Source organism: Stigmatopora argus, chromosome 19, assembly GCF_051989625.1.
Source record: "Stigmatopora argus isolate UIUO_Sarg chromosome 19, RoL_Sarg_1.0, whole genome shotgun sequence".
Taxonomy (NCBI): Eukaryota; Metazoa; Chordata; class Actinopteri; order Syngnathiformes; family Syngnathidae; genus Stigmatopora; species Stigmatopora argus.
The window spans coordinates 5,629,034-5,701,122 of NC_135405.1; positions in this window are offsets into that span (position 1 = coordinate 5,629,034).

The following is a 72,089-nucleotide window of genomic DNA, read 5'->3' on the forward strand; positions in this document are numbered from 1 at the left end:
TTGCTCATGGCCAAGGTGACTCCACCTGGCTAAGGTGAAACATTCTTTCAGCTCTCTGAATCAGGTCAGTTAGAAAGCTGCTTGTCACACTCGATCAGTTTCCAATTCAATATGATTGACCCAAGCAGGAAATCTTTAAGTTGCTCGTGCATGGGTGAGGGGCGAGAGATGGAGGAACATCAAAGAGTCAGGGATGCAGATTGCTCATGCATGCTAACATGGGAGACAAGGTCATGGCAGGTTGCTAAGTGACTGCTCCTCAACCTGACTGCAGTGGATGTAAGTTGACAGTGATATAACGCAACTTTGAATTTTGGTTTGAAAGTGTCGTTAAAAGACACCACTACCGATGTATATTTGTTGTGTTGATCCATCATCATTTTTGAGACATCTGCGTTGGCTTCCGTGAACATTTCCCACAGACACACCATCGAATGTGAAAAACTACATTTTTACTAATTTGGTTTCGCATTGGCTGAATCAATTAAACTCTTATCCCTTAACCCTTAAATTGCTACAGATTTTTAAAAAAAAGAACGACCATTTTAACTCCGATGTTGTTGCTCTTGTCGTTTCAGTGAGTAGTATAATGAAAAAGAAAGTATTTTACAGTGCTTTTTGACCACTAAGTAATACAATCAACTATATATTATGCACAAAAACATCGAAATAGCATATTAATGACAATGCAAGATAATGGCTACATTCGATTTGGGCTGCTTTTGCCAACCGTAAACACATCTTTCTTTGACCTAAGCAAATATATATATATATATATATATATATATATATATATATATATATATATATATATATATATATATATGTATATATATGTATGTATATGTATATATATATATATATATATATATATATATATATATATATATATATATGTATGTATGTATGTATGAATGTATGTATGTATGTATGTATGTATGTATATATATATACATACATACATATATATAGTATATATATATATACATACATACATATATATAGTATATATATATACATACATACATACATACATATATGTATATATATATATATATATATATATATATATATATATATATATATATATAAAAATACATAGTCATTTTATTTGGGGTTCACTTTAAGAGGTTGTTGCCCTTAAATTGCTACAGATTTTTTTTTAAAAGAACGACCATTTTAACTCCGATGCTGTTGCTCTTGTCGTTTCAGTGAGTAGTATAATGAAAAAGAAAGTATTTTACAGTGCTTTTTGACCACTAAGTAATACAATCAACTACATATTATGCACAAAAACATCGAAATAGCATATTAATGACAATGCAAGATAATGGCTACATTCGATTTGGGCTGCTTTTGCCAACCGTAAACACATCTTTCTTTGACCTAAGCAAATAAATATATATATATATATAATGTTATATTATATATATATATTATATTATATTATATTATATATTATATATATTATATATATAATGTATATATATATATATTTATATATATACATATACATACATACATACGTACATATATATATACATACATATATATATATAGTATATAGATATACACATACATACATACATACATACATACATACATACATACATACATACATACATATATGTATATATATATATATAAATACATAGTCATTTTATTTGGGGTTCACTTTAAGAGGTTGTTGAGAAGCGCCTGCCCGCACCGAATCAGGTGAATAAACCACTAAACCATCAGGTGGCTTCCAATAAATCACTTCCTTTACATTTTCAATGGCTCATCCCATGAAAATGCATAAGTATTTAAGCAAGGTACCTCAAAATTGATTCATTCATTTTGAATAAGCTTACATTTTATTTCATAACATGTCTATTTACTCCTCTAGAAATAGTAACAAGTTGTTGATGAGGGGAAAAGAGTCATTATATTATAATGGTGCATTACTAAGTGTGGTCAGGGAGAAAAAGCTGCCATAAGTTTATTTTTTATTTTTTTTAAATGAGGCCATAATGATTGTCATATTGTATTTATCACATTATGAACCACATCATGTCGGTCTAGTTGCAAATAATTGCTGTAATGTGAGGTAAATAATTAATAGATTGATAAGCATTTTGACTATTGGCTTCTGTGGTTGAATTACCCTAAATTGATTTTTCACCACTGAATCTCTATCTAATCAAGGCTATGTATAAGGCCCTGTTAAATCGACAATGTGTATGTGTATATGTGTGTGTGTGCGTGTGTGAGAGATGGAGGGGGCTGGTAGGTCACTAGATAATTTGCATTTTGAATAGTTTTTATCCCAGTAGCTTTTATTATTAACTATAAATTAAGACGTTGAAAATAAAACTCAGGGTTTGAAAATGTCAATGTTGATAGTAATGACACCTGAAATGATCAAGCTTTACTTTGAAATTGATTCGGTCAGAACGTTTTTATTGGATAGAAGAATTAGAAATGTTGTAACGGGAAAAGTAAAATTTCAGTCAGCTGTTTTGGTTTTTACACACAAACGGTTTTGAAGTGAACACTATTATTTTACCCTGCAGTTAAAAAAAACCTAATTAACACATTCCATAAGACAACTAGGGCAGAAATATACTTTTGAATTCATTCACCTGCAATTGGCCACAACCCTTGTGAGAATATGGAACGAAAAATTCATGAATAAATTCAGTCATCTTCCAAGCCGCTTGTCCTCACAAGAATCATGGGGTGCTGGAACCTATCCTGGATGACTATGGGCAAGGAGTGGGTTACACTTTAGATTAGTTGCCCACCAATTTCAGAGCAGAAATGTAATTGTTTTATCTTGATAGTGCTGAATGTGTCATTTTGTGTATTCATTAACTATTAAAAAAATAAGAATTACAATAACAGTTTGATCTCCTCTCCTCTCACCTCATTTTCTGAACCACTTTAATCTCAATAGGGGGGTGCTGGAGCCTACCCCAGCTGACTTCGGGCTATAAGCCTGAATTGGTGGCCAGCCAATCAACAGTTTTATTCAGTAAAATTCAATATCTTGATTGTGATAAGTTCATTTTATTTAGTTCTGGGAAGTTAAGTTTACTTGAAAGTTCTTTATAATTCTCTTTGGATTGCAAATTATGAGGAATTTTAAGTAAATCTTACTAGTATGCAGTATGTGGAATGCATATCTGGGAAATTTTAATTATGGAATGGCTTTGCAAAAAGAATCTGTTGAAGAGGGCATGATGGAATTAAGCAATCTTGCTAGCAGTTAGAAAGTATTTTGTTTGTTGACCAAAGACATTGCATTACAATGCCGTTTTTCAGATATTGGCAATTACCTGCCATCCGATTGTTTTTTAAGCACATCTCCAGAACCTGTCATCCATGGATGCGGAGCTCCCAGCTAACTTGGATTCTAGTTTTGCCACCAATCTTTGTTGAAGGACCAGGAAGGGTTTATTTCATATCACGCTTCATAAACCGGCACTAAACCTGGGAGAATGTGCAATCAGGAGGTGAGCACATTGCAGACTGCAGGCCTTTTCCAATATGGCTGTACCTTCAACTCCCCCAGATGAACTCCAAGCATTAAATCAGTGGTAGGGGAGTTGGTTATATGGCCCCAGACTAAGAATAGGGAAATTATTCCATACTAATTGGAAAGAAACCTTACCACATCATAATAAGCTCCCAATCCATTATGCAGCACCGTGGCAAAGCTGTGGGAGAAATTGAGAAAGTGTTGAATACAAAATGATGGCAGTGTTGAAAATGAGCATATTGGACTTCTGATGGACAGATCCGCATAATGTGGGATGAAAGTATTTAGAACAAAAAACACAAAGAAATCCCTGAGAAGCGTGATCCAAAAGCATAGCGCTTGCAGATACGGTCACTGGGTTGGATAGGTTGGGACTGTAGCCATTAGAAGGATGAAAGGCTGACCTAGCACCTGCCACAAAAGGAGAAATGATTCTGACATTTCACTACCATGTGCTCAAAGGGTTTTCAAGCTAAAAATGTATTGTACTGAGTAGATATTCAGGGGCTGAGAGAATCTGCAAGGAAATTGAGAAGTACTAGACACTCAATGTCACACAGCTAAGAAGAGGCAGACGTTTGGATTTTAAAGTTAATTCAAACTCACGGTACAATGGATAAAAATGGGTTCTTCATCTCAAACTGAGCATAGGGTCAACCATGTCCAATACCTCAAATGAAGACGGGAGGGAGATGCTTTATTGAAGGTGAAAAGTTGCAGTTTTTTTCATCCACTGTGTGGATGGCTCAACAGCACCTTAGAGATTAGAGAATGTTATTAGAAAGCAATGGTCTGTACATTGCACTCATAATCCTCCCACATGGCAAAGTGTTGCACTGGGACTCTACCTTGGCAAATGATGTATCTGCATAATTATATTTTTTACTCCTCTTTACAAGGGAGGTTTTATTTCTTTTTTGACATTGATATGCCTTAGTTGTTGTCCCTTTCTAATTATCCAGAAAACGAATGAAGGACACCCTTCGGAATGGATCTAACTTACATTGCAAACACACAACTTAATTAGATACGTGTGCAGTCGATTGGTCGCCGGTCTTTTGGTCGCCCGGACCCAAACAACGGGCGACGAAAAGACCGGCGACAAAACAAGGTAAAACAACACGGTTCTACGCATCAATAAAAGCCAACAATGGCTCTGAGCAGTTTCACTGAGCGGACGTGTGAGTGTATATAAGAGTTTGTATGTACATGAGTTGTCCCCTTAGGAAGGGACGTCAGTCAGGGTCTTAACAAGTTCTCCAACAAATCACAATAAAAGTCCGGGAAATTTGGAGCTTTTCTTTAGCCTAATAATTAATAGGGCATTAAGTATGACTAAATAATAATTCGCAGTTTGTATTTAGGGAATTTGAGCAACAATTTAAATGGTAATTATCAATAACCTTCCGGGCGACCAAAACACCGGCGACCAAAAGAACGGCGACCAAACGACCTAGTACCATTAGATAGGTTGACAAAGGGGTAAGGAGATGCCATTTATATATATTTTGATTTGCTGTGGGTGGATATGCAGGAGCATATTTCATTGCAGCTCTCAAAATTTTGCTTTGTCCCTCAGTGAAATCCTTATTTTAGGATACTATTTGCCCTCATACAGCACAATACAAGCATGTACTGTGGTACTTTTTTTCCCGCACATATTTCATGCAAAATTGGTATACTTTCATCATTTTTAAAGGGTTCTGGGATGTTTCGTCTCTACTTATGAAAAATTTAAGTTATGAAACCGATCCCTGAACAAACAATTTCATTGGTTAAGGTACTACTGTATTTATCTGAAATATTGGGTTGCATCATTATCAAAGATCTGTGTCAATTTAAGACAATAATGTATCCTCCCAAAAGTTTAATTGCATGGGGTGAGTATCTTGGTATTTAGAAAACTGTGCCATTTAAGATTGACATTCAAAATTTCAAACAAATCTTTCAAAGCAATCTGAGACTACTTATTCTGTTCCATTTGCAATTTTTCCTAGGTGATTTTGTCTTTTATTGCTCACACACAGAGTTCTCTTCACCCAGGGGCTTTAAATACACATTTTCTTTGCTGATGTACCTCTCATATTCCTTTTGAAAATCCAAAGTCATTACTTTCCATTACTGTCTATTTTTATAAAGCAACCATGCATGGACAACACAGGAAAAGAAACAACTGCTACATAACAATCATTTGTATGAATCAAGACCTGAATTTACCATTTTTATCTGTCTTTGTGAGTTTATTTATCCACCGCAAGCTCAGTCTATTTTGTAATTAACCTAAGAGCAGCAAGAGTATGGTCACCCTCATGAATCCTTCTCAATGAATAGTGTTTACCCCCATGATAAAGTGTGTATACAAGTACCAATAAAACTGTCTGTGATGGGTTGGGAACAAGAGCTACTCATTCCAAGCATTCCATCAACAAGAGAGGTTTATAGAAATAGTTAGTGTTCTCACTAGCATGGGGAAATGAGCACTAGGTATCTCATACATATTTGAATACATACTGGTGAGTTCCCGAACTTACAGTTTGAAATACATTTTACCTAAAATATTTCATTTACAAACAAAAAACCTTTACCCCCCATTCATACCTAAGTTGATCCCCCATTGGGTTTGTGTTATAATTCCCTCTTGTTACCGTAATTTTGCATTGAATTTATGCTTTTGTGTTTTATATCTTTCTATATTTGGTCGTGAAAGGGGTTTTGAAATCAAATGTATTTTTTATCCTTATTAATTGTTAAAGCTGTTGCTGTTTTTGTTGTTGTTGTTGTTGTTGTTGTTGTTGTTGTTGTTGTTGTTGTTGTTGTTGTTACATTTTGAGCTGCCTGATGGTGTAAACTCTGCAAGGGTTTCAGACTCGGGTTGGTTTGGGGGCCACTTTAACGTCAACTTGATTTCACGTGGGCCGGACCATTTTAGATATAATATTTAGATTTATTTTTATAAATTGATTAAAAGAACTGGATTAAAATCCCTGAATATTCTGTTTTTATAGATCTAAAGGAAGTTTATTTTAGCTTTTTTTATATATATTTTTAGATTTTACAAAATGCTTTTTGAACTAAAAACACAGAAAAATGATTAAAAAATTACAATTATTGATTTAAAAGGGGGAAAATCAGGAAATTTAATATACATCTATACTCTTCATTTTAATTTGATCCTAAAACAGAAAGTCGGCACTCATGATTTACTTTCCCGGGCCACACAAAATGATGTGGCGGGCCAGATTTGGCCCCCGGGCCGCCACTTTGACACATGTGGTGTAGAGCATTTGCGGGCCAACCAGTCCTCGACGCCCGCTGTGGGTGCAGGTTTTTGTTCCAACCGATCCAGCACAGACACTTTAACCAATGAGATTTCTGCAGACAACAAGAAACACCTGACTGCAATCCACTGCTTGCACATGTAGGACACCAGATTGGTGAAAAGGTGTCATCTTTATGGTTTGGAATGAAAACCTGCACCCACTGCGGTCCTTTGTGGAATAGTTTGCCCACCCCTGGTATAGAGGTTCCCTCGGAAGACTTCAGTGTGGGCGGTACGGATGATGTATGAATTAATGATCTTACACTTGATAATCACAATCTATGCATGCAGTGTTTTTCATACATTAAATCCCAAATAAACAATTGAAGATTGCCATAAAAGACGGATTTTTAAAAGAAAAAAGGAAAGGTATCTTAGATACAATTACCATTTTCCCCTCATAAAATTCTCACTTAAACTCTTTCCAGACCAAAGTTTATATTCTGTTTAACAATCTCATACATGTTACATGGATATCTAAAAGCTTTAGTGGAGCATGTAAAGATGCTGACAGCTGCAACAAATTCCTCCATTCTTCACTGAATGCTTCCTATAAAGACCAGACCAAGATCAGACACCTCCCCAACATGACATTACTCTTGACGGCATTAAAAAATTCAATACAAGCCCCACAGCTGATCATCACTATTCATCTATAATAAAACACAAATTAGTCGACATGGTGATAATATTACGAATTTTAACCGAGGAATTTCATAGGGGAATGACTGGCCGTAATTGCAGTCGCCATAAATACATGTTTTATTGCCTTTATAAAGTATTCATGCTGCATGGTTGATGTGCTCCGACCGATTCACGACAGCACTGCTGCCACACTGTGACTACAGTAATAAACGCCTAAATCAAGACGGATGGAAGACATTACTGAAAATCAAATCTGTAAGAATCAGGAATACTTTCTGAAGCATATTTATTCGATGAAATGTTTCAAAGACCGCATACCTCCTTGAGCCTTAGGTCTTGGTGCACCATAAAGTGTGTATGCACTTAATTGTGTTATGTTATTTTAGGAAAATCGAAATGAAGTGACCTACCTTCCCACCTGGTCCCTTTAACACTGCATCTCATTCATATAATTTTTCATTATTGGCTACCTAGTAAAATTGTTTCCTTCATCTAGCTAAAAAAAACAGATTTGCATTTAAATTGAGCCACATGTGTTGAAACATAAAATGAGGAAAAAAATTTAATCAAAGCGTCTCACGTTTTGAGCTATTCATGAACGTATTCGGTGGAGAAGCCCCTTATTGTTCAGATGTTGCTTAACCCTCTGGGCATCTTAGGATTTAATGCTCACTTCTACTGGAGACAATTTTATATAGTTATATATATAGTTATATATATATATATATATATATATATATATATATATATATATATATATATATATATATATATATATATATATATATATATATATATATATATATATATATATATATATATATGGGTAGGACACCACTATTTTCCCCATTTTCTTATGTCCCTGTTCCATACTCTTACTAATCATCATCTTCCTCACCTTCATCCTCCTCCGAGGTTCTATATTTCCCAGTCTACTCCCCAAGTTTATTCTGGCTCCCAGCAAAGTAATCAAATGAAACAGTATTTTCATCTTAATGCCAGATTGCATCATGAGCTTCTTTTAAACTCCACTTCTCTTTTTTCTGCCATTTTGAAAATAAGGAACAGCACTTTTCTATTGTCTAGTTTTGGCACGTGTGAAATGAGAGCAAAAAAAGGCTACAGCGGCTTTCATTGGCAGTTGTGGTACGTATACTCTTCATGAAATGATGACAAACTGGCCAATGAGCCTTTAATGATTTTCCCTCCATATTTTCACCCAGCAATGCATGCGAGGACACACACAGATAAATATTTCCCCCCACTTAAATGGCTTTTAGGGTATTTTACTTGGTCATCGTCTAAAAACCACAAATCTAAATTGAAACTTGATGTGATATGTTTCTGGCTGTAATAGAAAAAGATTAATTCAGTTTGAATGAGAGTTTATTGCAAAAAAGGCATGTTATAATTAGTGTCAATGGGGACAAAATGGTCCCAAGGATGGAAGCGTGCACTCAATGAAATCAGCTATTTTAATAGAGTTACAGCAGAGGACATGATGGCTTTTAAAAATTTACTCTGCTCGAAGGTATTCACACAAAAAAATCATCCCTCTACGGTTTGAACTGCGATATCTGTTATCTTTTGAAAAAAAAGGTTAAAAATTTATTGGATAAAATCTAGTTCACAGTACATTGTCTTGTTCAGACAAAGCTGCATGGACTTGCGGAATTCCAAAAGGAGACAGACAACCATTCACTCTCACACCTAGGGGAAATTTAGCGTGTGCGGTCGATTGGTCGCCGGTCTTTTGGTCGCCGGTCTTTTGGTCACCGTGACAACGGGCAACCAAAAGACCGGCGACCAAAAGACCGACGACCATAAGACAGGTGACAAAACAAAGGTAAAACAACACGGTCTACACATCAATAAAAGCTAACAATGGCCATGAGCAGTTTCACTGAGCCGACGTGTGAGTGTATAAGAGTTTTTATGTATGAGTTGTCCCTTTAAGAAGCTACGTCAGTCAGGGTCTTAACAAGTTCTCCAACAAAAAACAATCAAAGTCCGGGAAATTTGGAGCTTTTCTTTAGCCTAATATTTAATAGGGCATTAAGTATGAGTAAATAATAATTCACAGTTTGTATTTAGGGAATTTGAGCAACAATTTAAATGGTAATTATCAATAACCTTCCAGGCGACCAAAAGACCGGCGACCAAAAGATCGGCGACCAAAAGATCGGCGACCAAAAGACCGGTGACCAATCGACCGTGTACCAAATTTAGAGTGTCCAACCAACCTATTATGCATTGGAATGTGGGAGAAACCGCAGTACCGGGAGAAAACCCACACAGGAGAAAAAAACTCCACTTGAATGTCCTGGATTCGTACCCAGGACCCCAGAACTGTGAGGCCCACACGCTAACCACCTCATATGTCGGGGTGCCTGAATATATTTGTAAACACAATAATTTGTGATGATGGTTTATTGGATTAGCACGTTCCTTTCAGGGGAAACAAAGTCACATTAAAACACAAAAAAATATTGTCAATTGGCATTCCAGTGAAAATAGTAATAATAGAAAATAGTTTGGATTGTTATGAATAAAATAATGCATATGAGGTTTCGAGGACTTAAAACAAAGCCAATTTCTCAGGGTAATTAAGGAAGTAAATGAAATATGTGCATAAAACTTTAAAAGCATCATCATCTTTTTGACATGTTTCATACATTTTAATGTGATAAGGTAAACACATTTTGAGGGGGTCTATTTAGTGTTATTTACAACAGCTGTATGATGTTCAAAATTAAATTTGTGAATAGCTTTAGCTTCCTGGCAAACTGCTGTTTGAGAATTATTCTGTTCTTACAGTCTTTCTTTAGAACCAATTGCACCTTAAGTGCATACACCATGTAGCAAAAAAAAAAAGAAAAAAACATTAAATAGGACTTTATTCTCTTGATAAGCCATGAATGTGGAATTTTATCAGTAACTATCTTCCTACAGTTTCGTTAAAACCACTGGAGCCCTCAAAATAAGTATCTGATGCATCAGCAGTCGTGGTTTGGCACACATCGCAGTACTGAAAGTTAAATCGACTATCTCTGTCTTCAATCCAAGCCCAGCATACTGTGCTTTACACAACAAGCTTTACCTTAACCTTAATAACGACTGAAAATCCTTAAAACAAATTGCTTTGAGTGAGCAGCCTGGAGAAGGCAGTGGCCCTGAAAATAAAATAAATAAGCACAGTTAAAGGAAGGGAAATGTGTGGAATCTCAGTTGGTAGCAGAGCTAAGTTAATGATTGGTCAAATAGTATATCTATTAAACATTGACGTGATTTTATATTCAAGCCTAATTAGGTGCTAGACTCTTACAAATAGCTGCTCTGGGTCATGTTTGCTCCCAGTTTGGAAGTAAACCCCTGTGCTTTGGGTTTAAATCTCTTTTAAGCACGAGTGATGTCCTAAAAATCAGCGGGGGGGAGAAATAATGAGATTCGCCACTCCAGAATAGGACACAGGGGGTATACAATGTATCGGGAGCTTCTTATGAATCCATTGAAAAAAAAATTGGAGCTTGTTAGTACCCATGTGACATGTTTAACGGCCCTTGTTGAACAATCATTTTTGCATGTCGGAATGTAATGTATTATTTTTTTCATCCTGTTATGATTTCACGCAAATACAAGTGTTTATTTCACGCACACTCTCATGGCTGTCGCAGCTCGCAGGAAATCAGAGACGCCCAGAGGGTGCCATTCATCCTTGGCGGGGTGCCGGCTCTCAGCAATCAATGCTCATTTTAGTCACTCCTCCACACCTCTTGCATTGATCCCCATCACCCTGGACATTACACATGCAGGCAGGCTACTCAAGACCAAATCTTCATCCTATCTGGAGCACAGATGGCCTTCACCCCAAGAGGATGTCATGTTGTACTACGACTTTAATACTGAGAGCGTACGGAAGAAAGGGGGCGAGAAAAAGGCCACTGGCTACACTTAGTCCAAAAGGCCACATAGTGACTCATTATAATTTTTCATGGTTGGATGGATTGGAAAGGAAGATAGAGCTGAGTGAATAGTACATTTCTAAATATCGTTACCATTGCATGTGCATTGTTAAAATAAAATAAAAATATTAACTAATAAAACACTCTAAAAGTAAACACATTAATCCAAGATATAATTTTAGAACCATTGGCATGCCGTAATTTTGGTATAGTAACATTACTCATACATCATTCATTTTCTTTCTACCGCTTATCCTCACAAGGGTTGCAGGGGGTGCAGGAACCCATCCCAGCTAACTATGGACACCCTAAATTGGTGCCCAGCCAATCGCACAAGGAGACGGGCAACCATTCATGCTCACACTCATACCTAGGGGCAATTTTGAGTGTTAAACCAGCTTAACCTGCAGGTTTTTGGGATGTGGGAGGAAACCGGAGTACCTCGAGAGCACCCACACAAACCCAGGAAGAACATGCAAACTCCACATCTCACAGTTATGAGGTTTGGGGTTTCTATAAAGCTGTTTTGTCATTTTCAGTGAAGAGGTTGCTTGTTCTGTCCATGTTTGGGTAGTTTTTCTACAGTTTGCAGGCATATTAAAAACGAAAACAGCCATGTGACCCTCTTAAAGATAAGCGGTACGGAATTGAAAAAAGTTATATATTTGGTATGTTTTTTTTAATTCATTGTTGCTTAAGTGCAGATTAAATTAGATTTTTGAGAAAGAGAAGCAGTACTTAGTATGTATATTGCTTATGTAGAAAGTAATTTATTTGCCCTCATTTCGTTAAAAGAAAACACAGACAATCACACACGCACACGCACACAATCAGATTATTTTTACTTTACCTAAAGAAAATAAGTTTTGATTGATAGAAGATGTGCTTTTTTCCTAGAAGTCTTTTTCTCCTAGAAGTTCCATTTCACTGAATGATCGGCAGGTTTGACAGCATGGAACAGAGACACGAAAGGCTGTCATCCTTCAGTCAACGTGTTCATGTCAACTGTGTGGGAGCTTGTCTGGCGTTTGTTAGTTCTGCATCCTGCCTCAACCCTGACGATTAGTCTATTTTGTTTTACTGTAAAAACACCATGCGAAAAGAATTATGAATTAGTGGTGAGGAAAATTGCATCTTTTCTGATAAACCAATATTTATTCATTCTGAAACACACACAAACACACACATGCACACACAAACACACACACACACACTTGAAACATATTTTTGGAGAATATATAATATGGAGTAACAGTAATAATTTTCTTTTTTTGGCGGAAGTTGAATCACTGATGGTTATGTTTTCTACTGTTGCTTGTCACCCTGGTAGATATACATATAAAAAAAGGGCAGTTGTTATCATATCCCATAAATGCACTCACTTGGAAAATAGGACATAAAGAAAATAGAGGGTTACATTTCTTTACGGACAATAATTTAAATGAAAGCAAGTCACCCTTTGGTAATAATATTGCCCATGTAAACTTGTAGATCTGATTCTGTCACACAACCACTCCGATACCATGGTCTTATTTAATGTCCTTCATACATCATAGTTGACTTTAGTCCATTTTCCATATATTTAGCGCTGTCTTTTTGTTGGAGAGATACATACTGCGACTGCAACTTGGATTCTCATAACATTAGCCCATGTGAGTGTTCTGCTGAATAATATATTTTTAAAGTACCTACGTGTATCGTGTGACATGAATTTACATGCACTGTAGACTGATTAATGACTTAAATGCCTGTAAATGTTTAACTGAGATTCAGGAGTGTATCTCAATGATTAATGACAATTAATGGCTGAGGGCATTTACTGCACTTTCCTCATGACCCTACAAAGACTGAGATGAAGTCTTAGCTCATTATTGGTGGCTGATTCTTGGATGAACCAATAAATCAACATTAAATGGACATTTTATGTAAGTATATATACGTCAAACGAGATATTCTTTCTACTCTCCATCAGAAAAATGGATATGCCACAGAAGTGGCTAAATAGACCATTGAACATTTAACCATCCATTGCAAACAAAACTCATCGGCCCTGAGAAGACAAATCTGAACATCTGTGTCAAATGTGTACAAGGAAACTACTAGTATGACCAAATTAAGTTAGCCCTGGCTACCTGTTTAGAGTTGTTAAAGATTTCTCATTGGATAGTTGAGTTCCTCTTTGTAAATACCAGATTTCTTCTACTTATTTGCATATGATTTTTGAATTTACTTAATATTTAAATCAACATTAACATCCAAAGGCGTTGGAACATTTTAAAGTACTATGTGCAAACAAAATTGCAACCATTGTTAAGTTTTTTTCAATTCTTTACCTTTGGAAAATAATGTAAACAAGTTCCACTGTGTTCTCTCCCGACCGTACATAAGTAAACAAGCTCGATTTCTATTTGTTTGTATGCGATCTGCATTTTTCTTTCATTCAAATTCTTCCTCTGTGTGTTTCTGTTGTTAAGGCAAGCAAGACGCCTGCAGTCTTGAAAAAGATAGGAGAACAAAAGAAGGCAACAGAGGAAAAGCTCAGTCCCAACATCAACTCAGAGTTGCCTTTTCAAATGAGGTCACCTTCTTCCTGCCTGACTCTAATGACGTTTATTGATGTCTTTAATAACTTTCTTCTATTTGTCGGGTTTTAATGAACAGTGGTGATATTGGGTAAAGCTCACAGTGCCCTTAGAGCCCAAATAGCGAACAAGATAGTGTAGGGAGACAGATGGGTAGAGGGAGACAAAGATTGAGCGAGAGAAAGTGGAAGAGATCCCAGGAGTTCAGTCATACTAATCCCTTTGGCCGAGAGCTGTGAGTCAATTATTCTTCATTTGTCTTTTATCTTGCCACTGCTGCCTGGGAATGGGTTCTCTAAGGCATGGCAGACACTTGATGCAGTTTGGCCTGAAGTGCTCATAAAATTCTGGACCGCCGGCATCAGAGATGAGACAGGGTCCGAAAGGGGTAATTGTGTCAGGAATTGGGGTTTGGTTGCTGAACCGATACCTGGTGTCGAGGTGCAGGAGGAACACAAAAAGGAGCAATTTCTGAAACGTAAAATGGAGTAATGGGTCTGATAATAACACACTTTCGATCAAGGTTTGAAGTTTCATAGCCATCTGTACGGTGAAATGAAATCTCTTGCAAGCTGAAAAGGAACTCTGTAAACTATTGCAAGCAGTAAAGCATACACCACCACCACAAGGGGACATAGATAGCACCCAACAAGGATGAGAGGGACAACAGCGGTGGCAAAAAGGCTGTTGCCAAACGGCTTTGAGTCTCAAAAGGCGAGGGCTGAACCCTTTATCTGTGTGCCACATTGTAGCATATGATTGCATGCACAGTTAGGGTCCAAGATCAATGCACAAGCAGTGTCACCAGTTGTTAATGTCAGTCGAGCAAGCTGGCTCCACACTTAAAATGTTTGAGTTATCAAAAGAGACAGTTATGGCTCACAACCCATATGTTTTTGACCAATTCGCTACATAAAAGAATGAATGAAACAACTGAACAGTAAATTGCTATGTCCTCAACATTGTGTGTTTTGTTTTTGTCTTGACAACTGAAATGTCAAGATGTGATTCTTGCTGTGCTAAAATGTTCGCTCCATTCACCCACACTTCACAAGCATCCTCATGGCATTGTTTGACTTATTTTCAACAGAGCAACTCCACTTTCAGCAGATCTAATTATTTTGCTCCGTCTTTCGCCTGAGGTACAATGCAGGCCGGGCAGTGTGGGTTTGATTCCTGCTTATTGGCGGTGTGATTCTAAGACCAAATGTTTGTTCAGCTCTATGTTTGCCCTACGACTGTCTAGATCCAGAATATTATCCGCCTTTCTTCTGGAGACAGCTGGGATAAAAATGAATATAAAAATTGTTAATATTTTCCACCATTTATCAATACGCCTGTCATATAGTCTTTTATTTATTTCTTTATTCAGAGAATGCAGCCCCAAATGGATGGACTCGTGGGTGGGTGTATTGATACGAGTGGTTTGATGATTTGCTAGATGGATGGAAGTTGCCACTTTATAAAAGTTTTACGAGATTCTAAACACAAATAGAGTCAACTGAATAACTGTCATGTTTCAACTTTACAACTTTACTTTACATGTTCTTAAAAACACACACATGCACAGACACTTGAGCTATAAAACAGAGTAGCTGTCCAACATGGTGTCCAATGCATTTATATGCCACAGATAAATTGGTGTTGCAGAAAAGTACCTCATTTTACCCGAACTGCTTTGATGGGTGTGCTGTAAGTGATAGGACTACACATGGCTCTTATATGCAATGCGAGACTCATGAGAAAAATAAAATTTGGATCGTGTTTTGGCAATTCCTTGCAAAAATTCCCAGGACTTTATCAGTCTGTAATACTACTATCTCGTGGGTCCCACATCTCCTGTGCGGTATTCGTAAATAATGAATAAAGCTCAGCGAAAGGTTGCTCAAGGTATCAATGTTAAGCTTTAATAATGCAAATGAGGCAAAGCGACATGGCAGTGTGACATCAGCTTCTGATGAGAAAAAGATGACAGTGTAAGAAGCGGGCAACACATTCCCATGTTCAATGCTGAAAGGTTAATTGTATGCAGCTCACATAAGCAAATGCAATCATGTTTTTCAAGGGCAGCTTGATACAAAATATTCGTGCCTCTAACAGTAAATTATACACACTCTACTGACAGATAATTAAAGAACACAACCAACTTTAGAAACACATCATGATCTCAGGAGTTATACATTTGGTTGTCATTTAGAATATGTCAGGGGATAAACCCTGGCAATTACTTTTTAATTGCACCTGTGAGGATCAATGAAAGTATTTACGGAAGGATGGCTCACTACTTTTTATTGACAAACTTGCTTTTCTTCCTCAGCTCCTTTTTCCTCCATCATATTATTTTCTTTCCTCCTTCGTCCCTTTTTATATGTTGTGAAAGACTGCTATGGAGGTGTGCGGGGGCAGTCAATGTCTGACCAAAGATGCTTGGTTTTGTTTTTCTTTACACTGAGATAAACCCACACAGTTTGTGAAGCAGACTGTGTTTTTTATCACTCACTGCTCTTCCACATTCTTAGCCTTGGCTTGAGCCCGTCCCACACAATGTTAACAAATCTAGCCTCAAAGTGTCACCACCTACATCTTGTGCTCAAATCACTGTTGGCCTTAAAAAGGTTCCCCCATTTGTGGTTACCCAGTTGATGAGATTCAGTGCGCACATATTGTACACAAAATGCATCTGGTCAAGTAAGTGCAATAATACACACTCCAGATTAAAGAAAGAAACGTGTGCTGGTACTCAACAGGATTGAGCCACATTATTTTACCCTGTCATGAAGAAATGGCATTGAATTGACACTCTGTGCAGCTCAGCTTGCTGTGACATAAGCAGAGATGCTTGCCATTGATATACAGTAGTATGGCGATTTATGAATGGTTTCAGTACATTTATGGATATGGGGGTGTTTTTTTCTCATTAGAATTTTCCAAAGAAGAAAATGTAAGCATTAGTTCATTCATATTCCATCCCACTTATCCTCAACTATGGGCACCAGGCGGGGGACAGCCTGAATTGGTGGCCAGCAAATTGGGGGCCACTAGGAGACAGACAAACATTCACTCTCACATCCATACTGATAATGCATGTTTTTGGGATGTTGGTGGAAACTGGAGTAGCGAGAGAAAATCCCACACAAGGCTGGGGAGAACATGCAAACTCCACACAGGAATGTCGGAACGCACTTGGTATTGAACCCCCAATCTCAGATGCACTAACCACTCAACCACAAGGCTACAGAAATTTAACCAATTGAGTGTTTTTCCAAAAAATGTTAATTCTATTTTCATGATTACTTCATCCAGAAGGTGTTCAACTTTCAAGCTCCTGCTGTCCCCCTTTTGCATTAAAAAAAAAACTTGGCCAGGTTTGAACAACAACTTGAAGAAACAACAAAAGTGCCCAGAATTTAATTTTCAACCTATTTTAAGGCTCCTCTGCAGACATGCGGTCTCTGATTGATATGCAGCTGACTGCATGTAATTTGAAAATTAACTCTGATTGGCTGCAGGTGGTAGGGTTGTGCTTGTGGGATGCTTGTGGATAACTTTGACACATTGCAGAGACACGGACTTCAATCCTCCTTTAATGACACCAGGCTTCACTCTTTCATATTTATAGTGGACCCATATGATAAAATCACCTCACCTGCATTGTCAAGAGTAGATTTTCACAATACAAGTGAAATCCAGAAGTGCCACTATCTATCTTGATCCTGTCTGACTGACTTGGCATACAATTTCTCACTTTTTGCCTCCCCAAGTAACTTAGTGTCCCACTAGGTAGCATCTCGCATCTACAGAATCCCTTTTCTACAGCTCATCCTCACTGTCTCAAGAGTATCAAAGTACAGCGCAAGACTTCTGCTTGGTAAGTGCTTCTATATAATAAATATTGTTTATAATTTAATTGCTTTTTGAGATGATTTAGTCTTTAAAAATATGCCTTGAATTATTATTTTGGGATAATGTTGAGTCTTTGGACGTGTTGCATGTACTTTGCCTAGAATTGTTTTTTTCTTCTTCTGGAAGAACACAATTTCTGATCTGCACTTTCAATTTAAGAGCTTGGTTGTAGAACAGATTCTGCTGGTTTCTCTACTGTTATAGTGATTGAGGTGACTAACTTTAGCAGGGTTATGTGTGTACTTGTGCATAGAAAGATGACATAGCTCAGTGGTAGAGTAGCAGTCATTCCCTTAACCAAGGGTTCACTGCCTTGTCCTGTTTCCTTGAGCAAGATACTAAACCCAACATTGTTCCTGATGGTGTGCCATCAGGAAGTGAATCACGATATAGTTTCAAAGCATTTTGGATGCCATGAAGGTGCAAAGGTGTACATAACTAACTCCATGTGCCATTGCACCATATTTCAGTCAGAAGGAAAGATTTCACAACAACTTTCTGGTTCCAAAATTCTTCGATAGTATTTATTATTTATACATAAAGAGAAACATTCACAAACGCACTCACGCATTGCGGCAAGGCTGGAAGTCATCATCATATTGCAAGTGTCTGGAGGGATACATAGGAGAAAAAAAAGGTCGACTTTTGCAAGCACACATTCCAAGAAAAGTGCCTGGCTAGATGGCAAACAGTGGCAGATATGGTGGAGGTCATGAGAAAAAAGAGGCAAAGACAGAAAATCATCATGGAAAAAGAATTGTATTAAACTACAGTTTATTACACAGGTGTCAAAGTGGCGGCCCGGGGGCCAAATCCGGCCCGCCGCATCATTTTGTGTGGCCCGAGAAAGTAAATCATGGGTGCCGACTTTGTTTTAGGATCAAATTCAAATGGTTATAGATGTACATTACATATCCTGATTTTCCCCGTTTTTTAAAATCAATCATTGCAATATTTTCAATCAAATTTTATTTCTTTTGTGTTTTTAGTTCAAAGCGCATTTTTTAAGATCTAAAAATAAATATAGATATTTTCCGTTTTCCACTTTAATATTGAACATAATTAAAAAATATATTTTGTTTCCATTTGAAATGAAAAACATGATTAAAAGAAATTTTCGATTACTAAGAAAAAAAAGCTCAAATAAACATTGCTTTAGATCAGGGGTCTCAAACTTGCGGCCCGCGGGCCAACTGCGGCCCTCGGGACGATAATTTGCGGCCCCCGTCTTAATATGAAAGATCGATTTTTTTTTTTTTTTTTTTTTTTTTTTTTTTTTTTTTTTTTTTTTTTTTTTACCCCTTTCCCCATGATGGCGCCGTTTAAGTGGCAGCCAGTGGCAGTAGCTCTGTCCACTCATGTTTTTCTTGTTTTACAGCATGTTTTACATGAAAAATTAGAGGGAACATTGACATGCACCTGCTTGTGGCAGGTGTGATACTGGTGTGCCGATAGCGAGCAATGATGATGTCGTGACCGGATGATTCGCCTAAAGACGTTTCGCCGACGGACGTTTGACAGACGGACAGGTCGTACTAGTATTTGTTAGTTTAATGATTAAATACAAATACTGGTATTTGTATTTAATCATTAAACGCTGTTTTCAGCTGGATTTGACCGAATTTGAGAGCATTTTGAGCCGTTTGGCGAATGGACGTCTATAGACGTTTTTTTGCCTCCATCGCGATATCATCCAGTATTTGTATTTAATCATTAAATGCTGTTTTAGGATGGATTTGACCCGATTGCTGTCATTTTACGGCTCGGTTCTGCTACATCTGCCTGCCCAAGAGTGCTTATTCCCGGACTGCCATTGATGGTAGACGAACATTGATTTTTACTATAATTTGGACAACACCGGCGGCGGGCCGGATTAAAAATCCTAACGGGCCGTATATGGCCCGCGGGCCGAGGTTGAAAAACTTGTACACACACGATCCGGCGGGGCGAGCGTTCGAATCCCGTTTCGGCGAAACCTCCGTTCGGCCGAATGAACGTTCGGTGGAACGTCCATTCGGCGACCTGCCCGTCTGTCAAACGTCCGTCGGCGAAACGTCTTTAGGCGAATCATCCGAATACCGATGATGTCGCTCACACTGGTACTCAGTGCGCTCAGGAAGGTTGTCTTTCTGCTCAGACCAACAAAAAATTAGAGGGAACTTTGGTTCGGAGCTGAATGAACCAATCACGGTGAGGTATACGGCTCTGGAGGGCGGGACATCGGCCGGGCTGTCCAGTGCCTCGCTCACTCACTCATTCATTCCTCCAATCAGCTGGGCGGAGGAGAAGCCGTGAGGCCGATCACTCCGCTCGGCGCGCACACTCCTCCGCTGCTCTCAGCATAGAACTGAATGAGGCGCTATGATCCGTGATCCAGCCTGTGTCAGTGTCTGTAGCCATCTCCGCGATTGAAACGGAGAGCGAAAGTGCACATGCGCCACAAACCCGCGCGACTGAATGTGAAAGATCAACCCGAGACTCATTCCAAGTGGAAAAACATATTACAGAGCCCCAGAGATGTCTCTTTCAAAGCCTACCGTGAAGAGAAAGGTCGGTGATGAGCACAGACAGTTTCAAGAAAAGTGGGGAGTGCAATATTTCTTTGTTGAACACAGGGGCACCCCGACGTGTCTCATTTACACTGAAAAAGTTGCGGTGCACAAGGAATACAATTTGAAACGTAATTGTACTACGAGATATGCTGAGGAGTACGAAAAATACCAGGGGGATGAGAGAGCCAACCAGGTTGCCAGTCTTAAAACACGTCTTCTGAGGCAACAGGATCTCTTCAAGAAGGCTACCAAAGACAGTAATGCAGCAGTCAAAGCTAGCTACGCCGTTTGTGAGTTGATTGATCCTGTGCTAAGTGATCCCAAATGGCTCATGGACTTGGCTTTTCTTGTTGATATCACACATGAGCTTAATGTACTGAACAAGAAGCTACAAGGCCAGGGGCAACTTGTCAGTGCTGCCTATGACAACGTGAGAGCATTCTGCACTAAACTTGTGTTATGGAAAGCCCAGCTCTCTCAGACAAACCTTTGCCATTTCCCAGCATGCAAGGCTCTCGTGGATGCAGGCACACCATTCAGTGGTGAGAAGTATGTTGAGGCCATTTCGAAGCTACAGGAGGAATTTGATCACAGATTTGCAGACTTCAAGACACACAAAGCCACATTTCAAATTTTTGCGGACCCCTTCTCCTTTGATGTGCAAGATGCCCCTCCTGAGCTTCAAATGGAGCTCATTGACCTGCAGTGCAACTCTGCACTCAAAGCCAAGTTCAGGGAGGTGAGTGGAGAAGCAGACAAGCTTGGGCAATTTTTGAGAGAGTTGACCCCCAGCTTCCCTGAACTTTCCCGAAGGTTCAAGCGGACCATGTGCCTTTTTGGGAGCACATACTTGTGTGAGAAGCTCTTCTCCACCTTGAACTTCAATAAGTCCAAGTACAGGTCCAGACTTACTGATGAGCATCTTCAAGCTCTACTGAGGGTCTCCACTGCTTCCTCCCTCAAGCCAAATGTGACTATGTGAGAAGAAGCGCTGCCAGGTCTCTAGCAGCAAGGAGTAGGCAAAAGAAGCCGTGTTCAGAATATTTCATGTTCAATGTTCCATTCAAGTTCAGAAATTTAAAGGTTAAAGAGCTGTTAATACAGACATTTGAAACGGAATAAAAATAATTCATTTTCTCTACTTAGCCAGCCAGTGTATATCTACTGTATGCTCATTAGTATTATTTGGTTTTATATTACTGATTGATTTATTTTTTATTCATCTTTAAGTTAATTTATTTAATTCATTATTTTTTGTTAAAAAATAAAGATATTTGATAACGTTGGAAAGTTTTATCAGTGCTTTTCTTGTGGAAATCCTGATGCGGCCCAGTCTCACCCAGACTCGGCCTCTAGCGGCCCCCAGGTAAATTGAGTTCGAGACCCCTGCTTTAGATCTATAAAAACGGACTATTTAGGGCAGGGGTCTCAAACTTGCGGCCCGCGGGCCAACTGCGGCCCGCGGGACGATAATTTGCGGCCCCCGTCTTAATATGAAAGATCGATTTTTTTTTTTTTTGATTTTTTTTTTTTTTTAATTTTTTTTTTTTTTTTTTTTTTTTACCCCTTTCCCCATGATGGCGCCGTTTAAGTGGCAGCCAGTGGCAGTAGCTCTGTCCACTCATGTTTTTCTTGTTTTACAGCATGTTTTACATGAAAAATTAGAGGGAACATTGACATGCACCTGCTTGTGGCAGGTGTGATACTGGTGTGCCGATAGCGAGCAATGATGATGTCGTGACCGGATGATTCGCCTAAAGACGTTTCGCCGACGGACGTTTGACAGACGGACAGGTCGTACTAGTATTTGTTAGTTTAATGATTAAATACAAATACTAGTATTTGTATTTAATCATTAAACGCTGTTTTCAGCTGGATTTGACCGAATTTGAGAGCATTTTGAGCCGTTTGGCGAATGGACGTCTATAGACGTTTTTTTGCCTCCATCGCGATATCATCCAGTATTTGTATTTAATCATTAAATGCTGTTTTAGGATGGATTTGACCCGATTGCTGTCATTTTACGGCTCGGTTCTGCTACATCTGCCTGCCCAAGAGTGCTTATTCCCGGACTGCCATTGATGGTAGACGAACATTGATTTTTACTATAATTGGATTGGATTGGATTGGATTGGATTGGATAACTTTATTCATCCCGTATTCGGGAAAATTCGTTGTTCCAGTGGCAAGAGGGTGAGGATGCAGGAATAGGAAAGGCATTTTAGACATAAATAGATAGGTAATAAGTAGGTCAAGAAATAAATACATGAATAAATATATAATTAAGTAAGCGTGTTGCTTAGGACATATATACATACATACATACACATAAATGTACATGCATGCATACGGTAGGTCTTAACACACAGCCATTTTTTTGTTAAAGAGCCTGACAGCTGATGGGAGGAAGGATCTGCGGAAGCGCTCCTTCCTGCAATGAGGGTGCCGCAGTCTATTGCTAAAGGAGCTTCGGAGGGACTCCACAGACTCATGCAGGGGGTGGGAGGTGCTGTCCATGATGGACATCATCCTGGTCAGCATCCTCCGCTCTCCCACTTCCTCCACAGAGTCCAAAGGACAGCCCAGAACAGAGCTGGCCCTCCTGACCAGCTTATTCAGCCTGTTCCTGTCCCTCTCCGTGCTCCCGCATCCCCAACAAAGCACTGCATAAAACACTGCAGAGGCCACCACAGTGTCGTAGAAAGTCCTCAGCAGTGTCCTGCACACTCCAAAGGACCGTAGACTCCTCTCCTTTGGACAACACCGGCGGCGGGCCGGATTAAAAATCCTAACGGGCCGAATATGGCCCGCGGGCCGAGGTTGAAAAACTTGTACACACACGATCCGGCGGGGCGAGCGTTCGAATCCCGTTTCGGCGAAACCTCCGTTCGGCCGAATGAACGTTCGGTGGAACGTCCATTCGGCAACCTGCCCGTCTGTCAAACGTCCGTCGGCGAAACGTCTTTAGGCGAATCATCCGAGTACCGATGATGTCGCTCACACTGGTACTCAGTGCGCTCAGGGAGGTTGTCTTTCTGCTCAGACCAACAAAAAATTAGAGGGAACTTTGGTTCGGAGCTGAATGAACCAATCACGGTGAGGTATACGGCTCTGGAGGGCGGGACATCGGCCGGGCTGTCCAGTGCCTCGCTCACTCACTCATTCATTCCTCCAATCAGCTGGGCGGAGGAGAAGCCGTGAGGCCGATCACTCCGCTCGGCGCGCACACTCCTCCGCTGCTCTCAGCATAGAACTGAATGAGGCGCTATGATCCGTGATCCAGCCTGTGTCAGTGTCTGTAGCCATCTCCGCGATTGAAACGGAGAGCGAAAGTGCACATGCGCCACAAACCCGCGCGACTGAATGTGAAAGATCAACCCGAGACTCATTCCAAGTGGAAAAACATATTACAGAGCCCCAGAGATGTCTCTTTAAAAGCCTGCCGTGAAGAGAAAGGTCGGTGATGAGCACAGACAGTTTCAAGAAAAGTGGGGAGTGCAATATTTCTTTGTTGAACACAGGGGCACCCCGACGTGTCTCATTTACACTGAAAAAGTTGCGGTGCACAAGGAATACAATTTGAAACGTAATTGTACTATGAGACATGCTGAGGAGTACGAAAAATACCAGGGAGATGAGAGAGCCAACCAGGTTGCCAGTCTTAAAACACGTCTTCTGAGGCAACAGGATCTCTTCAAGAAGGCTACCAAAGACAGTAATGCAGCAGTCAAAGCTAGCTACGCCGTTTGTGAGTTGATTGATCCTGTGCTAAGTGATCCCAAATGGCTCATGGACTTGGCTTTTCTTGTTGATATCACACATGAGCTTAATGTACTGAACAAGAAGCTACAAGGCCAGGGGCAACTTGTCAGTGCTGCCTATGACAACGTGAGAGCATTCTGCACTAAACTTGTGTTATGGAAAGCCCAGCTCTCTCAGACAAACCTTTGCCATTTCCCAGCATGCAAGGCTCTCGTGGATGCAGGCACACCATTCAGTGGTGAGAAGTATGTTGAGGCCATTTCGAAGCTACAGGAGGAATTTGATCACAGATTTGCAGACTTCAAGACACACAAAGCCACATTTCAAATTTTTGCGGACCCCTTCTCCTTTGATGTGCAAGATGCCCCTCCTGAGCTTCAAATGGAGCTCATTGACCTGCAGTGCAACTCTGCACTCAAAGCCAAGTTCAGGGAGGTGAGTGGAGAAGCAGACAAGCTTGGGCAATTTTTGAGAGAGTTGACCCCCAGCTTCCCTGAACTTTCCCGAAGGTTCAAGCGGACCATGTGCCTTTTTGGGAGCACATACTTGTGTGAGAAGCTCTTCTCCACCTTGAACTTCAATAAGTCCAAGTACAGGTCCAGACTTACTGATGAGCATCTTCAAGCTCTACTGAGGGTCTCCACTGCTTCCTCCCTCAAGCCAAATGTGACTATGTGAGAAGAAGCGCTGCCAGGTCTCTAGCAGCAAGGAGTAGGCAAAAGAAGCCGTGTTCAGAATATTTCATGTTCAATGTTCCATTCAAGTTCAGAAATTTAAAGGTTAAAGAGCTGTTAATACAGACATTTGAAACGGAATAAAAATAATTCATTTTCTCTACTTAGCCAGCCAGTGTATATCTACTGTATGCTCATTAGTATTATTTGGTTTTATATTACTGATTGATTTATTTTTTATTCATCTTTAAGTTAATTTATTTAATTCATTATTTTTTGTTAAAAAATAAAGATATTTGATAACGTTGGAAAGTTTTATCAGTGCTTTTCTTGTGGAAATCCTGATGCGGCCCAGTCTCACCCAGACTCGGCCTCTAGCGGCCCCCAGGTAAATTGAGTTCGAGACCCCTGATTTAGGGCTTTTGATCCAGTGCTTTTAATCCAATTAAATAAATATATCTAAATATTAGATCTAAAATGGTCCGGCACACATGAAATGGAGTTGACGTTAATTCGGCCCGTGAACCAACCCGAGTTTGACACCCCTTGTTTATTGCATCTACTGCTTGTACATTTGAACTTTTGAAGGCAATTGCTATTAAAAATAAATAAAAAATACACAGATAACATTTCAACCAGGGAACACCCACATTATAAAATGAGTGTCTTTTTTAGAGATCTTAATGGTGCTTTTATTTTTCTGGAGCCATTATAATAAAATGTTCTTTGATAGAGCAACCGCAATTTCCAGATCATATTTGACACTTAAATTAAGTATTAAGAGTGTGTGAGCCACCCCATCAACAAAATATACTGAAACAATCAACCATTTTTCTAATCAAATTATTATTTCATTTTCTATAATCTGTCTATTGCGGGAAGAGAAACTGAATTCAATTGTTCACTGGTGGTTCTGTTCCTTGATTTTGTTGACTGTACTTTGATTCTAAAGAGACAGCCATTTTTATGCTTTCAAAAATATATAGTTCCTTTAAATTTTCTATCAGGTCTAGGTGCAGTCAGGTGCGCTGGGTTCATTATGCATTGCTGTCTTGAATTATCCATCACCCTCAGTGCTTAAGTACCTTCTGTCTGACTTCCACTTCTCATGAAAACAACTAGTTTTGTGCCTATGGTAACAGCACTTCTCATTTCTTGGGAAACATTGATTCCCTAAGTTCTTTTTCACCTGTCTCAGAATCAATTTCAAACAGTTTCAAACATTTTGCATTGCTCTTTTGAGTTTGAACTCCTTGCGCATAATGATTTTTGGTATTCTTATTAATAATTTTAAGTTGATACTTTTGGTCAGTGTCTGTTTGTCCATCAGGTTTAACATGCAACTATAAAAAAGCAGACAGGCCTTTTTTGTGTATCTTTGGTAAGTAATGGAAAACCAATAAAGCAAGAAATATTAAGTTTGTGGACATCTTAACCCGAACTCACACTTTGTTCTTGCATCCATGTATCCATGTTCTTCACTACTGTCATATACTCAGAACGGTCCTGCTGAAAAAAACACAAGAATAAGACACCATGCATAAAATGCTTGTAATTTTGGCCAACGGTAATCCATCCCCCCCCCCCCCCTTTTACCTAAAAATTAGCTCGCCACAGCGAACGATCTTTCACCCAGCCCACGTTAATGTTCTAATGTTCCACTTAACAATATACTGTATAACTTGTTCATTGGCTGGCCCGGTGACGCGAGTGGTTAGTGCGTCGGCCTCACAGCTCTGGAGTCCTGGGTTCAAATCTAGGTCACGTCCAGATGTGTGGAGTTTGCATGTTATCCCTGGGCCTGCGTGGGTTTCCTCCAGGTACTCCGGTTTCCTCTCACATTCCAAAAACATGCATGGTAGGCTGATTGGACAATCTAAATTGCCCCTAGGTATGGGTCTCAGTATGCATGGTTGTCCGTCTCCTTGTGCCCTGCGATTGGCTGGCCACCGATTCAGGGTGTCCCCCCCTCTGGCCCGGAGTCAGCTGGGATAGGCTCCAGCACCCCCCGTGACCCAAATGAGGCTAAAGCGGTTCAGAAAATGAGATGGATATACTTTTCGAGGATTGCCAACCACGTATTGGTTCTATGATTTAATAAAAAATAAAAAAAGGTTATCGAATAAAAGAAAAAGTCTGCTACCCCTGGTGAAGACAGGCCGTCATCATTCAATTGGATAGCTAGTGGACATGTGAAAATCAATGGCTGATGTATTTTCAAGATAACCTTATTCATCTTTTAAATGTAGCTCTTTGAAACTACAGCACACGTAACATCACCCCAATGATCAATAACAGTGTTCATGGGATTGATTGATACATCCCATTAAAGAGACAAAAAAGAAAACTTAGGACATTTATCTTCACTACCTGACTTTTGAAATACATGCTATATTCCTACATGTCTACACAACATTTCTAGTGGAAGAAAATGGAAAAAAGACATCTCAATGTGGGATTCATAACATATTTTCTCCTATTGTAAACTCTTCAATTTTTGCAATCATCTAAAAAAGGTTCAAAAGTGTTATTTAATCTTGAATTTGAATAAAAGCCTTGTTTGTGTGAAGTTTTGAAATAGTATTGATGCCAAGCACGTGCTGATGATACAAACAAGGAATGCAGCAACAGCAAACTGTGGCCAGAGACCGTTGGTTGGAATAAGGATGAAGTAGGTGGATTAACATGTTTGTACAGAGAGGTTGCTTGTTTAAACAGTGTCACAGAGTGAGTGACTGACTGGGGAACAACACTGACTTTCATGCAGTGAGAAGAAGTGCTCACTTAATGAGGATCAGCAGTTTGCATACGCATGTGTGTTTACTTTCTATTCTGGTCGAAAATGTATGTGCAGAAAATAATTGGCCTGAACGGTAACGGCAGTAACAATGTGCACTCAGGTTTGCGTCACACACTTGAGGTTCCGGTAATAGCAGAGAAATTAAACAAAAGGCAATTATTTTAAGGTCATCCCATGACGCAAGCAATATAAAGTATGACATTACAAGACTACCAATAATTCAGAGGGTCGAGTTTGTTAATACAAAAAAGGGAATTGTCTCATCGAATATGTATGCAGTATGATGAGCTCAAATCCAAAAAGACTTAGACTTGGTACAGCGAAATGTAGAGGAGTATAATGAGGATAGATAGAGAAGAAGCATACTCAAGTTCAGGATTTGGGATATAAAGATATACAATTAAATATCAGTCATTTCAAATCCGTCTAAACTCTTATCTGTATTCGATACAACTTGTCCAGATGATGTGGATTTTATGCCTTGAAACGTCTTTTGTACAAGAACTGAACTTTATTTTGGGTTGAGCATTAGCACTTTAAATTACAGCCCTTGTGTCAGGACTTGCATTTAACAGAAGTTTGAATGTTAGAAGTTAATTCTGAGCACTTTAACCACCACTTTATCTCACCTGAATCTTTTTCCATTCCCTTTTACTTAATATTTCATCTTTAGAAATTCTGACTTGGATGGGATATTTTACTGTAATGCTTGAAATTCGTGTTGTGGCTGAGAAATATGACGTTACTTTTTTCAAGCTCGACGGATGTGGATCCAGATTTAAAGATGAAAATAGAATGAAGATAATCCTTGTTGATCAAAATCTTAGAAATAGGGCAGGATGGGGAAGAAAAAGAAACAGGGAAAGCATTGACTGGGAAGAATGTGAAGCTAAGTGCATTAGAAAAATGACGAAATTGGGTAAGAGATTTTTGGAGTCACTCCGGCAACACGGTGAAAGAATGATTAGCATCTCCACCTCACAGTTCTGAGATCAAGTGTTCAATGGCAGGCTTTGGCCTTCCTGTGTGGAATTTGGATGTTCCTCACGTGCCTGCGTGGGTTTTCTCTGGGGAATCCGGTTTCCTCCCACATCCCAAAAACATGCATGAGGGGCTGGTTGGACAATATGAATCATCCTGAGGTATATGCTTGAATGGTTGCCTGCCTCATTGTGCCCTGCAATTGGTTGCCAACCAAGGCAAGGTGTACTCTGCCTACTGCTCATTGTTAACTGGAATAGGGTTTAGCACCCCCTACGACCTTTGGGAGGATAATCGGAACGGAAAATGAATGAATGGATTTAGTCAGCTTCAAATACTATTTGTAGGGTTTGTTGATTGCAAGCAGATTGGATTGGATTGGATAACTTTATTCATCCCGTATTCGGGAAATTTCAATGTGACAGTAGCAAGAAGGTGATTAGACAGAACAACAAAGCAAAAGCATAAAGTACAAAGCAAATCAAAGTAAATGGGATCATTAAGAATCACCAAATCAAATCATTAAGACAGAAAAGCAGCAAAAACACAAAATGAGCAAGAGTGGACGGAGCTACCGCCGCCGGCTGCCACTTGAACGACGCCATCTTGGTTGCGGTAGCTAAAACGGATACAGACTCAAAAAGACGTAAAGTTGGACAAAAAAATGGGTTTAGTATGCAAATAGGAGTACAAATTCATGATTATTAATGCAATTTTCAGCTAATACTTTTAAAAAAAAAATCTTAGCGCTTCATAATCATTTTTCTTTCAGTTCTCAACACTCAAATATCTGCAGTTCCAATTTCGAATTAATGAGTTCTTTTGCTGGTTTGGTCGCAAATCCTTCTCATTTCTCAGTTTCATAGTATGTGCTCCTAGTGCACATTTGTATTTTCTCTAGTACAGTGTACATATGCATACTCTTCGTCAAACACTCAAGCTTGACTTCCAAATACCCCCGGAAATCACAACAAATTAGATTAATTGCAGCATGCGCTATGGGACTGGAGTTATTTGGCCAACATGCTTACGGTTTTGAAACGTAAATGTCCAAGCTGTATCCTGAGAGGTGCCAAGTCCACTCCTTTGACCTCATTTGAGACGCTTAACTCTGTTTGGCGTTGCTCAACAGGAGACAGCAGGAGGCCCACTCCTGGCACCCAAGACCATATGACCAGATGGACCGCTCGATAATTATAGTTCTGTTCAATGGGACAACTGACAACTTCAAGTCATTTGTGGACTCATTGTTCTAAATTTATCTAAAACAGCCATTTTTTAGTTTAGTTGAATGGTTACAGAAACAAAAATGGTTTAAAACATTGTATTGATTTAATGACACCTTTAAAGGATGTGTCATACTCTATATGTCTCGAACACATACTAATAACCATACTTGTTAGATATCCTACTCAAGGTTGTACTATTGTCATTGTCCCTTCTGACTTACAATTGTTTTCTTACGAGAAATATCAGTGAATAAGTTAACCTAATTTCATTCAATAATACCCACTTTTCCTAATTAATTCATAAATAATGAAATGTCAGTATTGACCGCTAAGCACAGTTTAAGGAGAGTAAATTCATTTTTAAAAGGCATCCTTGGTCAGAACTATTAAGAATAATTAATTTTGTTTTAATGATGACTAATGGTGCTTCTGCGTGTGCATTCTATCTCCCTAACACCCAAAAAAGTATAACTGCCACAGATGCACTGGTAACAATCAGTATGCAAAGCTCACTATTATCAGTTGTTTTGTTTTTTTATATAATATATTTATATATATTTACATAGTTGATTGATCGACCTTTGGGCTATAGCCTTGTCCTCTTAAATGCTTTTATGGATGAATAAATGTACAAGTCATTTTGGTAGGGCCATATTAATAGCATAAATTTAAGTAGGCTGTACCAGTATATATTTGGACCATTTTTTCCATCCATTTTCCAGATAAATAAATGCACATAATACATACAATAGTCACATTAGAAAAGAATTGAACAACTTAACAATCCAATTTATCAATGTTTTTATTTGCATAGGGGCAAATTACATTTTGTCAGTGTTCATTCAATTATTAAAAGGTAAGTGGGAACTTTTCAGAATGAAAGTACACTTGTCCTTATGCCTTCTGAATATATATATATATATATATATATATATATATATATATATATATATATATATATATATATATATATATATATATATATATATATATATCCTTGTATGCATCGAAAGGCATTGGTAGGCAATGTATTACATTGACATTTAGCTCAATATTCCCATTCACCAAAACTTACCATTAAACATACAACTTCTCACAGTCAAGCTACTACTGGCGGAGGTTTGCATCTGACGGCAGAGATGAAAGATACAGAGCGCACTCAAGTCTAATCACTTCCGCTTTTGCGACACTCAGCGTGAAATGTGCATCAATGACACGCTCTGAACACATGCCTTACAGATATCCTGTATGTAGTGTTTGAATGAACCTAAAAGCGTGCTTGTCAGGCAGAACAACAAGATTGGACCCCTGGGCCGAACATTTGACTCCCCTGATCTAAGAAGAGATTAAGCCATAATATTATGTCACTTGCATCTAAGGGCATTCATTGAAAACCTCATCAAATATTCGGTTAAATACTCTGGAGAAAGCTCATTCCACGTCTCATTTGCTTCCTTCCATCACAAATTGATTTGACCAATCACTCAAATGTTCCCATCTGAAAATTCTTTTTTCTCTGCTGCCATTAAGCTTTCACTTGGACAGTATGAAACTTCAGACCTGCCACCATGACAACTTAGATAACTAACAGCTAACATCTTAGTCATCACAAATCCCTCTGCAGCCCCCATTAGAAGGTTTTCTCTTGGGAACACAACACCATCTTTCATTATCCCTCGTGACAGTGTGCTTGAGGGAAGTCTTTCACATATTTGTACCATTTAAGCAATGTAACAGCTTCTTAATGGAATACATTCTAGTTCTCCTATTTGAGTTTGAAATTGATTGGAACATTGCCTCTTTTTTTCCTGTAATTAAACAAGCAAACAAAGTGGTTTCATCCACCTTATGCACCACTGCAACCATTACAGTCGGTAACCGCTTTTTAAATGTCTACTTTGAAAATTATTTTAAAATGAAATAGTAAGTGATATTTAATGGGCAATGCAGAGATAGCTACAGGAGATTGAAATATATGTAAAATTCAGTCTCCACATGTTTTATTGAATTCCTATGCAAGATAGTGAAGGAGATACAACATTCTTCCAGTCAACCAATTCAACCTGAACCTGATTATATTATATTCATATTGTTATTTTGTTAACATAGCAATGCAGGATACCATTGTCTGAGGTAGTCTGGCCAGTCTACTTTTTGTTTGTAGTCGAGAAAATAAGTGTTCCATTTCGACTGTATCTGGATGGTGTATTTCCGTGGGCGGTCGATTGGTCGCCGGTCGATTGGTCGCGGTCTTTTGGTCGCCCCGACCGCGACAACGGGCGACCAAAAGACCGGCGACCAAAAGACCGGCGACCAAAAGACCGACGACCAAAAGACTGGCGACAAAACTAGGTAAAACAACACGGTCTACGCATCAATAAAAGCCATCAATGGCCATGAGCAGTTTTACTGAGCCGACGTGTGAGTGTATAAGAGTTTGTATGTACATGCATTGTCTCTTTAAGAAGGTACGTCAGTCAGGGTCTTACAACTTCTCCAACAAAAAACAATAAAAGTCTAAGAAATTTGGAGCTTTTTTTTAGCCTAATAATTAATAGGGCATTAAGTATGACTAAATAGTAATTTGCAGTTTATATTTAGGGAATTTGAGCAACGATTTAAATGGTAATTATCACTTACCTTCCAGGCGACCAAAAGACCGGCGACCAATCGACCGTGTACCGTGTATTTCTACCCACCCTCCTTTTGTGCCAAGTAACACAGACTCATATGATTAATACGCATACTTTTATGTCTTTCAGTGTTGGTGAATTGATCATAAAGATTAAATTTGGCAGCCTTTTACTTGCAATCTACTAACAATGTATAGATTTTATTGTTTTTGGATGATATTTGATATAAAAAGAAAATCCCCCAGAAAAATAACCTCACTTCAGGCCTACAGTTATGCTCTTGTTTTTTGGGGATGGGAATCCCTGTTGGTTATTGTTTGGGCCTGTCTGACCAGTGAGATAGCTCTCTAAAAGCAAAAGTCCCTTAGTCAAGGTAATCTTGAACAACAGGAAATGCTGAGTCATTGCAGCCTGCAATGACCCAGAGACCGAAGCCCAGTGGAGGACAAAGCGTCTCTGTGCGCGTTCCCGTTAAAGCGTCTGAGGCTATTTTAGATTACTGTCCACACAGACTCTTGATTTAATATGCTGGTGCTCTTCATTTCACCCTTTCTCATTTAAATCTCTCTCATTTTCTCTGCGCATTATCCCCCTCCCATATTCTACCTTTCTTTGCCCTGCCCCGGACAGCTAACATCATCAACATCCAATAAAAGATAATTCTATCTAATAAAATCTTCACATAAGAGCCTGAGGTTTAGCAAGCTTTTAGAGACAGAATCTATTACAGCCACAGTAAGGAAAATAAAATCTTAATCTGTTTACTTTCGTTACCTTAAATGAAAGATAAATCTTGTGTTGGATGAGCTTCTTTGATTATCACCTAAATGTGGACTAGATGTAATTGAATGAAAGAAGAGAGTATAGATTTTTCTTTTGCCTTATCAGCGAGACTATGTCGACTGCAATTCATACCAGAATTAAATGTTGACTTCAGCAGTCCGAAGCCTAGAAACATTGTACACAGAAACAAATTTAAATTAAAAGCAATTTAGGCCAATCCAAAATTCAGTTCCAAATGCACACGTGATTAATTTAATACAGAAATATATTGTCTGTGTTTTAGGACTGAATCCGACAGAAAGTATACACTCTAAGTGTCAAAAAAGTTAAGTTAAAACCAAGAGCATTATAGTTTGTTTAAAAATTTGGGTGATAATATTTTTAATGACACTATAAAGTAAATATGTAATTCTGTTATGTATTTAAAACAATCCCACAAAAAACATAAGTACACAATTATTAATATAATTTGAAGATTTATATGAATCATAGTAATTGTAAAACAATTTATAAGATGCTGTATACAAAACATAAATCAAATTATTAATTTAGTAAACTGGAGAGATGAGCAATGAGCAAGACTTACTCCCATTTTTATTTTATTCAGGAATGAAATATTTATCAATTATAAAGACTAACTTGCAACCTAATAAATTACATAAATATATTTTGTCTTTTTAAAAAACAGTACATAGAGAAATCGAGTGTTAATTTGTTTTGAAAATGTTTGGCTGTAAATACTGAGGCCTTCAAACAGACCATTTTTCTTCCACACTGGGACCCATTATATTTCATATTCAGTGTGTGGGTGAGCTGAGGTGATGAGGTCCAGAAAATAAAACATTATTCATATTATTTTCTCTTTAAAGTAGTCGGAGGAAAAGTTAAAAACTTTAACGTTCACAATCACAGCAAGTGTTACACAAAAGAAAAAACATTCAAAACTCATTGTATTCCAATATGACACTATCCGTCCCAAAGCAGCATGTTGTATTTCTTTTAAAAAAAATTCTTTTAACTCCATAAATCAGAACATTGGAAGTAAAACGAGTTGAAGAGGCCAATTCGCGCAACATGACACCACACTCCTTTTGTACGTTTTCTTTAGTTGAGTGTCCCTGGCAAATGTTGTACCTGTCAGATGCTGATTAAAGTTCTTTTCCTCATTGCCAAGCCTATGAGAGCTCATCATCAGCAGGCCATAGGACCACTTTGTCACGACACTAGCAGAGCCAATGTTTTCTTTTTAATTTTCATTTTGGATTATGGCCATAACTTGAGTGTTATTATGGACCTGTATACGTGTCTGTACAAGACCTAACAGCAGGTTTCGTCGGCCCCCTGACGTTCTCACAAGACGCCGTTGCTTCATGTAGGCGGGCGGACCAGGTCCTCTGTAGTCACCTCACTGGGCAACTGACATCGAGATCATTTTATCTAAAGTGACTGAACAAAGCTTTGGTCAGTAACAAGCTGAAGACCAAAGACAGTATAAGTTGGGTTTTCCAACTATGTTTTCAGGCCTGACTTACATGTCCTATTAATATTTAGGTCCCAGATACCAGATGGTGTTGAGTGAGAGCCTCTTTAAATCATAATTTTTCTCACCCGGGGGCCTCAACTGAATATTCCTCATTTTTATATTGTTTGCATGTGAAAATATATAAATATTTTACAATTACAGAACAAAAAAAATAGCCCATTTTTTAAAAGAATATTTATCCTAGCAAATTGCACAACAAAAGTCTCCAATGACCAATAACAAAATTGTATAGGAACCGTACACAAATGTTTATCTTTCCCACAGCGCAATTGATCATGTGTCCTTAGAAAAAAAACGTTCTTCTTAAATGGTAAATGTTTTAGCAGGATTAAGAGGATGGGACAATGTAAGGTAAACCTATGAAAATATTAGTTTACAACGTATTTGAAGAAACACATTTCTTTCCGTGTTGTGAAATGCACACATTCAGTTGCTTTATTTTCTTTTACATTCTATAGATAAATTTTCAATCCACAATCCACCCTCTCTATGCTGTTATAAATCGATATGACTGGAAAAATGAGACGTCGTTGACATGGTTCATACCAGCAAATTGGGGCCACAGGCAGCAAACCATTCAGCAACTAAATATATGATTTAAAAGTATATTTTGATGGGTTCAACCGCAGGAGTCACTGGCTGAACGTAAAGGTTGACTACAGAATATGATGAGTACTCTGTAGAATGGAGAAACCTCTCACTGGAGCCGGTTTAACAATAATCTATATTGTTACCACGATGCCATCTCATTAGGTCTGCAAGAGGTGGAAGTAATCTAGCGACTGATGTCTTCAATTAAATGAAAGCCAACTAGTCCATAAGCACTGTTTGCAGCACTGAACTGTTTTAAAGTGCCATGAAATATAATGGATGGATTTAACCCTCCACCCTCAAGTTTTATTTCCAAAGCGCTTGTGGCATCAACGGACGAATCTAGGAGAGTGAAGGATAAGAGGCCTCACCTGTGTTCTATAAATCATATTAATCCTGCAATTATTTTTTTACTCGGAGTAAGGGTTATTTTTATTCTATTTTTGTAAAGACTTATTTCGAAACAAGTCTCACTATATTCTAAAAATTACAGGGGGTCTTTGGCTAACATGAAGTACCCTATCTCTATATGGAGACACGTTTTGGGGGTTGTGAATGAAAAATGTAATATATTCCAAAGTACATATACTCTCATAAATTGTAATGGCTTAGATTACTTCATAACTCTTAGCAGAAAGTAATTAATTACTAGTTATATTATTTGCTACTGTTTTCCCTACTAACTCTAAAATTGCTTGACATGCATCAGGAAAACAGAAAAGGGATAATTGTTGCAGCTTTATACATAAAAAGTAATATTCAGTGGAGCTTCCACTAACCAAATTAATTGTTTCCAGAACTAGTTTCCTAACTTGGATTTTTCATAAATAGAAATATGTAAAATATCTATAATTTGTTCCATGACCCTAAAAAAACTACTAACTAACCCCTTTAAAAATGATAAAAAGGTCTAAATTTCTTATGAAAGTTGTGAGAAACACACAAGAACGAGAGATCAGAAAATGTTAATGTATTAAAATTAATAACAAGCGTGAAAAAACATTTTCTATTGGTATAGGCGCATAAGCCTAGGCAAAAGTTAAAGCACACGAACACGGGCACATAAAGAGACATCTATCTAAACAACTTCAAATGATGCAATCAAAACAACTAAGCATTAAATATAAATTGCATTATCAGTGATGGATGGGGAACAGGGCCCTCTTCTTCATTTCATTTGCACCAGTAATTTTAAATGAAGAAAAAAAACATGGAGATTTGACACAACCAATGGGAGGAGTGCAAGTGTTGGCAGATTGTTAAATAGGACGTAATGCTACTCTGACAAATTGAAAATAAAATAACGGATACAGGAAATGGATTGAGCTTTTGATGGATTTCATAACCTGAAAATGCTGTATGTAGAAGCATTCATAAGTAGAGGTACCATAGTTTACAACACAGATATTTAACATGGATGTTATATGCATACTATATACATAGCTGTGCCACGTAACAGCAAGGAGTAGATAACTATCCTCACAGTTCTGTGCTGATTAAAACTAACCATAGTCCATCATTATGCAATGGTTTACTGTAAAGACAGATCTTTCAGAGACTTGACTCCATATCTGATCATCGGACATCCCTATGACCTTCGTAAGAATAAACAATGTGGTGAATGAATTAATTAATCAATAAACCAAATCAAGAAAACTCAGTGCTTTCAAAAATTGGAGCACAAAACACAAATTTATATAACAGTAAAAGGTTCCTTGAAGTGAATCAGAAGTTGTGCCATTGAGATAACCTTATTCAATTGATATCACCTTTGGGTATCGTAAAATATATCTTCACAATTCATGGTAGAAAGAAGAAGCAAATGAAGAAACAAAAACAATGTTGTGGCTATAAATGCGCATTGGCACAGTCCTCAATGCACGCTTGTTATTACAAAGCAATCACTGTTTTACAATGAGGGAGGTTTAGAGTATATGAGCTGTGGGGATTAGAAACTCCTATGGAGTCCAATACCACTCACAGGAATCAAACACAGAGGCCACAAGCTCAAGGGAGGAGGAAGGGTAGAGGGGCGGACCTGCACTTGGCTGTAAATCAATAGCCAGCATGCAGTGATAAATCCTTCCAGCTCCAATGACCGACTGGCCCTCACATCCTCACACGCAGAACAATCTTGGTCTCCTCCTGTCAAAACAGCCACAAGTTATCACTGCCATGGATCACTGGCACGCTGGTGTCAGCTGAAAGTCGGCTCAAAGCTAAGCTCCAAAAGGAGAGCATGTCCTTGGCTTTGGTGGGTGTTCTACCAAAGCAGAGTGCAGCTTAACCTTTATAGTTGTTGCAAAGTAAAAATATCAAATATTGGTTGGTTTTGAGATTACATCAGTTTGAGGCTGTGCCCCATGTCAAACATAAAAGAAAGATGCACAGCTGTAGAGAAAACATATTACATCATTGAAATTACATTTTCTGCAAAATTATGATCAGATTCTTGTTTCCTGATTAATAAAATGTATGCCACGTATACATGCATACACTGTAGGGGTATGCCGTTAGAATCATGCTAGAAAATTCCCCAAAACATCCTGTGAAAAACTGCTCACGTAAAACATGTTCGAAGCGTACGCTTGCCATACGCACTCAACTTGTACTTGCACCTTACTCTTTCTATTCTCAATCAATCAGGAGTCAGAATGCAAGGCGAATTGTAATTAGTTGTGTACTGCCCAATCACATCCACGCAAGTATAACTATGACATTCGGAAAGTTATGAGTCGCTTCCGAAAACATTCAATTTGGCTAATAGCGAATAGGGGGATGTTTGAATATTTTTAGATTTCGTGCTCTGTAACTTGGAATTTCTTTTGTATTTAGAGACATTTTCCCATTGAGGCTTTTTGTAACCTAAATATTGAATGTAAAGGAGTATGTAGACACATGCGTAAGCAAAGGTAGTATATAAGTTTTAAGATATATGATTGAGTACATATTGTAGGCAGAGCCTATATAACCTAAAAATGCTTCAATTCCCATAATCTAAAACAGACTGGTCATCAAGGGGCCCTCTGATTTCTGCTAATCAGCACCCGTTTTCAATCAACTGATTAGACTTGTAAAAATCCAGATTGATGAAAAGGCGTCATCTTGTTTGGGTGAAATGAATTTCTACAGCCACTGCAGCCCTTCATGGAAGTGTTTTGAGACCCCTGATCTATAACATCATCTGACAGAGCCCTTTACATATGTAAAAGTCTATAAAAATTTGTAATACTAAATTTTTTATATTGGATGAATTGCATGGCTACAATCGTAACACAGACATTGTGTGTCAAGTTTGTTTTATAATGCAATGTGATCTGGATCAGGCAAAAGTGGCAGGTACAGATCTGCATGAGTACATTGCCTAGTAAGCCTTGATTTAAACCAAACTAATGTTGCTTAGATGAGATCGAGTACCTCACAGAATATCCCTTTTGACAACACCTTAAGTGTGTGTGCATGGGGTGGGTTTCTTCGTGTGTGGTCTGCACTGTTTAGAGTACAATACAAAGGGTGGCATTTTACGACTGAGCAGGTCGCCTATGTTTGATATCGGGTCTGCCGATTCTGGCATGCTGATGTATTGAAGGTGTCATTACTTGAACAGCATGTGGGCTTTGGTGCGAGGCCACGGCACAGGTTACTATTGGAGAAATCAATAGAAGTCAAGCAGTTTATGTCTGTGAAAGGATTGGAGGGGTAAAAGCACAAGTTATTTCACCTTGCAAATTGTGTGGTAAATAACACAAAAGAAAACAGTTATGTAGGAAAGCTGTGATTTACAAATCTCACGTACAAGATTAAATTTGCTTTACACCATCCTAGAACAGATAGGCTGTGTAGGGTGTTAAAAGGGGTTTTAAGGAATGATGTATGGCTTTCCATTCTCACAGTTGATGCATTTTTTATGTTCAAAACCAGAGGGGCTTTTTCAACTTCAATTTTAAAATTGTTTACTCAGCAGTGTGCCCAAGAGCTTATAAAATAAGTCTGGGCACCTGAATTAAAAATGATGCTTCACTATTGAAACTGCCCCCATGACAACCTTCTTGCTGTCCTCTTTCTTCTGGTAATGTGATTGAGAAGAAATCATCCCACATGAGTATACACCCAAGCCCAATGAAATCAACTTTTGCCCTAAGACTTTCTGTAGGATATTCCTTTAGGGTTCAGCTATACAATAATAATGTTAAAATAGAGGACCCAAATGACACTGAAGAGATCCCATAAAAGCTATGTCACATTTGAGCTGGATATCTATCGATAGAGAATGCTAGTGGACCTGCTTGGAAAAGTTGCTGTATCTTGATTTTAATTCAGGCATAGCAAGCTGAAGTCCTCAAACATACATTTCGCTTCAGGTACCCATTGTTGGCTTGGAGGGGCTAATAAAACCTTTTTGTGTGTCAGAGTGGTTCACCAATGAGTTAACCTTGCTCTAGTTTCAGTTTTCAACATTTGAGTTTTTCAAGCAGCTTAACTACACAATAATGACAAACTCTTTTTCGAATTTATATACCAACAGATGTTGCTGTACTTATTTATTCAGTAGCATTCATAATGTCCCCAGTCTTTACAAGGGTTGTGCGACTTCTCATATGAGAAGGGAAGTGCTTGCAGAATGGAAAAATTGCAAAAAGTAATCATAACCATGATTATGAAACTACGGTATCCTTTAATACTACACTTGATACAATAGTTTTGAACGCTGTTTTCATTAATATCATAGGCTTATGGTGAATGCATGTTTTTTTTTAAACTTGATCAAGATTTATGCTTGTATTGAATTGTTGGGTACCCATATTGTTATGCAATAACTTCATGGGTTTCTTACCTAACGTTAGTTATAAACGTAACCTTTATATTTCCTGACACTTAAGACACTTACAGCACAGGTAAAGGTAAAGTAAATATTCTGTTTTTGATGTCACTTTTATCATCCAATATAACACCATGTGGAGTATTTCAAGTAATGGACACCCTTTTGTAATGTGTGCCCAACACGGGCACCATAAGTCCATGTTATTATGCCTTGGGGTAACTTCACACTGAGGATGATGAAGCACGTATTGTCCCAGACATGGGCTTGCCTAGGGAAGCTAGCTTTAGCCGTGTGAATTATTTAAAATGATATATATGCACTACTGTTGTAAAGCCATTTTCGAATCAACAATGATCTATATTTCTTTCTCTCCAAGATTTACTGTATCTGTCACAAAAAAAATATCGGAAAAAAAGTAACAGTGAAAGTGATTTATGTTCATGGCAGTGTATTTGAACAGATGCCCTAACATCTGAAGGAATTCAGACAAGAACTTTGAAGAATGAGAATAACTATGCATGACCCCTTAAAAATTCGGATAAGGGACGAAGGATTCAGCAAAAGTTACTGCTCTTTCTGTGAAACATGCACTTTCTTGCATTATATGTAGGTCAGAAAAACAACACTCTGTCAACTACCGCTGTATAGAAAATTAATTTGGCACAGCGAAGCCATAAATCCAATGATGAACAATGAAAGTATTCTCTTTTTTATATAAATGATCAGTTGTTTCTTTTGTGATTGTTGTTTTCACTCATTTCCCTTACTAATATTTGGTAATAAATGTCAGTGTGTAAAAATGTGTCACTTATAAGCGAAAAATATATAAAATAGCTGTTCCCGATGTAAAGATGAACTAATAAAGAAACGAACATACGTTTACTAACTGATGAAAAACATATGAACAATCATAAAATACTACCTAGTCACCCTAAAAAAATGGTTTTACACGGAAACTGCTAAATTCGTTCCAATTAAAAAGCAATAATGAATCATTGTAATAATTTGACACAAGACAGCATCGTAAAAGTGTACACATTGATCAGATCTGCCTATGAGCAGCACATAAATGGCAAGTCATGGCCCAATTAAGACATTATTCTAGCCCTTTGTCTTGGCCCTCCAAACCAAAAGCCAAGGTAGAAAAAAATTTGGCTTTATTGTATCTGCTGCTCCTAGTTCTAATGTCAGCAATCTGTATAACTACTCCCCATGTTATAATTAACAAACCCCACTAGTGGCTAAGGCACATTTTATCACAACGCAGTTTATTTAACTGCAGAAACAAGCATCAAGCCCACTAAACGTTCTCTAGAATGAATTTTCAAAATACGATATCAGAATAAAGGGATTACCAAGGAAACTAACCTTTTTTAATGTATTGAATATTGTTAAATGTTAACATGAATTAATGTATAACCTTAGAAAAACACACAGGAAAGCATTGTCTTTTTCACATTCCATAATTTAAAATTTTCTTAAAGAAAATAGCCCAAAATGTTTAAGTTATTTTTATAAATTGTTAGTTAGTGTGTTTGATGTAGGTTTTAGTCATTGTTTCATAAATTGAGTTTAGCCTGTTGAACACTTCTAAGCGTTTTTTCTATTGTTTCATTACTGCAGTATGTTTAGTTATATGCAAGGACATCATCTTCAACATGACTGAATAAAATTAGGCCATAGAAATGTAGAACAAGAAGCATTCTCAGGACACACTAAGACAGTCTACCGCTATATGGGCTTATTTTTCAACCTGTTTGAAGTCAATGAATCCACATCATTATCATTCAAGCTCAGATGAGCGCCAATGTATGAGGGTGACTGACCCCATTAAAGTCAGTAATGTGACTTAACTTTAAAGGGAAAGACAACACCTTCATGATGCCCACGCCAGTAGAAAGATTTTGCATACTAAATTGAAAAAAAATCTTTTTTCATCCAGGGGACAAACGTTTTGAAGTTTTTTTGTGTGAATATATTGTTTGTTGAATGTGTTGGCCACACGTTCAAGTGAATAGGAAGTAGTTAAGTTGCCAAGTGAAATCGATATGAATGCTTATGTCAAACACAGCTATTTTTGTAGTAATAACTATGATCAATAAAGTGCTGAATACAGTAAATGCGCTTCATTTACCATAAACACTGAGATATAGCAATCTGCCAAGCAAAACAAACCTGATTTTCATACTCAAATGAAGGTAAACACCTATCTCATCAGTCCAAATACAATTTAGACGTTGGGTATTAATGAGAAATCCAACCATCTGATCCATCTTTTAGACAAGAATAGCTTGAAAATGGGATGCTTGGTATTTTCAATCCAAATGATTTTGGAAACCCAATATAGGAACATAAAAGATCAAAAAATAAAATAAAAAAGTACAAAAGGGATGTGGCACATTGACAGGAATAATAATAGACTATGCAATACCTTATCTATAAAGACTAGGGAATATGGCCCAGATGGTCGCATTTCAAACCCTGCAGCAGCCAAATAAAAATTGGCAATTACTTGTAGTTTTTTGGAAAGATGCTTGTCAGCTTCCTGTACACTGTTAAGATGCCCTCAAGCAAGGCACTAATGTCACCCCCCGACTTGAATGCGTAAGCTGTTCCGATTCTGTCTTTACTTGGCTGCTTTTATGTGACCTAGTGTGCATTACAAATACATGGCATATTGGGATCTAAATCGACCCATTAAGGATTTAATGAGTAAAATTAATTTGCAATTGCATTTTTAAAAGCTGTAATTATTGATAACACCTTTTTTTCATCAATTTTCATAGTGAATCCCTGAAAATATCAAGGCAATTAATAATATATAATTAATATTTATATACCATGGTCATCCAAGTTTAAAATCTTGAAAAAAAATAGTTTAAAAAAGAAAGAAAATACACCTTATTGCATGTAAAAGATTAATAAAAAGATTTTACAAGCCGTTACCTTTGTCATTTTTTTCTCTTAATCCCAAGATCCAATGTTTATCAATATACCGGCTACATGAGGGCTGGGCATCTAACCCTTGAGAGGTTCTTTATCATTTGTCTGTTCAACATAATGAATTCTAACAATAACAAAAAGTTATGAATATTTTTGTAGTCTAAATTAACATGTGACCATCAAATAAAGAAGTTTCCATTTCATTAATTTAGAATTGGAAACAAAGGAATGGCAACTTGCCATATTATTTAAAAGAAATGAAAAATAAAAATAAATAAATAAGCACAAAAATTGAAAAAAAAAAACTAAAAACAATGTTCAATTCAAGTCAAATATTTTATAAAATAAAAGACTTCAAATGTAAGCACGACAAGAATAGTTTTTCACTTTAACTTAAACACAATTTTCCTTAGTCAGTAGTAAGCTGTCCTGATTGATTTTATATGGCTTCTGAACATCGGCTCCAAATCAATCAGACACCAAGGTTTCGAACTTGGTCTTGAATTAAAAAGTGGTTAAGAGAGGTAGAGCAACCTCATCTCAAGATAATGTACAAAGATTAAGCAACCCACAGTAATGGCAGTGCCTTGGGCTATACTTATTGATTGCCACCAACCACTGTTCCTGGAAAGCCCTCATTGCTCACCTCCTTCCCGCTATGGCTCATTACAGGGATTCTGCTGCAAGGTCTGATCCAGGATGAGCCTGCCAGTGCCTCGGCTACTGAAATCACAACCAATGTTTAAGTAAACTGATTTGGGATCAGAGACTGATAAATGAAATACATTGTTCATAATGTATTTGACTAAAGCTGTTTACTGTATGTATTGCATAATCACACACGATTCCTTAAGGCAGGGGTGTCAGACTCGGGTTGGTTCGCGGGCCGCTTTACCGTCAACTTGATTTCATGTGGGCCGGACCATTTTAGATATAATATTTCGATTTTTTTAATATAAATGGATTAAAAGAACTTTATTAAAAGCCCTGAATATTCAGTTTTTTATAGATCTAAAACAATGTTTATTTTAGCTTTTTTTGTATATATTTTTAGATTTTACAAAATGATTTTTGAACTAAAAACACAGAAAAATGTTGATTAAAAATTACAATTATTGATTTAAAAGGAGGAGAATCAGGAAATTTAATATACATCTATACTTTTCATTTTAATTTGATCCTAAAACTGAAAATCGGCACTCATGATTTACTTTCCCGGGCCACACAAGATGATAAGGCGGGCCAGATTTGGCCCCCGGGCCGCCACTTTGACACATGCGCCTTAAGGGATGCTGTCAAGTCGAAGATCATGTAAGTAACTACAAGCTAAAATATGCTAATAAATTTGATTAAGTTTTAATGGTAATCATTTTTATCTTACATCAATTTAACAAACCAGCCCCTGCTCTACTGTGCTATCATATGAGTATTAATTCAAGATTCATCATTTAATTAATGTGTAACAACATGATAGTGATATTCAGATTTTTAGTACCGGTTTGGACACCCTTGCTTTGAGAGTTTTTATACTATTAATAACTTGACTGTTGACCCTTTTGAAGGAAAAGAAGTGTTGTGCTCCTAATTTAGAAATAGTTTGCTTGTAAAAAAATTTGACACAAATTTGACTGCTCAAAAATACAGCCAAAGAAGCTGATGTACTTACCGGTGGCCTGACGTTTCCACCTGCCAAATGCACGATTAGTTGATATTATCTTTACTAGAATGAGTAATGAGCCTAACCCCCATTCGATAGAACACACCCACTAGTTAAATTAATTAGCCCCCAGATAAAAATAAATAAAAAACAGGATCCAACAATTGATGTATGTATACATTTAAAATATACTTTCCAAATGTTATGGTTATCTGCACATGAATAATAGAGGAGTACTTTTAAGCCCACAACTAATTACTCTAATTGATTAGTTCTAAGATTTAAAAAAAAAAAGATGAAACAAAAAATATTCGGCTCCAAGGAACAATGAGTATACTTCCCTACAATACACCTAAACTAACAAATTTCATTCTGATCTCTCTATGAATAATGGAGTAGCATATTAATTAGTGTTTATTTAAAATTTAAAACAAACGTATTTGATCATTCATATTAGATGTACCAGCACACAATCTGCTTTAGTGAGCATACAATTAAGTGCCAGCTTTTTTTTTGCACCATTAGTTGGAGTGCTAATATAGCAGAAACGTGAATGAGTTTTATCAGAAGTTTGGAACAAATTACCTACATGGCACTTTAGACAAGAGGACTAATTAGGATAATCTTTGTATTTATGCTTAACATTAGGCCTGGATTGATCTAAATTGCTATTGCTATTTTTAAAATTTATTTCTTGTTCTTTTCTTACTTTCATTCATATGTCAGAAACAATTTTGATATCTCTGACATTTATTATTACTTAAAATATTTTCTCATCCCAATGTTGTGTGAAAAATCTTAGACAAAATCTTTTCACAAAATCTCATTACATAAATTACAAATGTATCTTCCCCAAGGCTGATCTCAATCATTTATAGTGGAAAGATGATGCTAACTACATGTGATTTGAATCTGTGATGAATATAAACGTCACCATCAATAATTACACATTTCTTTTTGAGATTGTATATCCCGAACGGGAACTTAAGAGTTAGACAGGGAGGATTTTGATCTTGATGGAAATAAAATAGTCGTGTCGAGATTGCCTGTCGGCATCAGTAGGGAGCAGGATGAGGACTTGCCACCCTTTATCAGTTGAACTCCAAACTAATGAAGCTGGGAAGCATGGTGTGCCTCTGCAACAGCCCCACACTGCAAGACAAATCACTTAGGGTTCTGTTTTGTTTAGTTGGTGCAGGCATAGAAAATGTGTCTTGTCCTGGGGGAATATGCCTTTGGCAGCAATGACAGACACCTGGGTTACAACCACCAAGCATGAGTATGAATCATAGTTGTCAACCAACACAATAGTGATCATAGCTGACCAAAAAACAGCACTGTTGCTTTTGGCTCAGTTTTGATTATTTCAGCTTATCATATTGACCAGTGGCCTTTTAATTTACCCTAATGATTTTTAAAAATTAGTATGGCGTATCTAACAGTGGCGGGCCGTCAGGGCCTTCAAGGCCTTTTCTGCTGGCCTAAGAAATATCTGAATCATATATTATATTTTGTCCATTAATACTTATTATTCCAAATGGTCTGTTAGCTTCCTTTCATTGCTTGTCCCTCTGGTGGCACTGCTTCCAGATGTGTTTTCATATTGAAGCATTTAACCAATCACATTTCAACCATTATTTGTTGCGAGGATCAGAAATCTGCCTCAAAGCCTTCACAATCAGTTCTGCGGGCTCTGCTGTATTAAACAAGACTGTTGCTTTTAACCAATCAGATTTTGAGTTGGCAACACCACAATGCTTTTTCGCAGGCATTGCCATTTTGCTGGCTGGGATACGTCATTGCTTTCACCAACTATGATTGGCTAGCTATAGAGAGTAGGCGGGCCAAAGCCATAGTGACCGACTTTTCCAGAAAAAAATGGACATCATTAAGAAAGGGCGGTCAACTCCGAAGCTAGCAAGCCTGTTACAGCCGGGAAAAGGGTGTGTGCGCCAGTTTCGGTGCGCTAACTACAAAGAGCTACCAAACTGTATTTGGAGCAAGCTGCACAAGCAAATATATTGTTGTCTTGATTTAAAGCCATTTTCAAGACGGACTATGTCAGAAACACGACAGGACAGGCTCGACTTTCAGCATTAGCTTCGATGCCGATATAAAAGAAGGAGGAAAGAAAGGGGGATGGATATTGTGTACAGTTAAAAAGTAAAAAAGGATTTTTGGTGAGTAAAATATGGCTATATTCCTAAATAATATTTCAATTGTATGACGTTATTATTGATTATTTTTTATGTTTAGCGGCTAAAGCTGCTGTAGAGGTTTTATAGCCATAAAATAGTTTTTGAGGGTTGGATTGATTCCGATAGAAGAAGGCGCTACCCCAAAATGCACGGACCGCCACTGGTATCTAAGGGAACATGACAATTAAAATAAATGATTAAACAATGAATTATTGAATTTACATTATGCGAGCTAATTGGCTGTTTAAGTTAACTAATTTTCGTTCCTATTGTACCAACCACAGACAATTGTTGGTTTTCTTTAGGATATGAAAGTAGAAACGGATCTGAGACAGAATGAAAAATACAATTACTGCCTTATAACACAAAAGATAAGTTTTCCTTTTTGCCATTTCATTCTTTTGAGACATTTGAAAAAGGTAATAAATCAGGATTCAGGAAGGTGTTTTAATGCATGAATGGTGGTGATGAATTGTAATTAGCTACAATGTGAGCCTTTGCAGCTCAAGCACAGTTTTTATTCAGCTGGAATGTTTTGCTGAGGTTGCCTCATCTGTCTCTCAGGGAGTCTGTTCAAGTAAACGGGTGTGCCCTCACAAGCATATTCCCATTTTCTGCTTCAGTGAACTGGTGGTCCCCAATAATCCCAACACCATCATTTAGTCAAGCAGGCCATGGGGAGAACAGTGCCCCACCCAACACGCACACACACAGAAATGCCTTTCTTTCCTTCCTATTTCTCTTTTTCAAACAGTGGGAAAATTCCCTTACTTTAGCTGAGTTTTTAGATGAAAGTGATTAAAGCTGTCTCAAGACTGCGCGTTAGCAATTCCCATAAATTGTCTGTTTTGTTTCTGTTTAGCCATGATGCCTCTCTCTCGAATTTCATGGATTCTAATCCATTTATTTTTCCATTACTTCTTAAAATATCATTCCTCCCTCTAAAACTAGTCTCTTCTTAACTAAATATCTCCCAACCCTTTTAAGATGGTTTGCAACAAACAGGTGTACTTTACTGCTATTTTTTTTTTAATAGGGCGTTCTTACTACTTGTTTTTGCTCACAAAAATGAAAAAGTTTACCGGATCACTTAAAGTTTTTTTCTGAGCTCTTTATTCAATATATTGGAGATTTTTTTCCTTTACATTGTTTTAAGATTATAGGGCCATAGTAGTTATTTATTATGTTATGTAAATATAAATGAGAATCAGAATTGATTTGTTTGTTATTGCATTTTGCCATACACACACAAATAATGAGGCTAAATACAAAAAAACCACTACGGTTTCCTACAAATAAAACCACATCCATCAACAGAAATATTGTTTCTTGTGTTTAAAAGTCATTTTGCATGTGGGAGAACTGCAGCAAACATTAGACTCAGAAAGCCAAATTATGCAGCCTAAATTGTGCAGCCTGAGATATTAATTGGCTTAATTCTATCAGTTTTCTTCTTTGTACTTTGTGCCTTGTCTTTTCTGTAAAAGTAAGTTAAGTAAGTAAGCCTCCAAGACAAGATATCTTAAAGTGTACCCATCTTAGCACTAAAGGAAAAGACTCCTATCATCAAATTGTGTAACAAAACAAAAAGAGCCTAAATGTCTGTTTACAAAAACCTGCAAAGTTAGTTGAGGGCTTACGTTGATGGACATAAATCCTGAGTCTTGGTAACTAGCTGCTCAAGCCTCCACTCAGCACATACGTGACGAGAACTTTGATCTCTCAAATTTGGTCACCAGTCTCTTTTCCACTAGCCTGGATAAGTCTAGACAGATAACTTGAATTTCAACTGTTTGCACCATCAAACACATTCCATCGCTCACATGCTCTGCCTTCTGCAATGTGTAGGACCCCAAAAGAAAAAATTAACATTTTCCTGAGGCATACGGTAGTTGGTTTTTACTCTACCTAGGAAAAAATAGGAAAAGATTAGGAATAAGTAAGTCATGCATAAATTGACATGAAACTATGTAAAACTATGTATATATAAAAAGGCTTAAAGCCAGACATTGAATCAAGAATTATGTAGACTGCACTTTTTAAACTGTTTTCTTTTCTTTGTTTGTTAAATTCCACCTCTTACTGTATGAGACAGTATGCGGTGACAAGTCACAGCTCAGGGCCTAAACTAAACGACAAAGTTAAATTACTGTTTTGACAATGGCACTGCACATTCAGTAAAGTAGTGTTCCACTTTATATATATATATATATATATATATATATGTGTGTATATATATATATATATATATATATATATATATATATATTTATATATATGTGTATATATATGTATATATACATATATATGTGTATATATATACATATATGTATATGTGTGTATATATATGCATGTGTATATATATATGTATATATATATATATGTGTGTATATATGTATATATACATATATATATGTATATATGTGTATATGTATATATACATATATATATGTATATATGTGTATATATATATACATATATATATGTATATATACATATATATATGTATATATACATATATAAACACATATATATATATACATATATATATATATATACACATGCATATATATATATACATATATGGGTCATTTTCACATAATTCAGCAAATAACGGTAAAGATATGGCCCTGGACTTTCCCTTTATGTGTTACAAAGTTATAAAAATTAATTACTACTGCTTTGTTTGCCACATATTATACTACATTTGGCACCAATTTTAAGAGAAATCTATTTGAGACACAAATACATTGAGAGCCAGTTTATGTTGAATTTGTCCACTCCGTTAGATGTCCAGAATCTAGTGTCACAGTTTATAGGAATGAAAAGTCGGGTTATGATTTATTTGTTTGTCTCTATTTAGAATGTGTTGTTTAGATTTGTTTCAATAGTATTTTCACTCAAGTTGTCTTTGAGAAAAATGCAAAAGAATTGCAACTGCAAACAGTTTTACTGATGTACCTTTCATATCAGTTAGTGTGTCTTTACCGTTATCACATGAGAAATACACCAAAAAATTCACAGTAAATACACCAGGTGGCTGGTGTGGGAGAAGTACCAGGATGTTGTCAGCCATATTGTCAACGCCAGCTAAGCAGAAGCCATGAGAATGAAACTAAAACCAAGGTAAGGACCATACCTGTGAAATGTCGTAACAATTCCATGTCTTTACCGATGTCCTAAAAACTTGGTGAACATAATTACTTTGCTTTTTAATGAACTGGGCATGGTGTATGCATGCAGAACACTATCATTTACTGAGTGCCAAGAAATACCATCTACCAATGTCAAAGGCTGAGGTGGAATGTTGTGTCTTTACCGTTAATAAATTTTGTCTTTACCGTTATTAAAAGGTGTATACAATAGATATGTAGAGATGAAATACATATTTTTAAATATACAACAGATATGTAGAGATGACGCTAACATGTTATGCTATGTTTATGTGTATACTAATTCCTGCTTTGATTTGTAAAATTTCCAGAACATGAATCCATTTAAGAAAAAAGGCGGTAAGCCACCTGCGAAAAAATCTAATGCTGCAGCGATGCGCAAATGCAGGGAGAAGATTAAAAATGACCCTGGAGCCTATCACAAATATTTAGAGAAAGAAAGGGAACGATATCAGAAAAGAAAGGCACAAGGAAAGATTCCAAATATTCACCCATATTTTTTAAATTTTAATTAATTATGTTTTCATTAAAGTTCCAGCTAAGATATTTCCAGGCAGTGCTAGTGTTGCTAATTAGAGATAATCAGAATGCTTGAATTGCATTTTGTAAATTATTCATTTTCTGAAAGTGTCTTTACCGTTATTTGCTGAATTATGTGAAAATGACCCATATACACACATATATATATACACATGCATATATATACATATATATTTACACACATATACATATATATATACACACATATACATATATGTGTATATATATACACATATATGTATATATACATATATATACACATATATAAATATATATATATATATATATATATATATATATATATATATATATATATATATATATGGTAGAGCACATGCCTTAAAAATGTATTTGTTCTGACGTTTGGCTCAGGGATGATATATAATACCATAAATTGTACACATAACAGCTCAAATACGCATTAAAATCCCAATGTTATGTGTGCCCAAGTATAATCATTAAATTGTTTTAAACATGTATCACATTCTATTTGAGTAATATAGTCGTAATGTGCCCGATATATTGATGTGAGTGAAATATTATTCAACCTGTTCTGCAGAGTTGCTGTTTTCTAAAGGACATTTTAAGACAGGGGTGGCGAACAAGTTAGACACATGGAGCTAACATTTTAAACTGTGAGAGTCAAAGAGCCACACCTTATGTCAGAAGCAGCATAAAATAAAATCCAATGTGCCAAATTATTTTTTTAATATGTTTTATTATTTATTTTTAATGGGCCCTGATGAATTTGAGTATGTTGAATGAAAATAGGAGAGGCAAAGAGCCACAGTATATACAAAACATGATAAGAGGCAAAGAGCCACATTTATTTTGGCCCAAGAGCCATGCGTTCGCCATCCTTGTTTTAATACATGACTGTAACAGCTGGCTTAATTTCATCTTTCTGATTAGAGACTTGACCTGACAGAAGCAGTTGAAATAAAGAACCTTCACCCGTAGATTTAAAGAGTTCAAAGACTACAATCAGCGAAGTGGTCAGGGATGGACAATATAATGTTCCTCCATTGCCTTTTAGGCCATTTGATGTGTTCTATGACAAAATGTAGCATCGTTTGCACGTCTTTTTTTAACAGAGGGATTTGAAGGATTATTTTAAAAAGATTAGCTTCACGAAGACATCTCACTGTGACTGTACTTACAAATAACTCCAGACTTTCCTTGATCGTATTGGAGCTGATCATTGGCTGAACTTTTGCCAATCCGTCTTAATGGATCACATCAAATGTGGATTAATTTGGTAAGTTACATTGAACTGCTATTATTTGTAGCACTCTGTATTTAATGTTTCCAATAGTAGTCCCAAAAAGACAAGAAATGATGTTAAAGCGAGCTTTCGGATACAAGTCAGAAAGCAAGTCAAGCTCTGAGAATTTGCTTTTTTTATCTCTTTGACTGTCACTGAAGGCAACGGAAGGGAATGGGGGATTCACCCAATTAATTTACTGAAGCCTGTAATAAAAAGGCTGAAATGCAAGCAACCTAGTGGTCAACCTTGCAGTTCATTTAATTAAGCAGAGTGCATATTGCGCTTCACATGAAACATAGAGTAGTTTTATGATGATGTCATTGGTGATTGGGCTAGTAGAGAGGATAGCTCAGGCTTTCGACGGAAGTACTGTTGCAAATCCATCTTTCCATTTTCAATGACTCTTATCCTGCTTACGGTCATAAGGTGCTGGAGCCAATTTCAGTTGACATCAGGCAAGAGGCAAACTACACTCTGAACTGTCCGTTAATGAGTTGCAGAGCCACCATTCAGACACATTGCCACCATCACTGTACATACTGTACTGTAGCCAGACGAATGTCCCATCTGGCACACCATTAGTGATCTAATGTGAATATTCATATTGAACGTAAATGGATTTGATTTAGCCAGTTAGTTAATGCCATTTTAATCAGAAATGCATTACTTGGACTGTAAAATGCCCAACCCTAAGTGTCCCAGTCCAACACACAAATAAAAGGAGAGAAAAATGACTAATGACCACTGCAATCTTTGGTTTGTGACATTTAGAATGGTCTTAACAGCACAAAATAATACACACGTAAAATGATAGAAACAAACAATATGGAATAAAACCAAAATATGAAAACGTCTCCATGTTGTTCTGAAACAAGTAATGTAAAAAATGATTTATGTAGTCGCTAAAAGGAAGGGGCCATTGTAGTCATTGACCCAAACATCGGTTTGACTTATTCATTAGTTCAGCTGGAAAGGAAGAAATATTATTAAATTTGCAGTCAACTATGAACAGTTTAAGACTAATATTTTCTTTAAACAATCAGGTATTCAAGTCAGTGAGGGGGAGGGACTTTTTTGTTTTTTTGTTTTCCCAGGGCACAGATAAAAGTGGATATTACTTCCAGTATGACCAAGTCAAAGAATGTAGAGGATAAACAAAGGAGCGCCAGGAGCAAAACCCGATGGAGCACCATTTGGAACACAAAGCAAGTGGGATTTAAATAAATGAGTTTAATGGATAACTAAATGCTTCAGTATTTTGGGTTTGGCACTAAATACAGTGGAGTGGTTCAAAGGTTGTCTATTGTTGATCAAAGAACAAAACATGTTTGCATCTTCTCCCCATGCCTGTGTGGGTTTTGTATGGGTATTCTGTTTTCTCCCACATCCCAAAAACATGCATGGTTAGACACTTTAAATTTCCTCTAATTATTTGTGAGCATGTGTGGTTATTAGTTTCCATGTGCCCTACAATTGGCTGGCAACCAATTCAGGCTGTACCCTGCCTACTGCCCATTGTTGGCTGGGATAGGGTCCAGCACCCCCTGACACTAGTGAGGTTAAGCAGCTCAGAGAAGGAATGAATATTTCTCATCGCTTTTTACTTTGATCACTCAAGAGTAAATGCCCGCTATATAGTATTGGTGGGGACAGTGTCAGAAGATTATAGTTCTAATTGTGGTAGAATTCATGTATTCATTTTCTGAACTGTTTATTCTCACAATGGTCATGGGGTTGCTGGAGCCTATCCCAGCTAACTATGGGCACCAAGCAGGGGATAACCTGAATTGATGGCTGGCCAATTGCAGGGCACAATTGTTTTTAAAGATCAGAACTAGTCTGACTAGTTTGTATTTGTATTTCTCTTGTAGTTTTAGATCAGCTATATACAGTACATAGCCCCATCCTCATAAACAATGATCTGCTGTAGCACTACTAGAGTTTTGGAGGTGCATGTAAGCAATTGTTGGTCCAGGATATAAATTCATGACATATACAGGGTGTCTTGAAAAAGAAAAAAAAATTAAACACATTTTGAATAATTGTAAACTTGATGTTATTATACTTCAAATAGTTTTGAACATGTAAAATAATTTACTAATATTTCTAATTCTATTCTCTTGTCACTGCTTGTTCTCATAATGATATACGTTCTGGTCCAGACACTGCCAACAACGTGAAGCGATGGAATGGCACACATCATGAAACAATTCCCTTGGTATTCTCGTATATCCATGTTCAATGGTTGTTCTCAATTGAATGATTGTTGAAGGTTTCAGTGCATAGCTCTTGTCTTTTACCTAACCCCATAAAAGGAAATCTAGTATGAGGTTTGGCAACATGGAGGGTTTTCAACAAAACTTTTCCGGCCAATCCACCTGTTTGGCAAGATCCCATTAAGAAAGGATATATCATTGCGATGGTAGTGTGGGGGTGGCCCATCTTGCTCAAAATAAACACATTTCTTTCTAAGTCTTCTCTCATGGTTGGCATAACAGACTGTTGCTAAAATGTGTATACACTTTTGGGGGCACTCTGTATAATGTGAAAATGTCATTTCACACAAAAAAACTTGTCAGAAAATGCATTTAAATCATTATAGCCAGTGGAGAAGCACAGGTGAGCTATTAAACACAAAAATTATCCTAAATGATTTTGCTTCAAGCGCTTAATGGTGCCGGAGAATTGCTTCAGGATGTGACGGAGCAAAAGGAAATACTATGTCTCAGACACTAAAGTAATTTCCTCTCTAAAGCATTACCTCAATTTCCTCTCCAAAGCCCGCATTCCTCCTTACTTTGAATCTGAGTAAGTAGTTATTCACGGGCTTCCAGTACTTGTGCCAGTAAATGAATATAAAAAGATTGCGCTTTTGTTTCCAAAAATATAAGGAGTACTTAAGTTATGTTGTTTTTTTGCTAGAACATTAAAGTGGCAGTTAACATTGAATACAGCCTTTTCAACACCAAAATCCTGTTCACCTGCTGCATAGTTTGTGAAATTGTGAAGAATATGGACCAAACAGTTATCAGGCAAAACATATATTTGTGCCAGCTTTAGCTTATGATATTCTGTTAAATACTTATGTTTTCCATAGTTTGTGTGAGTTTTGTCTGCTTCAAAAGGAGACCAGACTTCTCCAATGTGATAAGCAGCTGGTTATATCCTCTAAGTTTCGTTGCTGCCACCAAAGAAGTCCAGCATTGCTTGTTGCGCACCTTTCTCAAGTGCAATTATTCTTGTGCGACTGGAAAACACTTGTTTGTGGCTGTTTAATGTGTACGTTGCTAAAAAAGATTCCAGTTTCTTTGACATGAACTGGATTCTCACCCAAAGCCTTGACAGATATTTTGTCATCTTCAGGTGACACCACACAGGTGGAGCAGCAACAGGTGGGGCAATCAATAACACTGGCCTACTTTAGTAAGCTGGCCCCCCACCATATCGCTCATTTGCCTGATCGGTCTTGTTCAGACTTGCAGCCAAAATCCAAATTTTAGGCTATCCGGATTGAGAGTGGAAAGCTTTTTTAGTCACAAGTGTTATGTTAGGTGCAGCATAGTGCGTGGAAAGTAGAAGGACCCAAATGCAGGGAAACAATCAAGGGCATGAAATGCAGAGCTCTAACTAAAACTTTAATAACTAAGGCAGAAAATAACAAGGACTTAGAATTAAATAACAAAACCAAACCTGACATGGAAAGACTAGCTAGATAAACTACTGTATACATATGGCTAATATAACGGTATAGTATTGTTGTTTCCCTACCACGTCAAATACTACACATGTTAGATGATGCGTTCGTTGCCCCAGTAACCTGTCGGATGGCTCAATAATATGGCCCAGTCTGATCAGGCACAATTCTGGTTTGGAAACTTGCTAAAAAGTCTGAACAGCCAGCCCCAAAAATTGTATATGAGGACAAAACATGTTGGGATCAGTGATGTCTCCAGTCTGAATGCAGCCATAGTAACTACACCTAGCCCTTCTTGTACCTTTGTCTTGGCCCCTGATCACAGACTTCACACCTGTTCTTCCCGCCTTGTCTGAGCCAGATTTGGTATCTTTGCCTCAGCCTCTGCTGCAGACTCTGCAGCTTTTGAACCCCATGCCTGGCCCACGTCTTGGATCTTTGCCTTAGCTTCTTCTATGGACATCACAGCTCCCGACCTCCATGCCTGTTTTTCACCGCCCTACCTGATTCAGGTTACACAGACTCGACTGTACTACACTCACACCCATGATCATAATAGGAAGCATCTGAGTCGTGTGCCAAGAACCACAATTAGTAGACAAAGACCAGGCCTTCTAAAGCCGAACTAAAGTTACAAAAATGCCCTTCGTCCGCAATCACTTGTGGTCAGCATCAAGGGTGGCATAAGCAATTAAATTATTTCCACCGCTTTTTGTCTCCTAAGGCATAAAGATTTTGGCCTTGATGAATTGTATTTCTGCCAGCAGACGTAGAAGCCAAATACTGATGATGCGAATGGCTGGCAATATGACATTTTTTATGCTGAGGAAAAATACCCACAAGTCAAAAGTTTCACATTCACACACCATCAAAGAGAACACCTTGCTTGACAGAGAGCAGCATGCCTCCTTGAGTAGATTACAGTACTCTCACATCTTTCAAAGGAAATCAGTAAAATGGTGATAGCACAGAGATTAGGAGGCAAATATCAATTTTGCTTGTTATCTAAAATACACCTTCAGCAATTTAGAAAATTATTGACAATCTATAATGTTTTCACTTTTTACAATGTGATTACAAATTAAAACGTTCTCTCATGTTACCTGCACTCAGACACCTCTTATTTTATCAGCTTGAGGGCTCCTGTTTTCAATGTAGATGGGATTTTAACTTGCATGAAAATCATTTTGGTTTTGTCAGAAAATGGCTTTATAACCAACATTGCACTCTGTTTACCTTTCTGACAAAGTTAAACCCATTGTCAATATTTTCTTTGCTCAAGAAGAATTACTGTGGTAAATTATGACAAAACTAGAAAATATATAAATCACAATCCACAGCAGATTTCCATCTTTTGTCATTTAATTCAACTAAAGCTGTGTTTGACAGGAACAGATGTGAAAGAGGTAGTCCTATTGAGTCTTTGTTATTCTCCCACTTCAGTCATGGAGGCTAGTCAAGGCCAAAGGAGGAAAAAAAGGGTCATTTCACCTCCTTTCAACTTTATCTCTTGGACCATATTGTGCTTCCAATCTAATCCTTTTCAATTTGGTAGCCTCACTTTAGTTTCTTTTTATGACAGATACAAAGGGATGTAACTCTCTTTCCCACCTGAGGGAAAGTTCTAGCAGGAACGCATCTATTTTTCAGTAGATAACTATGCTTTTGACCATGCCACGAAAAAAATGTAGGCTATAGTAATTCTTCTGCAAAGAAAATAATTTATACATAATTCCCAAGTAGTTTTAGCTCTCTAAATCCTTCCATATTCAAGTGTTTTAGACATAAACGTACCTTGCCTGAATGATTTGGGTGCAAATTCATCATCATGAACACAAAACACTTCCTAAACCTACCTGAGGCAAGAAATGTCACTGGATGTTCTATCTCCATTCAAACCCAATGCGGTAGAGATTTGGAACCTATCACAGCTTTCAAAGACTAGAGAAAATGAAAATGGAAGCCAGCAAGGGCGTTAATAATTAATTTAGTAGAGTTTTGGTCCTGTGAGGCCAGAGGGAAATATGTTTGAAAATGCTAATTAAAGAAAGAAGTACACTTTGGTTTAGAAGGCATCAGTCTGCCAAGGCATTTTTGAAATCTCACTGCTGCCTGAGTTAATGGTGCTGGAAATGCCTTTGGGGGGACCACAGCATGAACCACAGAGGCGGGTGCTAATGAGTCTTGCGGACCACTCAAACACAGGTTGAATTGAAGCTTGCATATCTTGCCAAGAGTATCTGAGCTTGTTTTGACGTATTTGTGGTCAGAGCTATGTCACGGCAATATGGACTTTCAATTATTTCCTTGTTGTTCTTCATCCGCACCACATTGATCGCAATACAACATGCTTTATTGGAGCAGAGAGTACTGGGAAATACACTTTGTGATGTCAACACAGGATCAACACAAGACACAGGTGTTGTACTATTGGGAGGTTGACATATTTACAAAGCAGCCTGATTACATTTGTTTTATCATGGCTACTTCTGTAATCTGTTTGGCCTTGCAAAAAAATAATGAACTTCAAAATTGACTCAGCCAATCAACATTATTTTACACATGCTAAATGGCTACTAAGTTTCAGGAGGATTGGTTCATGAATGACGGAGGAGTAGCCTTTCAGATTTACTGTTTACGAGAAGAACAAAAACATGGCAACTTGACAGACCTTAAGCCTGTAACAGAAAAACATTGCTACATCACCAAATTTTGAAATAAGACACAATATAATATGAATAGGATTAACCGGTGTGCCAACTCTGAAAAGATAAACAACACATTTAGTCATGATCATCAGCCATTTTGAGGATGGAACTTGTGCAAAGGTTGGATACATTTTAGTGACTGGCAGCCTGGACTGCAAAAAGGATTAATTTTAATTTATTAAATAAGGTCAAGAGGAAATGTAAATAAATTATGGCATCAACATTTATTATCCGGGGTTCATTAAAAAGGATTAAGTGATATCTTTACTTTCTTCATACAAAAATTTGTGCCCGAGGAGTTTTCTGCGCGTACTCCGGTTTTCTCCCACATCCTAAAAAATATACATGCTACACTCACTCAAAATTGTCCCTAGATATAAGCAATGTTCCCTCTAAATTTTTGTTTGTCTGGGCAGAAAGACAACGTCCCTGAGCACACTGAGTACCAGTGTATGTGTACCATTTATATGCAATATTTTTCCATGCTTTTGCTTTGATTTATTTAATAAGGGATAGCACATATTAATGAACATATTTATATTCATGTTAATGAACATATATATGTAAGATTGTAGCCGAGGGCTAATTTCCATTTATAGTCCATTGTGTAGGTTGAAGACAAACGATCACACATACTAGACACGCACGCACGCACACAACCACACACAGCAGATTTAGACAGTTCTCACCTGATTTCGGCGCTTGTTCTTCTATTTGCACAGTAAAGTAAAAAGGAATGTATTAAGAAATATTAATATGTAATTTAAAAAAGCTGTAAAACACGAAAAAAATAAGAGCGGACAGAGCTACTGCCACTGGCTCCTGCATGAACGGCGCCATCATGAGGAAATAGGGGAAAAAAGTTTGGATTTTGTTTTCTGCGCGCCATATGATTGCTGCTGCGCGGAGTAGACGAGAGTAGTGCGCAATTGTGCACGCGTGCAGCTTATAGGGAACATTGGATATAAGTGTGTGGGCATTTGGTTTTAAGCCTCCTTGTGCCTTGTAAATGGCTGGCAACCAAATCAGGGTGTACTCTACCCATCTTCGGCTGGGTTGGGCTCCAGCACCCTTGTGACTCTGGTGAGGATAAGCCGCTCAGAAAACGAGTGTACATTTTGTAACTGAATGTTTCAAAATGAAAAAAAAAACATTAAACCAGTCAACTGCTTTAGATTGTCTTGTATGACGGTACAAATTGACTTGGCTCAGACTTCCTTGAATCTCCTCATGAGTCTTTTAACCCGGCACTTGTGTATTTTGCCCTATTCAACAAACTATTTAATTTTACTTAAGATTAAAATTAAGATATTATTTTTGAAACGGACGTTGTTCTGCTCATCCAAGATTTGACTGCAATCACCACAGAAGCTAAAGTTGACGACTTCTCACAAGCACTGTCAATTGATTCTCTAATCAAAAAACAATCAAAGGGTCTTTGAGATTGTGGTAATCAGATTCAAATCAATTAAACTCTTAATCATCAAGCGTGTATCTAGCGTCTTTCGCAGAAGCCACTTTCAGGTGGAATAATGATAACGCCAAGTGTCTACACAAGGTGTCTCATACAGTATTCTGCCTTTGTCCCATAAGAGATAGCAATCTAAGCACGGAGGAGAGATATCGCCTTTGTAGTGGCACATCGTCAGAAAGGCGAAATCCAATCTTTCTCCCCCGCTCTCCATTTCTCTCATCTGGGGACAGATAGAACTGATGTATCGTACGGGGAAGACTTCACTAACTTTCTTGCAGAATATGCAGAACACAGCCACCGAGTTGAAAGCAAGCATATCATGCTATTATCTCATAACCAGGGGATAACTGATGTAACTCATGATGAGAATTCAAACTGATTAGAAATAAAGATTGTGTTATTGATCTTTGTGATTCTTTCACATTTGATAAAATCACTAATTCTAATCATCCATATTAGGCAATGTATCCTTGACGCAGATAGGGGAAAAATGCCCACTCAGCATGTTATGCATGACCCATTATAGGAATTCACATTTCTTTTTTATTTTATACTTCCCCTCGATTAATAAAATGCATGTAGTAAATATTGTATATAGTATATAGTTGTATCTGGCAGTTTTTTAATAATTATTATTGTGACTCCTTTAAATTTACAGGACTTCATTTTGGATTGGATAACTTTATTCATCCCGTATTCGGGAAATTTCATTGTGACAGTAGCAAGAAAAGGCATAGTTATAAGTTAGACAGTACAGTCGCAAAGGCCGCAGAACAACAAAGCAAAAGCACAAAGTACAAAGCAAATCATCTGTTTTAGTCAATTGCACCATAGATCACCAAGAAAATGTTTTAATGAATTGCTTGTTAATTAAAAAAGGATTCAGTCAATAAATAATTTACATTTTCCTAAGAGACAAAGAGCCCCTTCACCTTTTTCTAAATGATATGGAAATACTTGAAATCCCTACTTTGCCTACTAGCACATCTCATCTTTCCCCCTGCGTGATACGACGATGACACACTTACTGTGTCTCCCAGAGGTCAGCCGGCAATTTATCGAGGAATTTACTTTGCCTTTTCATTGAGTCGCAGCGGAAACATTATTCCCACTTCACATTGAGTTACTAGTTTCCAAATCTAAGTGTTAGGTCATGCTCCATGAACCACCAACAATCCTGGCATTGAGCAGTTAGTTTCCACGTAAAAATAAAGAAATAGATAAATAAATAAAAGAAACTTTTTATAGAGGAAATTCTCTCCTCATTAGATTGCACAGGTGTGGCCGTAAATGCATGCATACACGTACCAAGGGAACACTGTGCCTTTTATGTTAGGAGTGATGGAGTATTCCTCATTGTGCAAGACATCTCTGGATGTGCTTGGCATCAAACAATGCTGAGCAGTCATATAGAGATGACATAAATGCCACTCACTTCAAACTGTGGAGGTGAAAAGTTAATGTTCCCAGGTGCTCTCTCAACAATCGACATCCAAGCTCATTAGAATGCAAGATGGCTCTTGGCTTTTTCTCGCCATCGGTCCCACTTCATCAGTTAAACAGAGAGTTTCTAACCCAGGCTTTGTTTGGTGAGAGCGTGCGTGTCGGATAAGGGCCCCCTGATATAGCAGACATCATTAATCACCAGCACTGTGGGAGGACATAGTAGGCAGGTGAGAGTAGCTGCACCACCACCTCTCTCAGAGGATCATTATAACGCTACCATGCTCCTAATTAATACAGCTGGCCCTTTCTATGTGCAGACGATCACCTTAATGCATGTAAAATGAGAGGTAAATAATGACAACCAGAACAATAATTTTGAATTACTCCTGTCTTTCAGCGGGATATACAAAAGATCAGAGATGAGGTAAATTGAGGTAAAGGTTAAAGTTGACAACAGAGAAGAACGACAGCACAGTGAATAGAAAGGTGATATTCGCACGTGCTTTAGAGGTGTAAACCACAAATGTCAGGGCGATCCATAAAACCACCTTGTTGGTGACAGTTTTTCATCTACCAATGAAATGCCTAGGGCCGTGTTATGGAGTGGAGGTGAACGGTTAACTCAACAAAAGATGAAACATGAGACCAAGACACACAGTAAAGTACTCATAGACCATGATGTAATTTATCTACACATGCTTTGCAAATTCAGAAAGGCATTCATTTATTCATTCATTTTCCATTTTGCTAATCCTTACAAGGGTCGCGGGGTTGCTTGAACCCGTTTGCGGTCGCTTGGTCGCTGGTCTTTTGGTCGCCGTCTTTTGGTCGCCGGTCTTTTGGTCGCCCCGACCGTGACAACGGGCAACCAAAAGACCGGCAAGCAAAAGACCGGCGACCAAAAGACCGGCGACAAAACAAAGTAAAACAACATGGTCTACGCATCAATAAAAGCCAACAATGGCCATTAGCAGTTTCACTGAGCTGACGTGTGAGTGTATAAGAGTTTGTACGTACATGAGTTGTCCCCTTAGGAAGGTACGTCAGTCAGGGCCTTGACAAGTTCTCCAACAAAAAACAATAAAAGCCCGGGAAATGTGGAGCTTTTCTCTAGCCTAATAATTACTAGGGCATTAAGTATGACTAAATAGTAATTTGCAGTTTGTATTTAGGGAATTTGAGCAACGATTTAAATGGTAATTATCAATAACCTTCCGGGCGACCAAAAGATCGGCGACCAAAAGATCGGCGACCAAAAGATCGGCGACCAAAAGATCGGCGACCAAAAGACCGGCGACCAAAAGACCGGCGACCAAAAGACCGGCGACCAATTGACCGTGTACCGCTTGAACCTATTCCAGCCAACTATGGGATTGAGGCGCGGGACACCCTGAATTGTTTCCCAGCCAATTGCAGGGCACAAGGAGACGACCAACCATTCACACTCACACTCATACCTAGGGACAATTTAGAGTGTTCAACCAGCCCATCATGCATGTTTATGGGATGTGGGAGGAAACCAGAGCAACTGGAGAGAACGCACGCTGGCAATCTCCACACACGAAGGTCGGAACACACCGAGAATTGAATCATCGGTCTCAGAACTCTGAGGTGAATGTGCTAACCCACCTGTATGAGCCTAATATTTGAAATTTTTTACACTATACACACTGCCAATAAAAAGAATAAATAATATTTGGGGTGGTAGAGAAGCACTTTTTAAAAAATATCATTCATATTGATATTAAACAAAAAATTAAGCAAAGAACATGTAGTACTATACTTTTTACCAATGTGGTAGGAAGTATCTAAACAATTTCCAAATGCTCACATGGAAATCATGACGTTCACTGTGATTAATTATTTTTAATTCGGTTTTCCCTTCAGGTGCAAGAGTGTATTGACCCAGTGAGGAGCACATTTCATTGCTAACATTTTACACTCCTAACCTTAATTACCAACTTTGAAAGTTCAACTGCTCTAACCATTTACTTAAGAGAAACCTGCACTGTTGGGGGGGATGAAAATGGTTGAGCTGCCGAGTCACATGGTCAGCAACTGCATTTATATGTGTACTGCTGGCATACTTGATACATAAGAAGAGTTAATGATGAAACTGTTGCAATGCTCATTTGAAAAAAATAAGCAGCGGGATTCTTGACACCCAAAAACCTCTGCACTGGGTCTCGCCATGGGAGGGCCATGCAATGAGTGTGACTAATTAAGTGTTTTTCTGCCCTGTGGCTTCCAAGAATCTACTTTATAATATTCCCGTTAGGCTCAACTGCATTCATATTGTTTTATTTCGGCCATCAGATGTGCTATCTGCAGGAATTCAGCAATGATGTAACATTTGTGGTTTGAACTGCAATGTCTTCGTTTGAATTTCATTCAATCGTTCATTTTCTCAATCGCAAGGATTTTACATTTCTCACTGTATATCTATAGTTGATGTGCTGTTGATATTACAACTAGCATACTTTTTGCTTCTGAGGTATACTATGAATAACAAAATATTTTAGTCATTTGGGTATTGACAACATGTTAATACAACTCTTTGATAGTCCATAGAAAAACAAGTAAGAAAATACTATGTGTGAGTTTAATTAAAATTAACTTCATAATACAATGAGGAAAAACATGAATTTCTTTGATGTAAAAACTCACGAGAATAGGGACAACAAAATAGAAAGCATAACCGATAAGATATATTACTTTACAAAAATTATGTATTAAATTATAAGCAGTGAATTGTGACTGAAAGAACAAGATCCATTCGATCCATTCAGAAAAGATGAGTGAAAATTAGCTGATAAGAAAGAACAAACTTCACAATTTTTGGCATTTGCAATCATTGTTACAACTGAAAGGAATATTACAATTATTTTGAGAGGTGGAGGCATCTTCCATTAGAAATATCATTTGCTATTGCCTTACTTTATTGTTGGATTTTCACAACAACTCTTAGACTTCAGTTAGTCTTATTTAGCTTTCAAACACCCAATAATGACACCTACTTTGATAAAAATGAGAGAATGTTTAAGTTTATATTGCTTCTCTTCACCTAAATAAAATCAGTTTGTCTTCTCAATGGCTGGTAGATGGACAAAAAATTAAATAATGACAGAATTGTGATTTCAAATCACAACTATCAAATGGAATACAAACAAGCAGCTGAAAAGGGTAGGAAGTGCGGGGAAAGCAGTATTGATCCATACACATTGTTTCGTTAATTTTGTTGGAGGTGTGGATTCGTTTTGATCAATAGCCAGTGAATGCATCTGTATTGTTCTGTGTAACCTATTACTGTTGGTAATATTCGAGGGCTGCTGCACAATTAGATCTCAGGAGCAGCCAAGGCCAATCAATAGAATAGATGTATTATCTGTGAAGCAGGAAGCAATAACTAGTAAAAGGTACAGGGCATATTCTTACAAGGCTAAAGGGTAGGCTGGGTGAGTGACTTCCCCTTAGTCAATGAAACCCATGATTCCCCAAAGCCCAGTTCAAATGAAAGGACATGTCTTTCAAGTCTATACCCAATATAGCTTCAAGATCCAGGGTCATTTTAATTTATCTGATACTGTTAGAGAGATAGTGGCCAGAAAAGTATCTGATTTAACAGCTTAGAACCATGAATGGTATTAACTGCATTCCAAGGGCTGGAACAAACACACAGTGGCTTTTAGAGATCAAGAAAAACTGTCAGAAAAATACAATACAAGTGTTTTTGTGTTACTTTTGGAGCATGCACCATTAGAAAATACAGTGATCTCAAGTCGCACTTATTTATATTGCCCTGAATTTAAAAAAAATGAGGCATAGATATTCGGAATTTTTATATATACATGTGTATATATATTTGTGTGTATATATGTGTGTGTGTGTGTATATATATATATGTGTATATATATATATATATATATATATATATATATATATATATATATATATATATATATATATATATATATATATATATATAAATATAAATCCGCACATTTGTAGAGTGGTTTGACATATATATCCATATATATATATATATAAATCCGCACATTTGTAGAGTGGTTTGACATATATATCCATATATATATATATAATACCAACCATGGGCGGTGCAGCCCTTTGCCTCATTTTTTTAATTCAGGGCAATATAAATAAGTGTGACTTGAGATCACTGTACTTTCTAATGGTGCATGCTCCAAAAGTAACACAAAAACACTAGTATTGTATTTTTGTTAGTCAAAACTCTACAAATGTGCGGATTTCAAATTGGTAATGATGTGGTTTGACTAACAAAAATACAATACTAGTGTTTTTGTGTTACTTTTGGAGCATGCACCATTAGAAAATACAGTGATCTCAAGTCACACTTATTTATATTGCCCTGAATTTAAAAAATGAGGCAAAGGGCTGCACAGCCCATGGTTGGTATTATAGATATGGATATATATATATATATATATATATATATATATATATATATATATATATATATATATATATATATATATATATATATATATATATATATATATATATATATATATATATATATCTATATATATATCTATATATATATATATATATATATATATATATATATATACATATATATATATATACATATATACATATATATATATATATATATATATATATATATATATATATATATATATATATATATATATATACATATATATATACACCAAATATCCATCTGGATAAAAACCTAGAAGAGTGCTGTGTGATATCACATCATTACCAATTTGAAATCCGCACATTTGTAGAGTGGTTTGACTAACAATTGCAAACAAATCCCAAACCACAGATGACAAACTTCAACTAGGTCACACATTCGTTCTGAGCTTCCTTGTGAACAGTGTGAAACTGTGAGGAAAAAAATTGAATTTAGTAGCAGGTCCCCCTTAAGGCCATATCGTAGATCTCTTCTCTGATTGGCTGAGGTTCATTACAGATCATGACGGAGGTCACCAAGTGAGAGATGAGGTGACAAAAGTCAGTCATTTCTTTAAAAACACCACAAACTACATTTCCAATCTCAAAAAGTCCACAACTTCACCTTTAACACAGGAAATTGTATACAGCCAGTCAAATATTTATTGAAGCTATAAAAAAATGCCAATCACTAACCACATTAAACCAGATATGACCTCGGATGCATTAGAAAATTCATCCATTCATTTTCAACACCGCTTGTCCATCTCAGAGTCGCCGTGCTGGAGCTTATACCAGATGAGGGATTCAATCCTGTACTGCCCGCTGTTTGGTTCAGAGGAATGAACCAGTATATCATCATTGAACCGTGAAAAATATTCCATGCTGAATAACAAAGGCTCTTCATGTACCTGTTAAATTTTGGTCACAAACATGTTCAATAAAAAAGTTATTTTGCTACATAAAACTTAAAAGGCCTTAACAAAAAATATCACGTATATGATGCATAAAATAGAAATGAAAAATCTAAATGAATGTAGCTCAGGGAGAATGCAATCCAGGGTACAGTAATGTTTGTGATTTATTTATCAGAAACTTATTTCAATGAAAGGCACTTGGAAGTAGAACAACTTAAGAAACCTCAAACTTGACAGTAGTTATTTCCAGATACATATGGAGCAAAAATGAAAAAATTAGCATATCCAAGTTTCACTTTGACGTCTTCTACAGAAAGCTAACCTGCCCCAGATGATCTGTGGAATTTTCATAATCAAAATCAGATCAGAAATGTGTTTTGGGCTGACACCACAGCAGAGCTAACTAAAAGAATTTGTCAGCAAGCAAATAGCTACCGTAAAAAGCAAATGTGTTTTTTTTTCCGTTCATGCAGTTATCCTACCTGCTCTTTTTGCAAGGGGTTATATCTGAGAGCAGTCGCTAGCCTTCAAGTAAAAAAACCAAAAGAAACAAGGATCTTAATGGCAGCAAAAATCCTCTCTTAGTTGAACGAATACTATTTTGTCTAAAGCAGCAATTAGATCCTGTAATTCAAGTGTGGAAACTGTAAATTGCTGCAGTCTGTATTTATGTGTCTGTCATTCAAGTATTGAATACAGTTTCTATGCTGTGTTTTGATTTAAAGTCTAAACTGTGAAGTCTTTACAGTTGTATGGCTCCAGCATTGTCTTCAGCTGGAAAATCTGCTCAATCTGTTTTACTTGAAATACTTACGTGTCTGGATGTTTGCGTATGGTGCCTTTCTGAAATGTTTCCAGCTCTTGCCTTGAAGAAGTTATGATTGCTTGCACAAGGTCATCCATTTTATTTTACGTATAGTGGAAAAAATATGAAAGGAGCACAAATATATTTCATCTATATTATAACATTTTACTTTATTCACACTCGTCAATTATAGAATAGAATATTTCTTAATCTATCCCTCATTTGCCCCCACAGCATAGATAGAATATAGACTATTATGGTAATATAAATAAATAAGAATGAATACAGCATAAAAAACAACAATAGATAGTGTTAAAAGTAATAACTGAATAATTGTATCCAGGAACGATAGGGCAATTGTTTTTTAGAACAGGAAAAGAGAGGTTTGGGGCACCAGACGTGGGGTGACCGACCGAGTCTGACGGATAGGCATCCAGGACGTCAGACGTGCATGCCGTTGGGGTTTATCTGATAGGCATCCAGGGGGTGACCGTCTCCGTCTATCAGGCGGACATCCAGACCTGGGGTGACCAACCAGGTCTATCGGGCAGGAGGCGTGAGCGACTGGGGCAGCGCTCGTTGCCACCGTGATAGTTGAAGAGCAGGGGCAACAACGTCATAGGCTAGCATCCGTTGTGGAGGCGACATCGGAGCAAGGGCGAAATCGATGCCAGGAACTTGTAGCCACAGGGCAGGGATGGGAACTACTACATGGCTAACCGGGAACTCATGTTAGGGCCTCTGGGAGAAGACAAAGACAGTATAATCCAAACATTTCAAGGACCCTAACCCTGAAATAATATTTATATATATTTGAATTCTTTAACTTCATGTTGAGTCGGCCCAGCAGCTGAGTGGTTGGCGCGTCGGCCTCAGAGCTCTGGGTTCAAATCCAGCTCGGTCCACCTGTGTGGAATTTGCATGTTCTCCCCGGCCAGGCCTGCGTGGCTTTCCTCCGGGTACTGCGGTTTCCTCCCACATTCGAAAAACGTGCATGGTAGGCAGACTGGACACTCTAAATTGCCCCTAGATATGGGTGTGAGTGTGCATGGTTGTCCGTTGTGCCCTGCGATCAGCTGGCCACCAATTTAGGATGTCACCTGCCTCTGGCCCGGAGTCAACTGGGATAGGCTCCAGTACCCCCGTGACCCTAACGAGTATAAAGCGGTTCAGAAAATGAATGAATGAATGAAATTCATGTTGTTGCATCTCATATAAGTACATTGAATGAATACATCAACTGCAAAATAAATTGGAAATATTATAATAATAACTATCTTGGAGACTATTCAAACCCCAAGGCTAGAAGACCTTTGGTTTCTAGAAAAGTAAGTATATAAGTCATTTGGTTCTCTCATGCCTCCAATTAGATCTTTAGCCTAAGGTAGTATAATTCTCCAATTCAACATTTTGGGCAACTTCAGAAAAGAAAGGAGACATTATTGAGTTTGACCCCAATTGCAGCACAAATGATATTCAATTTGTTCTACTCCACCTCTTTGGAAGTTCCTAGTACTGTATTTTATTTAGATATATTCATTGCCCATACCCCTTAACCTCACAAGGGCCCTGCAGGTTCTGAAGCCTATTCCAGACAATTGTGGGCAGTAGTCGAAGTTTGGTGGCCAGCCAATCACAGGGACCATGGAGACAGACAACCATTTGCACACACACTCATACCTAAGGGCAATTTATAGTATTCACCCAGCCTACCAGAACATAGAAACTCTACACAGGAAGGTCAAAACATAGGGGCTTGAACCCACAATCTCAGAGCTGTGTGTGACTGTTTGTCCGTCTCCTCGCGCCCTGCGATTGGCTGGCCACCGTTTCAGGGTGTCCCCCGCCTCTGGCCCAGAATCAGTTGGGTTTGCATTCAAAGGTTTTACACCTTTGAATGTCAAATTAGAGAACTTTGTGTATGCCAACAATTATAAATTCTTAAGGGTTCATGATGAAGTTCTAAAGTAGTTAAGTCTAGACTATTTTAACTATGATCTGCAGGAAAAATGTGAAAACAGTCACGTAATTAAAAAAAAAATCATATAGAAGTTCCATTCATATTGGATTGGATAACTTTATTCGGAAAATTTCATTGTCACAGTAGCTAGAAGGTGAGAATGCAAATACAGGAAAGGCATAGTTACACATAGTTACAAGTTAGACAATACAGTCTAAGGCCGCAGAACAACAAAGGAAAAAGCACAAAGTACAAAGCAAAGCGAAGTATATGGGATCATTAAGAATCATTAAATCAAATCATTAAGACAGAAAAGGTTGGTTTTAGTACATTTTAGTTTAGTGACCACTTTTATTCTCAGTGTAGTAGGAACCAAGACGAAGGGACACTTTGAGATAATGGGCCAGAATTGTACATTAGTGCAATTGTTTTGTTATTTTGCTATGGCTGTACATAGAATCAACACTACGATACCCTACCTCCAATGTAGTATTATTCTTAGTCAATACGGTTTAAGCTCTGTACACTTTATTCTGGGAGTAGGAAAACTTCAAGTCACCAATCAGTGCAACTTCACTGTAGTCCCTCATGGTAATGATTATAATAATAATGACGATAGTAATGTAATAGCTTAATAATTGGGATTTCAAAAAAATGTCAAGAGAGGTGATTAAGCTAATGGATTCTTCATGGTTTGCCACACAATGATGTAAATGTTTCCATGTAATCAGTACATTTCTATGCTAAGTATTGTTGACAAAACTCCAGCTGCAAAGTCAAATGGCAACTGTGCATGGATAAAACCTATATATATATATATATATATATATATATATATATATATATATATATATATATATATATATATATATATATATATATATATATATATATATATATATATATATATATATATATATATATATATATATATATATATATATATATATATATATATATATATATATATATATATATATACACATAGAAGCAAGAGTTTGGGAGATTTATAGCGATATGTTTCATTATTCTAAACATAATCTTAGTTTTGCCCATGTTATTTATTAGTGATTTATCGTCATCGTATTGTGAACCATTGTAAGAACTGTCAAAAAACAGACAGAGCAATATGCTAACAGCCACTGGTTTGCTGATATGAATATATATATATATATATATATGAATATATATATATATATATATATATATATATATATATATATATATATATATATATATATATATTCATGTGACTATTATGGTAATATAAATAAATAAGAATGAATACAGCATAAAAAACAACAATAGATAGTGTTAAAAGTAATAACTGAATAATTGTATCCAGGAACGATAGGGCAATTGTTTTTTAGAACAGGAAAAGAGAGGTTTGGGGCACCATACGTGGGGTGACCGACCGAGTCTGACGGACAGGCATCCAGGACGTCAGATGTGCGTGCCGTTGGGGTTTATCTGATAGGCATCCAGGGGGTGACCGTCTCCGTCTATCAGGCGGACATCCAACCTTTTCTGTCTTAATGATTTGATTTAATGATTCTTAATGATCCCATATACTTCGCTTTGCTTTGTACTTTGTGCTTTTTCCTTTGTTGTTCTGCGGCCTTAGACTGTATTGTCTAACTTGTAACTATGTGTAACTATGCCTTTCCTGTATTTGCATTCTCACCTTCTAGCTACTGTGACAATGAAATTTTCCGAATAAAGTTATCCAATACGATGACTATAAATCACTAATAAATAACATGGGCAAAACTAAGATTATGTTTAGAATAATGAAACATATCGCTATAAATCTCCCAAACTCTTGCTTCTATGGGTCCAAAACTGTTGGTTATAGGCTGTAAATAATTTACAATTCAGATTAGGCTGACATTGATGGATTATATCATCTTTCAACAAAAATATAAAGCTGTCTTCATTTGTAGATATGATAACAGCTTTACATTTATTTTATTGTCCTTGCAGTTGGTGGTGGAGGTGGGAGGGGGGTTCCTCATCTTTAAGTGGATTGCTACAATATTGGTAAAATGCAATGTCGAAATTTAAATGATGTAGTGCACCCAGATGCCAGTTTCTTTTTTTATGTAGTTTTTTTATTTTGGTTTTTTACCTAGAGTCACACTAGTGAACAGTGATTGTCATTTGTCATTTGGATGGATTTCACCGCCACATTTGAGAAGTTGCAGCTCTCAAGTAGCCACTGCAGCATGCAAAGCACTAAACGGCAACACTTACTGTTAAAAGTCGACTTACTACCTGTGGGTTGGTGCTTTATATGTAAATGAGAGTGCCGCAAAAGAAATATATGCTGCATGCAACACACACCAATTCTTGCAGATATTCTCTTTTCATACCTCTTACTCATAAACAGGCAAAACGTGCCTGAAATCTCACAATCACATAGTGCAGCTATGCCCTGCATACGAAGCAAAGCTCTCAATTTAAAGGGAAAGACAAGGTTTTGATCAAGACAATCACTGTGCAAAGAAACTTGATTTGAAAATTTGAAAAAAAAATGTTATGA